At 40.6% G+C, this 72,089-nt stretch overlaps 1 protein-coding gene across 1 annotated transcript; it reads left to right on the top strand.

The window, feature by feature from the left end:
- The first annotated feature begins 15,297 nt into the window (after positions 1-15,297).
- On the top strand, positions 15,298-70,438 carry TBX20 (T-box transcription factor 20). The gene is made up of 8 exons (XM_044246356.1): positions 15,298-15,905; positions 19,303-19,555; positions 20,637-20,801; positions 24,668-24,776; positions 29,774-29,932; positions 38,036-38,112; positions 68,244-68,356; positions 70,045-70,438. Exons 1-8 carry the CDS (start codon positions 15,779-15,781, stop codon positions 70,383-70,385), a joined length of 1,344 nt encoding a protein of 447 aa, XP_044102291.1. The 5' UTR covers positions 15,298-15,778; the 3' UTR covers positions 70,386-70,438.
- Positions 70,439-72,089: the final 1,651 nt, after the last annotated feature.

The raw sequence follows: 72,089 nt of genomic DNA, 5'->3' as shown, positions 1-72,089 counted from the left end.
CTGGATGTCTCAGTCATTTAAGCATCTGCCTTTGGCTCAGATCATGATCCCAGGGTCCTGGGATTAAGCCCTGTATCAGGTGCCCAGCTTGGTGGGAGGCCTGCTTCTCCCTCTCCCTTACCCACTCCCCCTGCTTGTGTTTCCTCTCTAGCTGTCTCTCTCTCTTTGGCAAATAAATAAATAAAATATTTTTTTAAAAAAAAAAGTTCCATGTCCTTCTCTTTCGGATATTTTAAATTTTTATTTGAAGAAGTTGAAACTAGCAGGGAAAGAAGAAAAATGGAACGTTACAGTCAATAAACCTATCTCAACCTTCCAAAATATCTTTTTTTAGGATTTATAATTTTCAAAGGGGACTTTTATAGCCTTTATTCCATTTGTGCTCACAAACGTGCCATGAACTTTACCACAATTAACTAAAAGAAAGAAAAGCACCATGAAGAATGTGGGGCTGACATTTCTCTCTTCATTTCTTAGATGAAAAAGTCTGAGCCTCACTGGCCTGCTGAGGTTACTCAGGAGTTGGGAGAATTTGGTTTTCTGACTGCTTGTCTGGCAGACTCTTTATTACACTTTGCTGCTTTATCTTTGAAATGTAAACAGATTCCAAATTCATTTGGTTTTTGTTCTAAAACAACACCTTGTGAAGGACCCAAGGTGGTTATTTTTACTGATGTAAAATCACTAATGTAAAATTAGACTCGTAACCGGGCCTCATGGATTCTCTTTCCAAAGCAATAGTTAAAGTGGTTATCTCCCTTTTAAGAGGGCCAGTCTGTATACTTAGCAAATCCACATAATTTATTCTAAGAGGTCTGAGGGGATTTTCATTTTCAGGTTTCTTTTACTCTGTAGCCTTTTAAGCTAGAAGTCTAATCATTCTGCATTACAGTGAACATCAAGTCAAGAATGGAAGGCTTCCCGTACCCACAGGCCCCAACCTTGACAAGTTACTTGTATGGATTTGGGGGTTATTGTTATTATACTTATTTGGCTTATTAAATAAGAATTTAACTATTTAAAAGCATTCAAGATAACCATTCTGAAAATCATCATTATTAACTTTCATCTACTTGATATTCTCTTTCCCTAGGAAATTCTGCTAATTTAAATAAAAATAAAACCCCCCATCAGGATCCAATGTGAAGCAACCAAAATGTAAATTAATAATAGGTTAATAGGTCCTCAAGATGCCCTGGGCTTCTCTGCACCCTTTAAATGCAGGGTTTGCTTCTACCCACCTCCTCAGTTCCCATTGTCCCATCTCCCCCCAGGAAGAAGCAGACAGTACTGACAGGCCACATGCACAGATTGAATTATAAAGCTGGCTTTGAGTCATTAGCAAGTATAAAACAGAAGAAAACAAGTAGTGCTTTTCCATTCATGTGACCCACAGTGTCACAAATGCTGTTTGAACAGTGTGTTTGACGCATCGCATATCACAACACAGGTTCCCCACTCAGTTTGGGGCCAGAGTGTTCTAATTCCACAACTGCTCAGTCTCCATCCTTCAGGGCCCCCAGGCTGGCTGTTCCTTGCTGTCTAGGACCAGAGTTTGAGTCACATTCTATAAACCCCAAATCCCAGGACTAGTAAAGTTCTCCATTCCTCTTTTCTTTTTTCACTCTACTATAATAGTGGCATGGTTTGGGAAATTTAATTCTTCACAAGTTAGTAAAGTTGGAAATAGAACTAAAAATTCATGATGGATGGACACTGAGGGAAGGAAAGAATGGAGGGAAGAAGGGAAGAGGTTTAAGGAAAGGGCTTAATAGGATTTTATAGAAAATTTGCGTTACTACTACAAGAAGAATAGAGAAAAATCCAATCCTCGCTCTTTAATCCTATCTGAACATTAAGAGATCTGGCAGGTCATAAATACATAACTGAAATGAGAAAATGGAAGATGTGTGCTAACACTCTATATGCCTAAATCACTTCCTTCGTGTGAAATCAAGATGCGCTAAGCAGCGTTTGCTGTCTGGAAATTAACCAACAAATAATCCTTATGCCAAAGTAATTAGATAATTAATGATGTTTTTAAAATATAGTATTAATCCTTTGTTGAACAAAACCCACCAAAATCCCACCTGAGCTCTGAGATCAATTGGCTAATACCAGGCTGTCAATGAATTTATCCCTGAATCTCTGTTACAGCATCTCCATCAATGGATCTCAAAAAGAACCACAGATTTACGTATCTGCTTATTTAATATGCAGATTCCCATCGCCCTGCAAAGAAGCTTCAAATTCAACAAGTAGGGGTGGGTGAGAGAGGAGCTCCTCTTGGGTTTCTGAGAAGGGATATTCATAGAAGAATGACAGAAAAATCCTCCCAATGGAGTCTACCTGAGAACTTGTTGAAATGTAGAATCTCTGGACTGACCCGGACTTACAGGATCAGAATCTGCATTTTCAGAGTCCATAATATCTCGTGGTTCACCTCCCCTGCCAATTTCCCTCAACTCCTCTGAAAAACAATCTGAGGGTTTTGAAAAGGCGAAAAGGCGGGGGGGGGGGGGGGGGGGGGGAGGTTGGGGGAGCCAGGTGGTGGGTATTAAGGAGGGCACGTATTGCATGGAGCACTGGGTGTGGTGCAAAAACAATGAATTCCGTTACGCTGAAAAGAAATTAAAAAAAAAAAATAAAGGAATCTGCATTTTCCTAAGATCCCCGGGTGCTTTGTATGCAAATTAAAGCTTGAGAAGTACCACTCCAGAGTAAGGGTCAGCATATTTTTTTTTCTGTAAAGGACCAACTAGTAAATATTTTAGGCTTTGTAGGCCATGTGGTCTCTGTCACAACTACTCAGGTCTGCCACTGTGCTGCAGAAGCAGCCAATAAAATAGGGGGCTGTAGATGACGGCCCAGGAGCCAAATCTAGCTAGTTACCTGTTTTTGCAGAGCCTGCTAGCCAAGAATGGTCTTTACATTTTTAAGTGGTTGGAGGAAAAAAAAATCAAAGGAAGAATAATATTTTTTGACATATAAAAATTACACAAAATTCGAAATGCATGGTCTATAAATAAAATTTTAATCAGAACACAGCCACTTTCGTATGTTTATATATTGCCTATGCTGCTATTATGTTACAATGACAGAGGTGAATAATTGTGACAGAGACCATATGGCCAGCAAGCCTAAATGTTTACTATCTGGCCCTTTATAGAAAAAACGTTTGCCACCTCCAGCAGTAAAACTTTATTTGTGGACACTGAAATTTGAATTCATATAGTTTTCAGGTGTCAAAAAATACTGTCCTTCTTTTGATTTTTCTTCCCACCCATTTGAAAATGCGAAAGCCATCCTCAGTTCATGAGATGTGCAAAAACAGGCAACATCTGAAACCACCTGTATTCTGCAAAGCTTCATGTGGGAAACACAATCCAGGTTTTCTGCAAAGAACAAAACCTTCTCCAGTGAAGTTTCAGAAACTCCAAAATGCAATGGGAATTCCATGTCTCCTTAATGAAGTCACCCCTTTGCTGGTCTCAGTTACATGGTTTGAGAGGACTTTCACTCTCCCCAAATTCCAGGGGTGGACCCCTGACTTGGTGGAGTCAATCTTTTGATCATGATTTTGAGTTCAAGGCACGTGATCCTAAGCCAGTTCTAAAGAGTGTAAAGACATTGCCTGGACTCATTTCTCTGTAGGTGCTACTGAAGGAGAGAGCCCCTAATGGGTGTAAATAAGTCAAAATGTAGCCATGAGACCTGCTGATAGCCATCTTGTGACCCCAGGAGAAAGCCTGCCTAAAAATAGCACTAACAGCAAGAAAGCCCCAGATGAGAAGAAATTTCCTTTGAGCCTTGGATGGCACCAGTAATTATACCTAAACTATTTAAGTTTTTTTTAACTATTTTTTACCCTTAAAAAATTCCTCTTATTGTTTAAGCCAGATTGATAAGGATTTCCCATTGTTGCAAACATAGACTCTCAATTGATGCACACATTATTTGAACGCCCTCACCTTAAAATTTTGTTTCAAATGCTTGCATTCTATCTGGTCATATGTAACTCAGCCCCCAACCCCTCAAAAATGAGCAAATCAATCCTGTAGGTCAGTCAACCTTAAAATCCAAAGATGACTGTTATGTAACCCAGATAACAAGGCACTCCTCTGGAAGTCAAATCCTTGATGCCAAGGGTAAGACTCCCAAGTTTTCTTCCCTGCTCATCACCAAATGAAGTCATGCTGTAGAATTCAGTTTCAGCTCTTAGACAAGTTGTGTAGTCTTCATGATCATCCCTCAGAAGCCCAAGACGCGTGGGCCACGACTCAGAGAGTGTAGTTGCAGGTATCAGGAAGCCAATGATAGATGATGAGAAGGCTTTCTACCCCTAAGGAGAGCTCCTGTCAAACAAGTCAGCATTCATTCAAAGTCAGCAACCTGGGTTCAAAGATATGGCCAATGGTATGACTTTGGGCATGTCACTTCCTGACTCAAGCTTCGGTTTTCAATTTCCTCAACCACAAATAGGGAAAGAGGGGGATTTTAGTGAGCTTGCTTGTCTTTTCAAACATTCTGAAACATCTTGGTTCCTGCTGTAGTAATCCAAACTAAAGACCTCACCTCCAACTCTGCCCTGTCGGTAATGTGTTTGCCTGCGGCGGGGATGGGACTTGGCTGGTGGCTTTTCTTTTCCCAAGTTGCACAGAGTCAGTCATTCCAGTATTCCAATATCACCCTTTTTTTTTTTTTTCCCAATATCACCCTTGAAAGAAACAACAGACATATCAGAACCAGAAGCCACCTTTCTGATTAAGAGTGTGATGGGAAATTATTATATAAGTTATAGGTTTCAATGTGGGACTTTTGTGATTATTCACAGATAACTTCTCAGAAGAGGTGAAAGGTTTTGTTCCTCCTTTGCTCTGGTCAAATCTAAAGGTGGATGTGGCCAATAGGAAGACTGGAGTGCCATGAAGGGGACTAGTTGTTCAGAAGCTTCTTGGGGTGCTTGGTTCAGAAGGATTTTCATCACCTCCGCCTCACCCTGATGGGCATCAGGGGCCCTGAGACCATCACTCTGGGTGGAGCCAAGATACACAAAAGTATTAAGTGCTTTGGATTCAGGTAGACTTTGAACCACATATTAGAAAGGATGTATTTTTTTCAGAATGTTTAAAATCAACAATAGTTCTAATAAGCTCTTATTTTGAAATACTTGTAAATAATTTGGCTTGTTGGATCATCACAAAAGCCCTGTGAAATAGTATTTATTATAAAATAAATTTTATGAAACTTTTACAATGAAATGATGGACCTAAAAGCATCTACCACAGGCTTTGATAACATTATTAGATCTCACCAAATGTTAGTTATATAATGTAACCGTTACATAATGTAAGAAGCATGGGATCATTTAAAAAAAAAGTAATGGTGGCTCAAAGGAGGAGGGACTGACAAGAAGTCATTCTGACCAGTAAGGCCTTCAGATCCCTACTAGGTATTGTATCTTCTACCGCTGGGTACTTCCCTAGAAGCAGAGGACATCCTGAGGTTGGTTGGTTGGTTGGTTGGTTGGTTGGTTTTCCTATAGACTCACTGAGCTTTCATCCTCTTTGAAGAGTTTTTGTATTTGTAGAATAGTAGAGACTAAAAGTGCTAGGAGACAAGGACATAGGAGCCTTGGTAAAAGGTGGACAAGAATTCCAACCTATCACTGCCCGCAAGTAGTATTATTGATAGTAAGTTACAGAACCTCTCTGTGCCTTAATTTTCCTCATCTGTAAAATGGGGAGGATCAAATGAGATAGTACAGGTAAGGTACTTAGGATATTGCCAGGCACATACAGGCACTTGAAATAAGTTAATCACTATCAGGAGCCATTTATTTACATGCCAGAGGAAGAAAGTCAATTCAAAAGCCAGATGAGTCTTTGGGGGAAGCAAGAGAGCTGGGGCCAGCACTGGCTGAAGCTAAGCACTGTCCTTAAGGACTGGGCTGTGTGCCCAAGCGCATCCCACTTAAGAACCATTTACAAACATTCACTACTTAGAAGGTCACTTTAATAATTAGTCTTGCTTTGCTAATTACATTTTACTGATTAGAAACTACCACTGACAACACTGGCGTTGCTGCAAGTGCTAATTTTTTAGCAGCCAACCAAAAATAATAGTGACTGCTTTTGCTGTTTTCTTTTTATCTCAAATGGGCAGTGTCAGTAGGGCATTGTGGTGGGAATGCAAAGAGGAAACTCTGGAGGCTGAAAGACACTGTCCAGTGATACACAGTCCCTTTCCCCCCAGGCGTTTCTAGCCTAACATTCAGCTCTGGAACCTGAGTCTGCCACCTCCCACTACCATCCCTCCCATAAATACACCTTAGGATCAGAAGACCGTTGCCTGTTTGTAGGAAGATTTAGAGGAAGGAAGGAAAGGCGGAAGGAAGTCTGTGGTTTGCAAAAAAAAGAAAATTGCTAGTAACGAATAACTTGTACTTGAAGAGCCTACTCCGTGGTCAGCATTCTACAGGCATCATCTCATTTATGTGCACAACACTGCAGCAGTGCAAGTGCTAGTACTTCTTCCATTTTACAGCTAAGGCAAATGAGGCACGGAGAGATAAAACCGAACGTCCAAAGACCTACCGGTTAGCCAGTGACAAAGGTGAAACGAACCCAGTCAGTCGTGAATAAAACCAGCAAGTCTGTAAGCAATTTTAAACTTCTTTGGAACTTTCAAACTCGGCTCTCTTTCTTCCTCCAAAAAAAAAAAAAAAAAAAAAATTTAAATTCCCCCCCTCCTTTTTAATGAAACAAACAAGCAAATGGGGGGGGGAGCTTTTTAAAAAGGCAGGCGCATTTCCAGTGTAATAATAGTAGTCACGCACTTAACACTTAAGATGTATCATCTTAGTTAATCTTGAGACAGTTAATCTTCAGGACAACCTTGAGTAAAGTATCTTTCCGGACTCATTTTACAGGTGAGAGACCGAGGTTGAGGGAAGTGCCGTGATTCGCGCCAACGTCACAGAGCCAGCACGGGTGGGTCCAGCTGGGAGCTGGGAAATAAAAACTGTCAGCCTGACAAGGGCTGGGTTGAGACTGGCCAAGCCGCTGCCAGACCCCGCGCCTCGGCCTTACTACTAAGCGCCCCAGAAGCCCTGCAGCTGCGGCGGGACAAGCAGCGATCTGGGGGCCCAGCCCCCACCCTGCCCTGCGCTAATGGGGGTAAAGCTCCGCCGGCGCCATCCTGCAAGCCGAGTCTGATAATAGCCCTGATTAAATGGCGGGGCAGCCAAGGGAAGGCCCCCGCCGCCGCCAGCGCCACCATCACCGCGCCGACTAAGCGGGGACCGGCAGCGGTGGGGGCTCTAACTTGGCCGTCTGTGTCCCAGCCCCGGGAACGGCGGCGGCCGGAGCCGAGGGCGCCGTCTCTGGCGTCAAGTCCTGGCTAGGAACCGCGGGTGTGGGAGGATGGCCCGGGCGCCGGGAGCGGAGAAGCGGGGCCTGGTCCCCTGTTCTTAGGGACCCGACAGCGTCGCCCGGGGAGGAGTCCTCAGGAGCTAGAGTCCACGTCTAGAGTCCCCAAGCGGTGGAACTAAGCAGAACGGGGCGCACAGCACCGCTGTCCCCAGTCGTCTGGTCTGCCTTGGTCTGCCTTGGTCTGCCTTGGCCTCTCCTAGGTGGGAGGTCTGGGACTGACACCGCTGCGAAGGCTGGGGTGGGCTGGAGGAAGAAAACCAGCAGCACCCGCACTCGAGAAGCCAGAGTGAGCCTCGCCAGCCTCTTCGCTGGATGCGCCTCGGCGCTGCTCCGTTGCGGAAAGTACCCGCTTCCTGCCATCGCATCACCCTATCTGGGGTCGCTGCGCCCCGTGCGCTCAGCCAGCGCCTGGCACTGGGCGAACCTCCTTCTTCGCAGATATGGAAACTAAGTCTCAGAGCAATCCAGATAGCCCAGATCACATGGCGGGCAAATGACAAACCTGGCTTCGAACCTCCAAAACTTGGCAGTCTGCCTCCAAAAGTTGGGGGTACGCAGGCGGTAAACCTGTACAGACTCCTGCCAAGCAGTGCGGGATCTCCCCGCCTGCCCCGCCTCCGTCTCTACCCCAGCCACCCGCTCCCCGCCACCTCGCCGCCAACTCTGCAGTCTGCACAACCTACAGATTGCTCGGTAATTACCCCAGAAAAAGAAAATTACAAAGGTCGCCTGGTCCCGCGATCCACGTGCGACACCGAAAGACCTTTACTTGGCCTGCCTTCCGTTTTACGCTCTTTGAGGGTGGACGGTGGGCATGCCAGTCACATCAGCCCGCGTTTTGGGGCACAAAGTTGCCGGTCGCAGGGCGGTGAACAAAGACATGCACGTGTTTCCGGGGCCTGCGGCTGCTATTTACAAACAGGCCAAGAAAATTGAGCCCTCCCCTCCGAACTGCCTCAGCTTCCAGAACAGGAAACCGACCAAGTTAGTGACAGAATTCGACATGGGGCGGAGGTGAAGATTGAGGAGCAATCGAGTCACACAGTCCGGGGTCACCTCCTGTGCCACCATGAAATTATCCGTGTGCTCTTGAACGAGTGAACTAGTCTTCCCAGACTCATTTTCTGCAACTTTAAAATGCACAGAATAATGCTACCCGACTGGTATTATCAACCTTATGTGTTTCTTGGGAAGCCTAGCACAGTGCCTGGCACGTACTAAGTACACAACAGAAGCTCTTTATAATGCACTGAAAAACTAGCTTCTAGGACTTGAAATGTATGCAAAATGCCTTCAAACTAGGTGAGTTAATGGGGAAAAAATGCAACGGAGAAACCTACTGTGGGCCTCCAGGCTTTCTAGCACAGTCTTTCACAGTACGGAGACTGAGTGTCTGAGCATCTGCAGGGAAGCTTTCCTCCTGGCTTTTCCACCATAGAACTGAGACCCAGAACCTCTACAGCCCCCATAGATAAAACTATTTCTTAGATTTTTTTAGTGCAGCGTGGAAATCAGGGCTCTTGAACACACTTCTTGATCAGATTTAATCTGTATCAACCCTAAATTGAAATGAAGGCTTTTTCCAAGTTCCAGAGTTGGCCAGTAGTAATGCTTATGAAGTCCCTTGCTTGCTCTCACACCAGTATTACACTATTTATTCTTCACAACAAACTCTGGCTATAGATGTTTCCATCAGTAACCACACTTCACAGAGGTGGAAAAGGAGTCAGCACAGCTTGCTCCAAACCAGTGTTTCTGATGCCAGACCTCAACACTTTTCTTCTGCCAGGATTTTTATTAAAGTTGTTTATTCTGCTTTTTTTATTAACGTTAAGCCATTATGCCTCTTCATTCTAAGAGTTCCGTGTTGAGGAGAATGTAATATATACTCTTCATGTTGGTGCTTTTTTATACATCTCTAGCTGGGCTTTGAAGCCTAGAGGGGCAGGGTTGGTATACAAATTGTCCAAAGCTAATCTCACCCCACCAAGCCAGTACCTGGTCCAGAAAGAATGAATGCTCACAAACAGATTGGATTAGCTATCTTTGCTCCTTGTTTCCTCCAGTCTTTATCACAATTTCTATTTCTATTGTGGTTTTTATAGGCTTATTATTGATGTCTCCCACCAGACTGTGAGTTGCATGAGGCAGGAATATTGGGGTTCTGATTACTGGTCACCGCAGCCAGAGTAAGTACCAGGTAATATTGGATGACTGAACAAATATTCTGCATTCCTTATCTTGTGTTAGATGCATACATCTTTGCTCCCTTACAGAAAACATGTTTCAAGTCTTCTGGCGCATGCTCACATGGAAATAGGAGCCCAGATCTTACTGGGTGTATTTTGCCCTTCACAGGGAATAAGAACAGTTTCAATCGATAGTTTTTGGGGTGACTTGCTGTGGGAGCTGGCAGCAGAGACCTTGGAAGACTATTTCCTGCCCATGTCTTCCCTCACGCTGGTCTCCCAAACCTCCTGACAAAGACACAGATAGTCACTGAAAAGCGAGTTCTGGGTTCCTGTAGAGGGAAGGCAGGACGTGTCCTGGGAATCACCAGAGGGTTCAAGGAGCAGTTGTTTGTTGGAAGGCTGGATCATCTGAAATGTGGCAAATGCTTGAAGTTTAATTAGGTGACATTTTCAAAACTGATGCTACTTTGTGAGAGGAAGGGCGCTGGCAAACAGAGGTCGCTCTTCTGCTAAAGTTGTCTCATTTAGTTTTGAGTTCGTCTTCAAACACCTAAGAAACTGAAACTCAGGAAGCTCACTGGGTCACCTGCCACCAGGCCAACAGGACCTTCATCCTGAAGCAGGGGCTGTCCTTTATCCTGCTTTCCTCCTCCTAGAGGGAGATCCCCTAAATCAGTCCAGGAGCCATGCTTTCCAAGTTAGGGATTTGCCTTGGAATCCCCCTTCTACCGCTTAAACCAGTGTGATTTGAAGCAGATTCTTCACCTTCTTGACGGGGCTGGGAGTAGGGTGAAAGCCCCAAATTCAAGGGTCAACAGAAACCTCAGTAATCGATAATTCATATTTAAACGCAGCAATTTAAGAAATCAAAATTCATGCAAAAATTCATTATGTGCAAAATATCTTAGCTTTATATAAAGACAGGATCTGTCAGCAGCCGGGCGGTTGGATTCGGAAGACAGCGACCGCCCAGGAAGAGCACTGGCGGAGGAAGGCGGGACCACTCACGGAGGAGGAGAAAGGAGGGTGGGGGGCGGGGGCGAATGGGTCTGGATTCCGCGCCCCACACGGTGTCAGGAGAAATCCCTCTGTGCTGGTTTTAGGATCACGCTGCGAGTTTTGCACTCCACTCCAGTGCACGGGTTCTTCTCTGGTCAGGGGGAGATCTGAGGGGAACTGAGGGCCCATCCCTGAAGTTGGGAGCTCTTGCGGGATGAGTAGGGTGGAGGCCCTGAGTGAGCGTCCTTTGAGGAGTCTCTGAGGCCCCATGACTGATCTCTGGCCCCAAGCTGGGGATGGGGTGGGGGAGCCTCTTGGTGAAAACCGGGGTTGGGGGAGGCCTGGGGTGTGCAAGAGAGGCGGGCACCCCAGCGGCAGAACTTCGCTAGCCAGGTCCGGTGGGGTAACGTCGCAGAACAATGGGCCACAAAGGACCTTTCCCTTCACCACCTGAGGACACTGGCCCTGGAGATAGACACGTCCTTCCCTAGGGACACAAGACATCTCTTTCCTGGGTCCCACCGGCGGGCGCGAGTTTGAAGTTCAGAACCAAAAGCACGCACACGCACGTGCACACCACGTGGGACCAGAGAGTTGACAAGCTCCAGCCGCACCCCTGGAGAAGAGGATCTTTGCCCTGCGCTTAAAGCCGGAACTAGGCGAGGGCGCCGAGAGCGCCAAGGCCCAGGGTCGTCCGGGGTGGGCCCGAAGGTCTGGATGCTGCAGGCCTGTTCTTGGGTCCTGGGCTGGCTGGGCGCTTGAGGGGACCATCTGAGTTCAAGAAAACGCAACCCCGCCAGGGTGTACGTCTGAGCCAAGGCCCGCACTTCTCCCAGGAAAGGCTGGGACTCACAGCCCTCCAGTCAAGCGATCGAAATCCGAGGCCTCACCGCGCGCTCCGTTTCCCCGCGCGCGGACGCGCGCTTCTCTCTCCGGGAACGTGCTGCGGCGGCCTGTGCGAGGGGCTGCGGCCGCCCTCCCCACGCTGCTTCGGGGCTTTTCTGTTCCGTAAACCGAATTTAGGAATCCCAAAGCACCAATATTGTCGCTTTTAAAGCATTTACCAGGAAGAGAGAAAGGGAAGATGGGGACGGGATCTCGGGCCAAGTTCGCGAGTAGTAGTAGCCCGGGTGCCCAGAAACAGGTCTCTCTTCTCACCTTCTCTCCCGCTGTCACCCTCGGGGGCACGGCGGCGCTCTGGGTCTGGCACCCCGTCCCGCAGCCCTGGCGCGCTCTGGCTCCTGGTGTTGCCCGCGGGTGAGCGAGACCAGCCGGCAACGGGTCCCAGCCATTGTCGGCGGAGGGTTCTGCGTTAGCATTCGTTAAGCGAAGAATTATTGGCCAAAAGCGGGAAACCAATTACTTCCTGGGCTCGTCTGGGACCACTAACTTTCAAGTTACGGAGACTACAAACGAGAATTTGAAAGTGTGTAATGTATAGGGAGACATCTTCCAGTCCTCCAAACTCTGTATAACCAAACTCAGACGTATAACCAAAAGGTTTAATTCTTCAGCTCCAAAATTTAAAGGGATTTAAGGAAGGGCTCCTTATCACCATGTGACTCCACTCCTCGGAGCACCTTCCAAAACTGTCCCTACAGTTAACTCGACAAGCGTGTGCGAGAGATACAGGTCTACAATCGCGAAGCTGCAGTTGGAAATTTAAGTATAATAGAATTCTGTGCTTATGTTTTACATACAGTGGTGTTAAGGTTTTGTATGGCTTAGGGGCTTGTATTGCACATGTTATCTCAAGAATCCACAGAGCCTTCTTTCAGGTAGGAATAAATTATTGGCCCTATTTTAATGTAGATAGTGAAACTGAGGCTTTGAGATGTTTAGATAACCTATACAAAGTCTTAGGGCTAAAGCGCTCTAAAGTCAAGATTCAAAGCCATCTCCAAGTCGGATTGCGAGTTCCGGTATCCCAAAGCAGCCCGTCCGCTTGTCGTCTGCCAGAGCAAGGCCTGGAGGGAAGTGTTAATGTGATTGCTTTGTTCCAACCCCTGTGGTGGCTTTACCTGTTAATCCGTGCTAACACTGGGGTTTTGAAGGGACCTCAGAACCTCAGCGCTCTACGCTTCGGGACCGCTTCGAATCACCCTTTGACAGCACCTCTCTACCAAGCTGGTTCCCCGTTTTTATAGCACCATATTGATTCGCAAAGGCAATAAATCTAAGGAACGAGGTGACCCCCCCCATAATTACGTTGTAGTGTACATTTTACTGCCACGGTTTCAACACCAGCAAGATGCATAGCTTGTTAGAGATCCCCAAACGGCTCACCTCTCGAGCCCGGATTTGTTTAAAGTGGCCTTTTCAATTCCTCTGGTTTGCCTCCTGCTTCCGTGCTTATTTAGCTTTTTGTGCTTCCTATTTTACCTTTTAATAGGATGAATAGTAGGAGTTCTGCCCACAAGAGACTCAGAATTGGGCTATGGCCCGTCGCAAATGGAAAAGGAAGTGGAAGCTGATTGGGAGCTTTCCCCTCGCTGGGCCAATTTTCCCCAAAATATCCAAGTCATGAAATTATTCAAATTCCATTCTAAACCATTAGGATAATTACAAAAAGAAACGATGTTTCCTCTGCATAGAAGTGTAATGGCAAGTTTTAAAAATTGAGGTATAATTCCGTAGTTCTTGAAAACTAAAACCAGCAAAAAGATTTTTGCCATCCCTTTTGAAGTGTATATCAAGCTCTGGACCAACCATGACATCACCCTCACTCCGATAAAAAGTTAAAAAACAAACAAAAAACCCTTTTGTCAGAAATCTCCCTTTCCGAGACTGGGAGACTGGAAAAGAACCAGTATGCACCTTACATTCAAGAGGGAAATGTCACTGTTGAACTGAGATGGGGTTTGCGCTGGAGGAGCGACTTGATTTTCAACAACAACAGCGGAGGGTCTCAGTTGTTCCAAAACAGCAAAAAGACCAAAGGCTCAAGAATGGAAGCTGCTCCTTAGGCACACCCGGTTGGCTTAGTCTCTGCTCTTCCTAACGTTTAATCTGAGAGCCTCGGCTCTCAGCTGGCGTTAGCTCTGCTATTGATCTCCCGCGAACAGCGCAGGCACAGCTGCAGGACCATCGTGTGACCAAGACAGTGGCTTGGAGTGCCAGTCTGGCGCTGGGGTTTACGCCTCTAGCTGGCTGGGGGAATTGGAGAGGAGATGTGCCCCTGCCAAGCCCTCCCTGGTGTTTCCTTCTCAAAAGCAAATGGAGATAGGCTACTGGACATTGTAAACCCCTTCCAGTAATATAACCTATGATTTTACGAATTTCCCCCAAATATTTGCACGTACACACTTTGTACCTGGAGACCGATAGCGGAATACCTTTAGTCACCAGCGTGCAGCACCTTGTTAGAAACTATCGATACGCATTGGCAAGAGTGGCTTAAATCACGACTTTCCCAGATGTCATCATTTCACTTTCATAAATGTTCTCAGCTTCTGATTTTTTAGCTTTTCCCCGGAAGTTTATTCCAGGAGGCTGGGCCCTCAGGGGTGCTGGGAAGGGAGAAAAGGGCTGGTGGGAAATGGAAGCTGTTTTCTCTTTCTTTTAAATTTTAAGACCCACCAAGAGGCTCCTAATCGCCAGACCGACTGGCTGGAAAGGAGCGCAAATATTTACATGTACAACTTGAGTGTGTGTGTCAGCCTGAGTTTACACGGCTCCGAGTGAAGCGGATTACCCTGCGAATTCAGAGAATTTGAGTTATTCAAGCTGAACAGGGCCAACAGGACGACCCCCATAAGGCCGTGGGAAGTCCTGGTCGCAGCTCAGTTTGCGAAGGCACAAGAGCCCTTGTCTACCAAGCTAAGGCGCTGTAAGTCTCGCACTCTCCCACCTCGCGTCGCGTGGTACCGCAGGGTGCTGCGCCCCCGGCACCGCTTCCGCTCCGCGCCTTCCCTTCGTGGAGGCCCCACTTTCCCGAGTCCCTTTTGGGAACAGGAACCCCGCGTAAGTGACGCTCTGGTGCGCGTAGCAGAAGCCGTGGTTCCGAGAGCAGCATCCTTTGCCAAACGCTCGAAGCCCTCCCTTAGCCTGTCCTTTACTGGGCTGTGTCTCTCCAGTCCCCCTGTCAAGCAGACAGATTTATTTTGGAGCCCAGTGCGTGCGGGGGGACCAGCCCTGGGAGCTGTCCCGCGAATAGGATCTGGTCAGTAGGTGCTGGCTCTGTGGCACCGGTTCCCGCTCTACTTAGAGCGTCCCCACTTTCTTTTGGAACTTTGAGCAACGGGAAGAAAAAGAATGGAAGAAGCAGGAACTGCCCCAGGCTACCTCTGATCTAGGTTCCCGCACTGGGCCACTCCCAGAATCCCGCGTCCTAGCCGCTTCAGAAATACCCGCTCCCGACCGCGCGCTCGTCCTTTCCGCCCCGAGACTTGGAGACCAGGCTAGCGGCATCCGCGGTAGCTAGGCGGTGACACTTTTTCCCGAACGCGCGCCAGGTTTGCGGCGGGTAGCGGCGCGAGGCGGTGCGGGCACCGCGCCGGGGGCGCGCCCTCCCAGCCCGGCCCGCGGCCCCGCCCCCGGCGGCGGAATCAGGAAGCGGTGACGTGGGTCGGTGCTGACTGGCTGCGGGCCGCCGGGATAGCTGTCGCCAGCAAATTAAGGCGCGGGGCTGTGAGCGCCCGGGCGCAGTCTCCTCCGCGCCGCGCGGTGTTGGCGCACGCCTGCGCTCGCGCTCGTTGGCGTCCGGCCCCTCGCATCGGCGCTCCACGGGTCGCCACCTTCCTGCAGGTTGGGCCGCTCCGGCTGTTCCCCGCGCGCGGAGGGAGGAAGGACGCAGTGGGGGTGCGGCAAGACCCCTGGGCTTTGCGCGTCCGATGCTGGTCTCCACCTTCCGGCGGCGCAGCCGGTGGTTCCGCGGAGCGCCCCAGTGTTCGCGCACCCGGTTGAGCCCGCTGCTGGTCCTCCCCGGTCCTCTCCGGCTAGTTTGAAGTCTCTGGGGCTGGAGGGCTTTGCGGTGAGGGACAGAGGCCAGTGTGGAGCTCTTGGGAGGTTGGGGCTGACTCATCTGGAGTTCCCGGCTCCGCTGAGATTGCACTTGGAAAGTTTGCGCTGTGTGTCGGTTTTTGTCTCCCTTGGGGGAGGCTGGACGGCAGTTCGGCAGGCCCGGTCCGTGGCCAGGACCGTACGCTGGGGGCCATGGAGTTCACAGCGTCGCCCAAGCCACAGCTCTCCTCCCGGGCCAACGCCTTCTCCATCGCCGCGCTCATGTCGAGCGGCGGCTCCAAGGAGAAGGAGGGCACGGAAAACACCATCAAGCCTCTGGGTAAGTCTGGCTGCCTAAATGTCCGCTGTGGGCAGAGGCGCCGTGCGCATCCGTCTGTCCCTCTGTGCCCTGCCTGCGGGAGGCTCTCGAGGGTGGCTGCCTTTCCCTCCCTGCTCGAGGCAGCTTCTGATCCTCGGGTCAGGGGCCCGACGCTAGGGGTGGGAGAGTCTTTCCTTTTCCGCCCAAATTTTCTTTGGTGTCTTCCCGGACAGCCGGTTTCGCCTCTTGTCTCTGCGCTAGCCCCTTTCCCTACCAATGGGTCTAGAATCCCCTTGTCAAGTCGTCTGTATGAGAGTGTGTGTAACTTTGTTGGTACAAACAGGGATAAACAATAATTAATTAACCCTTTTGAAGATTCAACAGGATTTACCATGCGTGTACACCTGCGTGTGCAGTTTGATACCAAGGAGACTCTTAGCGACTTCGGGAGAAACTAGTGGAATTTTGTTTTTCCTCTTATTTCAATCGATTAAACAGAACCAGCTCCTTAAAACCACTGTCAAGTGCTGTAGAATAAGCCAGTTCTCCCCACATGAGCAATTTTCTTCACAGAAGCTCCAGACTTATCAGTGAGACATCGTTTTCAGTGGAGGTTGGCAAAAACATTAGCCAGTAACCATTTTCCAAATTCCTCAACTTTTAGCTATACTGTTTATTTAACAACCTTTACCATTTATAGAAGACACTAGGATCAGAGTAAAGGAAAAATAAGGTTTATGTTCCCCGAGCACAAGCGAACTGTGTGGGAAAGAAACTGCTGGGCTTGAATGTTTCAGAGTCCCTTTATAACTGACAGAGAAAGGAGTGTTATCACTTCTTGGGTCCCCGGGAAATAATCATTCTATATCCTGATCATCTGATAGTCCTAAGATGGTGAGAAACATCAAATAGCAAATTTAGGGTAATATTTCTTTTTTAACTCTCCCCAATGTTTTTTTTTTTTCTTTTTCTCTGTCCTTTCCAATACTTTAACATCTCACATGTGAAACAACAATCCTAGTATGAAAGATAGAGTGTTAGAGATGAAAAATAAGAGGGTCGGGCCGAGAGAAAAGAAAGAGCTAAAATCCCCGGAGCAGCTTAGAACCGAGGAAAAGGAAACCAGAAGAGCTCCAGAAAAATATAATGTAAAAAATTCTCCCCTCCAAGGTTTTTCACTCCCTTCCCTTGGTTCTTCCCACCTGCCCTCCTGTCGAAATCCAAGCCTGCGGGGAAAAAATATGGAAACAACCAAAGACACAAAACCCCCAACTGTTTACAGAAATATTAACCAACAGTTTCAAAGTTATATTCCTGAGACTGCCCAACATTATCCACTCCTATTTAGAAGGAGTTTGAATTCTTTATAAATTCTTGAATTCTTTATAAACACCCCCACTTGCAGTTTGGTAGCTAGCAGGAAAAGAGCACTTGGGGTTAAAATTCCTGTCAGAATTACGGACAGCAGACTGGGAAACTTGCCATTTCCAGCTCATTTCTGTATTGCTTTCTTTTTCTGTTTCTTTTGCTGAGAATACTCACCTTTTATCTAAATTCTAAGCTGTAAAGCCATCACCTCTCCCCCACCACAAACACATATAGTCTGTAAAATGAGCATCCCTCCCCTGGGCTTTTGAGACAGGCTCTGAAAGAACCAGAAGGCATTCTTGTCCATTGCACAGGCCAGTTCTCCGGAGCACAACAAGCCGAGGACTCCCACGAGAGAAACACCTAGAGGTTCTGTTAAGAGAGAATGCGGTGCTTTGGAACACCGGAGATGTTGAAGCAGCTGTGGGGTGGAGACTGGAAAGCGTCCCATGTTTGCCCATTTAAACACACTAAATCTATTTAGAAGAACTGCTTTAGACCACTACAACATTTCTTAAATTTTTTTTTATTGAAATACAATTGACTCATAATATTGTGTTAAAGCAATTCTGTATCATTTTCCTCCTCCACTTTCCAACCCCCACAGTCATTAGTCTGGAGCTTAGGGGCTTGGCTTTTTCAGTTGTCAGAAAATAAGAAAATTTCTGAGGCTATGTGTTGATTCCCTATGAAGACATTATGTGAATGTGTTTTTGAAGATATTCATTGCAAGTAAGACTGTGCCCTGGCATACTTTTCTTTCTTTGAATTTGGGAATATAAGACTAAGATAATTAATGTAGTTATCCTTAATTTAAAATGTTACAATGAGTTATTATTGTAAGAGAAGAAAAGGTAAAAAAAAAAAAATTCCCTGTTTCCTGCTTGTCTGCTCGAAGTCAAGGGGAAATAAAATGCTTTCTATGATATATGGCATGTATATGTGTATACCTACATTTAGAACTTGTTTCAATTCCTTGAGGGCACCCAGAACAGAGTTGTTTAGAGATCAGTTTCACATTGCAGATTCAAGTAGTTTCTTTTTTAAGGGATGCAAGATAATTGGGACAATTACAAAAGTCCCCCTGTATTCCATCAAAGTGACTGGTGTAGTCCTAGGCCCTTATCAGCTGTGGAGGAGAATGTTTGGTTCATAGGCCGTGGTATTCCAACCCGATGGCCGATGGCGTTCTTCCTACTTTAATACTCTGCTAGCCTGGGGTCGGGGTTGTTTTCCTTACTTCCAGGACCTTTTTGAGAGAAAAATACACACACTCGCTCAAGCAATTGTTTCACAGTGGTTCCCAAAATGGCCTGGGGAGCTCACTTCTGTGATATGTTTGAGTCTTTCATAAGCTCTCACGCTGGGAGAGATATTGTAAAAATGCCCACATATCAAAGCCTAGAAAATGGAGAACCAGGCAGAGAAGTAAAGTTACTTAATTTTTTTGTTTGTTTGTTTTTGTTTTAACCGAATCCCCACTTTTCTCCACTTCATCTCCCCTTTTCATTTTTTTTCTTATGGAGAGAAGGCTCAGGACAGAAGGGAAACTTTATGTCCAAGTGCTGATCTCTTCATTCCCTTGGTCTCCCTGGAGAAAAGTCTCTCCTGGTTGTCAGAGAGGCAGGACTGACACCAGATCCCACAAGCAAAGTCTAGAATGTGGGAAGGATAACAACAGAAATACTTGCTTTTCATCTTTCATGATCACCTCCTTTCCCTTTAGCCACTCCTTACATTTTTAGTTCCCAAAGTGGCTTTCATAATGGTAGTAATAACCTATAAGTTCTAGAACTCATTTGGTTCAGTAAGCAAGCACTGGGTATGTCACTCTAGGGATATATATCTCTCTATATATAACTCATCTATAAATATGTATCTCGATATATATGAGTAATATATATATATATGAGTAATCACTGCCTTCCTGGAGTTTCTGAACTTAACTTTTCCCAAGTTAAGTTCAGAACCTATTTTGGTTGTGTTGTTCTCCTTCCTGTATCTTTGCTTGATAGCGTTAGCTGTCATCCTCCGTTCTCTTTTCCTGCAGAACAATTTGTTGAGAAGTCATCGTGTGCCCAACCCCTGGGCGAACTGACCAGCCTGGATGCTCACGGGGAGTTTGGTGCTGGGGGCAGCAGCAGCCCTTCCTCTTCCTCTCTGTGTACTGAGCCACTGATCCCTACCACCCCCATCATCCCCAGTGAGGAAATGGCCAAAATTGCCTGCAGCCTGGAGACCAAGGAGCTCTGGGACAAATTCCATGAGCTGGGAACAGAGATGATCATCACCAAGTCGGGCAGGTAGCAGGGTTGGGGGTGTAGTTGGGGCTCAGTGTGTGAGGAGTGGGGTGGTGAGAATGGGGCCCTTGGGTGGCCTAGGGTGTTCCCAGGAACTGGGTGAAACCCCACTAATCCAGAGCAACTAGAGGAAGCTTTGCTTAATGAGGGCTTCTTTCCCCTGACTTGCTTTTGGAAAGAACTGCTGAGACAGATGTCCAAGCATTTGCTTTCTCGGGATCTGGCCGTGGAAAACCCCACCTCAGCCTTGATGAGAGGGGCGTGGGGATCTTGGGACTCTGCAGTCTGAGAGGGCTTGGGGCTTGGGGGATGGCATCTGGAGTGAAGAGGGAACTCATGCTGGGAGTGCAGGGCGGGCTGCTGGGTGCTTCGAGGGAGGCAGTAGCTTCCCTTTTATTGGCCTCAATTTGCAAAAGCCGCCAGTTCCCATTAAAAACTAAAATTAAAACCTGTGCAGAAGAATGAAATTTGAAACGACCACACTCTGTGTAGGATGGAGTGCTGGCGAGGTGGGTCCCCTGGTGCTGTAGCTGGGCAGGGGGATGGTGGGGGGCGGGCAGAAGCCAGGGGGCAGAGGCGGCTTCCCAGGCCTGGGGCAAAGACTGTAAAGGTCGGTGGCCAATGGCGTTCTTCCTACTTTCCTACTTTACCTGGTCACTCCAGCTCTCTGGATTCTGGGAAATACCCCAGGGTCTCGGGAAACCAAACCCCACCCTAGATTTCTGCTGCTGGAGCAAGTTTTCTTCCTGCAACCCTTAGGGGACTGAGCAACTCAGTCAGTTCCAGATTTTGGTCTGGGAGCCTAACAGGCTTGATAGATAATAGAACATAGCATTTCCCCTAATGGCAGACCTATGGGTATTAGAAAACAAAGCAAACCTTTTCACCTAGCGATGAGGACTCCTGTAAAGGTGACACCTAAAATTATCTATGCTTGGGAGAAAGAAGGTCTCTGAATTCCCTTCTCTGTGGAAACAAAAAAGGGTTTGGGGGCTGAGGAGGGGAGTAGGACCTCCCTCTTTTAGTCAGTGGGCTCCTTGGGCAGTATGAGCTCTGGCCGATTCTCTTTGTTTCCCTATGTCAGGAGGATGTTTCCTACCATCCGAGTGTCATTTTCGGGCGTGGATCCTGAGGCCAAGTACATAGTCCTGATGGACATTGTCCCTGTGGACAACAAGAGGTACCGCTACGCCTACCACCGGTCCTCCTGGCTGGTGGCTGGCAAGGCAGACCCACCGCTACCAGCCAGGTTTGTGCCTCCAGATTTTCGGGCAGAGCAAAATGCGTTTTAACTCCGAGAGCAGGCTGTCTCTGGTTGGTTGCATTTCAAACAGATCTGGTTTCGCTGTGGTGAGCTCTGGTAGAAAACATTCCTAGCACAGATGCTCCAGGACTGACTCCACGAAATACCAAAATAGAAAGGCAGAGTTTGCAGACACAGTGTTGTCTTTAATTTTATCTTTCTCATAATTCCTTTCCATGCTTTCCTAATTTCAGTTGGAGTATTCATTAGAAATCCGGACCCATTTCTTTCGGCACCCATCATTTCTAGTTGGCTACTTAATACCAGACTGAATACACCTAATGAGGAAGTGGTTGCCCTAAAAGTCCGTTTTAGAAGAGTGCATTTGGGGTGCTTGTAGGAAATATTTTTAAGTAATATGGTTATATCTGCACACAATAAAGGTCATTTTGGGGAAATGCAGTTGTTTTTGACCAATAAAGGACTCAGACATTTTAAGTAAGAAAACCTAACTCTTCTTTTTCCCCTTCTCCATAGTAATTTCAGTAGATGCATGTAATTCAACATCAGGTTACTATTCTTTTACATGAACCATTACTAGGTATGTTAAGGATCATATATGTTTATTTTTGTGCTATTCATTGGTAATAATGTTTTTCAGAAAGAAGAACCCTGTTTAAAAAATCACATGCTGTTTTTTATTGTTGCTGCTTTACCCAAATTAGCCTTCTAGGGGAAAAAAAGGGCATGTATGAGCTTATGCAAAAAGTAGTAGCTTTAGTTATAGGAACCTAACTGCATACTTTAATACAAACAAAATATTAGCAGACTTTACGTTTAGGGTTCTAAAACCAAACCTTACTGTTTTTAAGTTGTTTTCTGATTATCTAATTTTTGTAATTGGTTGGAAATTCATATCAGAACAAAGAATTTATTTACATATACAGATTTAGGAATTTTGAAGATATGGCTGGTTCTGTGTATCTAGTTGGAGTTTTAGTCAAGGCACAGAACCAACACAGACAATTTGTACATACTAGTTCAGATGCAATATTTAAGCTTACTTAGTCTGATTTAATCATATTACTGAGCTTACGTATGCTAAATACATTGGAGAAGAGATTTTATTAAAAGAAGCCTCTTAGAGTTTTCAATTCCCACAAGAGACTAGGAAGGACATCTTCCCAACCCCTTCCAAATCAGTATATTAAATAACAAATAAGCAGACTAAGAACTTTTTAAAAAATGTTATACCCCCTTTTTTTTAATTGATCAAGATTCACCAGTTTCTAGCAGTTTATAATTTGTATTTTTTACTCTTTATTATTTAGTAGCTAATTCACATTACTCTCAGGCTTCCTTCCAAACTCTCTAAAATCTTTTTAAATGAGAAAGAGAGAGAGAAGGGGGTATTTCAGCAGATTCCTAACTATTTTTACAAGCAAATCCTTCCCCCTCCTCCCCCAAAGTTTCTCTTTTAAGAAGTTAATCACTCTTACTTAGCATATGTTTTCTTCCTATCAGAAGGTTTGGGGAACTGGTGCAGGCCAGCATGACTTTGGAAATATGACATGCCTTGTTTATGTTACTAATCTGCTCTGGTTGGAGAAGGAAAGCACGTACCAATACACTATCTTAACTGAAGCATGTTTAAGCTATTGCTGGAATTTTAAGTCCTGGGGGACTTGAGAGAGGAGGGGCTTCCTGTATGTTTTTTCATTCATCTTACTAAAGTTTATTTATATTGATATTAGAAAAAAATGTTTAGTGTGTTATAGGTTATGCTAGATAATTTAAACAAATGCTTATTATTATTATTTAAAAATAATGCTGTATTTCATAGCTCCATAAGGGAAAGGTTTGGAATAGGGGAGTTGATCATTTTTGTATTGATGGTAGAAATTCCTGTGGTTCTTGTTGCTTATTTCAGACAGAAGTTTACCAGTCAGTTGTTCCTAATCAAAACAAATAATATTTGACGATATCATTTTGATCTCAACAACGGGCAAAACATTATCTAAAATAATGTTGTGTTTTCATATATGACATTTCGTTGTCTTTAAAGTAACTGATCTTAAAATGAGTTAGACTTTATTAACGTGATTACACATGTGTACTTGATAAAGAGGGAACATTTCATGTGCTCCTAGGAGTTTAAATATTTTTGAAACTTTTTTGATGGAGTAAGTAGGATGTGCTGGTCGGTAAAACCATTGCATGTGTAAAGTTCTAGTCTTGGAGGGATGTACTTGAAAAGATATTATGAGTGTGTCATCAAGGAATACTTAAATTGGAAGACACTTTTGACCACTCCTCCAAAACAAACAGGCAGACAAACCCACTCCTAAAGCCTTTAAAGTTCTTCCGTGAGTTTGGTAGGAAATTCTAGTGCCTTTTTGGTGCTCTGCTTCTGGTGGGCTTTTGCGTGTCAGCATGGACACCTAATTCTTAGTCCTCTGTGTGACAAAGCATGGCACAGCCTTCTTGTTTTTTCCATAAGTACTGCAGGGAAAAGTTCTGTGACTTTTCCCCCTGACTTTCCCTCAAACCATAATATTTATGTTTAATTAAAATTATAAGGATCCTATAAAAATTGAGATATAAATAACCTGTTAAATGGATAAAAGGATTTGTCCTATCCCTTCTCTTTCACAAATTCTGTAATCTCCCCTGACTTCAGAAAAGCTTATGTTGAGTGGATACCAGGATTAGAATTTACAAAGAGTTGCACTTTGTGTTATCCTTGCTGGTAGAACAGATGGCCTGCATGTCACTGTGAATGAGGAAAAGATGGCCTTGCATTTTGTAGCTGATCAAGAAATGATAAATACATTGATAAATACATTCTTTTCCCATCAAAGTGTCCCCCCCATAAGCTGTTTATGAATAAATGTACTGAATAATTTGAGGTTTACCCAGCTTATTTTCAGTGTCGTTTAGTGGGCACTTAACTAGATGAAAGTAGTAATATTTAAGGTAGTAAAGAGCAATGGACTGTGATCTGTGGACTATTAAAAGTTTGTATTTAAATTACTTGTCGTGTTTTGATAAATTTCAAACTGAGTCATCTTCAAGTATAAATGAATGGATTCTCTAGAATTGTTTCCTCTTCAGTTCTTTATGCCTTCATTGCTTTTTAGCAGTACTTTAAAAAATTTTTTTTAAATTTTTTTATAAACGTATAATGTATTATGAGCCCCAGGGCTACAGGTCTGTGAATCATCAGGCTTACACACTTCACAGCACTCACCATATCACATACCCTCCCCAATGTCCATAACCCCACCACCCTCTCCCTCCCCACTGCCACCCTCAGTTTGTTTTGTGACATTCAGAGTCTCTCAGGGTTTGTCTCCCTCCTGATCCCACCTTGTTTCATTTATTCTTTTCCTGCCCCCCATCCCCCCATGTTGCATCTCTACTTCCTCATATTAGGGAGATCATATGATAGTAGTTTTTCTCCAATTGACTTATTTCTTGAGGAGTACTTATGTTACGCACCCATTATACAATTAGTATAAACTAGTCTCTTGTTTGAAAATACCTACAACGGTAATAAAATTTCATATTTTACTGAAGCAGACCAATAGTTGATTAGATAGATGGAAAAATATGCACTTTTTAAAAAATGGCTTGCTGAGCTGACAATAGGTACTACCTCTTTTACATGGTCAGTACATGAAGAAACATATTTAGATGTTTTAAAGTTATTTTGACACTGTTTGATTATTAAATTTGAGATTATCTGGGGCAAGTAAAATTCACCATTTATATGAGCTTTTTGTATTCCTTTAGAATCAAACTGTTTTATAACCTACAAAGAGCAGATTTTTGAAAGATGACTCAATAACATTCTCTTAAAATTTTCTTAGGCTTTATGTACACCCAGATTCTCCTTTTACTGGTGAGCAGCTACTCAAGCAGATGGTGTCTTTTGAAAAGGTGAAACTCACCAACAATGAACTGGACCAGCATGGCCATGTAAGTGCCACGCCTTGGAGTATGTGGATTCCTTGGGATGGAATGGAGACGTTGCTCAGAACTTCTCTGTCTCTGTCTCTTCTTCTTCCCCTCCCTCTCCCCATCCCATCTTCCATCTCTCAGTCATTCTGTGAGAACATTCCTGTGCTGTTCAGGGAGTCCTGACTACTCTTCTTAAGAGGCCACTTACAGGGATGCTGTATACCGTTCCAGTGCAAGAGGGTCTGGGACGTTCAGCTCTGTGATTTTCCCAAGACTGCAGCTGCTTCACTACCTGCACCAGCTACACAAAGGGAATGTGCATTCTGGCGGCTATGATAGTTCTTGGGTTATACATCTGATTTCTGTCAGTGGTATGTTAGATAACACGGCATAAAGGAAATGGGGCTGACACCTCCTCTGGGGATTTCCCAGAGTGTGTTTTGTAGAGCCTGTTCCTGTGAGACACAGTAGAACAAAAGGGTTTCAAGTCCAGATAAATTTGGGGATGTGCTCTTGACTCACTATCTACGCTTATTGTAGAGTTTTATGAATATTAAAGCATAGGGAAGTCTTAAAATTAAAAACAAAACAATTTTATTTTGTGTCAAAAAGAGTTCATCAAAATAAGGGAAAAGAGAAATTGGAATTCTGAGCCCATTTCATTAATTAATAGCACAAATAGCCATTGACACAGGCCTTTACGTGTTTACTGCTTTGTAAGGAACGATGATGTTATCCTGTGTTATAAAAGAAAGATTTACATAAAAATTGTTTGATTTTTATGCTAAGAAAACTGTGGACTTACACACTTAATATTTTTTTTAATGGCTCATTTTTTTTAAAAGATTTTATTTATTTATTTGACAGAGATCACAAGTAGGCAGAGCAGCAGGCAGAGAGAGAGAGAGAGAGAGAGAGAGAGAGGAGGAAGTAGGCTCCCTGCTGAGCAGAGAGCCCAATGCGGGGCTCGATCCCAGGACCCGGGGATCATGACCTGAGCCAAAGGCAGAGGCTTTAACCCACTGAGACACCCAAGCGCCCCTACACACTTCTCTTTGATAAAAAGAGGACTCTTTCTTTATTTTTTTGCCTTGATTTGCACACATTGGCATTTCACTGGTTGCTTCCTTTGGCTTAGATACTTCGCATATCATTATTCTCTCTCTACCCCTTTATTACGACTCTTATTACTTAAAGTTTTTGTTTAGATTGGATCTGTGCAATTTAGGAGTTTCAGAACGTTTCTCAGAAAGGATGGTTATAAGTAGATATAAATTAGTTCTAGCCAGTGGTTTCAAATGGTTTGATTGAAATTAGAACCAAATAAATCCGTTTAGGCATTGCTACCACCAGTTGGCCCACAAGAGGCCTCGTTTATTGTGACCAAATCAGAGTAACTAGGTTAACTCATGACTGCTGGTGGCACTGATGCAATGTTGCAAATAGGTTAATAGGTTTTTGTTATTTTATATATTGGAAAAGATAATTGACTTTCATGTTCAAGAATGTTGGGATAATTGTCTTTTTCTGCTTTTTTAAAGAGATGTTTTCGTTGATGGATTTTTTTTTTCAGGTTAAAAATGATGAAGTATCAGGGAGACATTTTCTACAAACCAGATCATTCTTAATGTCATTCATTCCTGGGATCGAGTCCCGCATCGGGCTCTCTGCTCAGCAGAGGGCCTGCTTCCCTCTCTCTCTCTCTCTCTGCCTGCCTCTCTGTCTACTTGTGGTCTCTCTCTGTCAACTAAAAAAAAAAAAAAAAAAAAAAAAAAATTTCTTGACTCCACTGAAATCTTTGCAGGGAGAAATGAGATTTTTTTTTTTTTTTAAAGATTTTATTTATTTGACAGAGAGAGATCACAGCAGGCAGAGAGGCAGGCAGAGAGAGGGGAAGGGAAGCAGGCTCCCTGCTGAGCAGAGAGCCCGATGCGGGACTCGATCCCAGGACCCTGAGATCATGACCTGAGCCGAAGGCAGCGGCTTAACCCACTGAGCCACCCAGGCGCCCCAGAAATGAGATTTTTTTACAGTTGTGATATTTTCCATATGTGAAGCTTTTATTTATTTATTTTTAATTTTTTAATTTTTAATTTTTTAATTTTATTAAAAATTTTAATTTTAGTTTTTTAATTTTTTAAAACATTGGGAAAGTCCTAGAATAGTTTTGTGTTGTTGTTGTTGTTGTTTTTAAGATTTTATTTATTTCTTTGAGAGAGAGAGTGAGCAAAGAGCATAAGCAGAGGAGATGCAGAGGGAGAGGGAGAAGCAGGCTCCCGCTGGCAGGGAGCCAGACATGAGGCTCGAACCCAGGACCCTGAGATCATGACCTGAGCCGAAGACAGATGCTTAATGGACTGAACCACCCAGGTGCCCTTGTGTGAAACTTTTAGAAGCACTATTTGGGTCTTTCCAGAAAGATTTGAGAATTCATTTTGAGATCAGCTGTCCAGAATTAATATGTTTTCCTTTTAGTATCAACTTCCTGGGTGGAAATAGCACCAAGCTGTATTTTAGGACCCCTGAGTTCTCATCTGATTATGCCAAGAATAGACCTTGACAGATTATTTAGTCTTAGATGGTTGTTAATATCCGTATTAGCTTTAAAATTTTATTATTTAATATAACCTTTTGTCAGCATAAATAATGTGTTCTGAAAACTACAAGAAAAGATTTTTAGATCCTGTGTCATTCAACCAAGTTCTTTAAATTAGTTCTGAAGAACCCCTTCTTATAGATGCATTTTTCATTTTATAACAGGAAAATTTTTTACTTCAGGGAATTTATTTCTTCAGTGAAGCAAAGTTGACATTTCTATTAGTGTTCCTTAGCCCCATGAGATCTTGAGCAGAGAGTCAAGGAGCCTTGGGGGCTGAGATTCAGCCTGAGGTTTGAGTCTCTCTGGCACTCTTTCCCAAAGGAAATTGACCTTGGGAGGGTGTAAATACGGGAGAGGGGATATTATTTAAAGCTTAGGGCTTTTTCCATTGAGACTGTGTGTGTGTGTGAAAATTCTTTCTAATTTATTAATACAACATATAATGAATACCCAGGTTTTTTCTTGTATCAGTGTTAGAAGTTTACTTTTATCACTTTGAGTTTATTCCTGTTTTATGAGTGAGCATAAATATCTTGAACTCCCTGTAATAAATACGTTATATAACGAGATGACCTTTTTTATTTTTTATTTTTTTAGTCTATTTCAACTCATTTGAAGTTCTCATTTGTTTTAGTTATTCCTAGTCAGGTTTGGGACCATAAAAGGATGGCATGTGCAAAATTCAATGCCAGTTAATGCTTTGTAACTTTAAGTTGGCTTACATCTCAGCACAGGGAGAGACTGATTTTATATTAATCATCCCACAGTGACTAGTATTTAACTTTGTTAAAGTCAGCTAGCAAAAACGCTCATCTACCACACCCATGTTAGCCAAGAAAACATGGGAGCCATTAGTTTTAACAACACTGCATGCCATTGACCCTGCTCCTGCTACAGTGTGTATCACATGCCTCCCCTGAGAGCCAGGCTCTCTGCTAGGCCCTTGGGGGTGAAGGGCCTACAGTGTGAGCGCTATTATCTCAGGAAGATGGAACCCAGTTTTGCAGATGTAGGTAGCTGTCTGTGTGGCAGGGAAGATATGGGAAAAACTTTTGTATCTGAAAGTGAATTTTATAATTCAGATTTCATAATGGCAAATCATTATATTTTGTTTAAAAGATACAGGAAAAATACTGCCTTGTTAACAAAAGTAGGATCATGATTTCTAAGTATTGGGCAACTTTCACAGTCATCACTGTCATTCATGTTTGGTTTATAACTGGGAACCAGGAATCAGACTGTCAGAAATAAGAATAAGGGCCGCCTGGGTGGCTCAGTGGGTTAAGCCTCTGCCTTTGGCTCAGGTCATGATCTCAGGGTTCTGGGATTGAGCCCCACATGGGGCTCTCTGCTTGGCAGGGAGCCTGCTTCCCTTCCTCTCTCTCTGCCTACTTGTGATCTCTCTCTGTCAAATAAATAAATTATTAAAAGAAATAAGAATAAGAATAATGTTCATGTTTACTGAGGACTTCCTATTTGCTATGTAATTTATAAGGGCTACATCATCTAATCCTACAACTCTGTGAGGCATGTTTTTGCATTGGAGAAAACAAGGTTGAAGAGGTGAGATCAGCTGGTTCAAGGTGAAGGAACTAGAGAGCAACAGATTTAGCACTCTAACAGAGGTCTAATACCACACAGCCTTTCTTAATTCTTCGTGTCCCCCATCAATCATAAATAGCATCTGTTCTCCTAGAATGTACAAGTTCTTATTTTAGAAAATTTAGACCATACAGCTTTTAGTCTAACCAGACTAACAAAAAATATTTTAAAGACTTGATTAAAAAAATCAACATTTTTCAGATGACTTTTCCCATCATTTAAAAAAAAAAAAGTGTTTTGTTTTTTAATTTGACAGGGACAGAAAGAGAGCAAGGGCTGTGCCCCTGATGCACAAGCAGGGGGAGGGGCAGAAGGCGAGGGAGAAGTGAACTCTCTGGCTGAGCAGGGAACCTGAAGATGTGGTGCTCATCCCATGCGCCCTTTCCCCCATCATTTTATTTTATTTTATTTTTTAAAGATTTTATTTATTTATTTGACAGAGAGAGATCACAAGTAGGTAGAGAGGCAGGCAGAGAGAGAGGAAAGCAGGCTCCCGCTAAGCAGGACCCTGGGATCATAACCTGAGTGGAAGGCAGAGGCTTAACCCATTGAGCCACTCAGCCCCCCCCAATCATTTTAGAAAGGACCCTTGAAACAACCTGTATTGTATACAGTTGTTTTGATAAAATGTGATTTCACCACTGTGACTCCACAGCAATGATGAAAAGGGTTTGCCTTGTGAATGAAAAGGGTATATCCTAATCTTAAAACTTGAATTTGAAACTGAGATCTTATGCTTCATGCTTCTTTCTTTGCCTCATTGCACTTTGGCTTTTGACCTTAAAATTCAGTACTTCCCATCTCTTCATCATAGATAATTTTGAACTCAATGCACAAGTACCAGCCACGGGTGCACATCATTAAGAAGAAAGACCACACAGCCTCGCTGCTGAATCTAAAGTCTGAAGAATTCAGAACATTCATCTTCCCAGAGACCGTTTTCACAGCAGTTACTGCATACCAGAATCAGCTGGTGAGTTCAGCATTCAGCATTCATTTCCTGCGTAAGGGAAAGATTTAGGAGCTTCTTTCATTTTCTTGGAGAGAAGGGCTCTCCCGGTACTCAAAATTGAAGTTCACTTTGGTGAGTGCTATTGGATATTAGCCCCAGAACCTCTAAGCCCACTGAGTGACCATGACTCAAGGTTACTAAGGTCTGTATTATAGCATCTTTTCTAGAATCTTTATATTCTCGGTCAGTTGTTCGTTGCCCATTCTCCCACCCAGACCTGCTCCATCTGACTTCTCAAATTTTCTTCTTGGGAAAATCACCTGTTTCCTTTTTTTTCGTTGTGGTAGAGGCCCATGATGTATATAACCATATACTCATTGCTTCACAAAATGTAGAGGTTCAGTTTTTCTGCTAAATTAACACACGTATTCCAGGCAACTACCCAGACTACTGATACTTCAGAAATTTTGTGGAGCTTATTCAGCTGTAATTTAAGGTAATTCTAATGCAAGGATTTTAAGTGTCTCTTTAGATAAACTGTAGCATGTAAACAGTGTATATTTAATTAACTTCAAGATATCTAATTTATAATATTGAGCTTTATAGTTTGTACTCTTTGATATATATCACATTTCAAGTTTATGCATTTCTTCATCCATAAGGTTTCGTCCAACTGAATAAATAACTGTCAAAGTCTTACTGAGGGCTGGGTGCTGGTAGAGAGATCCCCATATATTTTCTTCTTTCCCAGTCAGCATAACCATGAAGGTGGGGGTTAAAGGAATATTCTGTAGTGAAGAAGCTGAAGCTAAGGGAGGATAGTAACTTTTCATGGCCAGGAAGGACCAGAAATAGAATTCCTCTGCTATACTTCAGTAAAAGGACCTCATTCACTTTACTTGACAAACTTGGTTGGTTGTGGCCTCTCTAGGCCTTTGCAGCTTGCTTTTATTTGGTTAGTTTTAAGGTAGCCAGGGCTGTGGCTCTCCTCTTGTTTCGAAATTGTTATGTTTTAGGTTCTGAGCCAGTAATCACAGGTGATGCCTGAATGATGGCTCAGAGGCCAGGGTGGGATAGGTCAGCCAGAGGAGATATGATGTTGTGTTTCTCAACAAAAGTAAGAAGGTGAAGCTGAGAGCTCAGGTAACCCTACACAAATGAGGAAATGGGAGCCCAGGGGAAGGAAATGAGCAAAAGGCAGGAGTGGATGTGTATCTATCTGTAAAGCATAAGCACCTATAATTTCTGTCTGACTTGGAGTAGATTTTAGTTCACCACTGTGGCTGCCATTTTCCTTACCTGTTAAATGGAGCTAAGAACTGCCTAGAACATCTGGGGAATTCCTGTGAGGATCAAATGTGGTGCTGTGTGTAAACATGCCTTTGGAAACTGTCAGGAACCCTAAAAATAAGGCATATGGCAACTATCAGACTGTCTCTAGTATGTTCAAAGAGGTTCTGTCACTTTTTCTGGTTTTAAACTATTAGTGGCACATTTTTTTAATGAGGTAGCTGAAGGTACAAATGTTATCATACTAGTCATCTTAAAGTTAAAGCAAAGTATTAAAACTTTTCAGTTATCTCTAAGGCAACAACGCAAGAGTAGAAACTTTCAGAGAATGCCCAAGCTAAAAAGCTGGCTGTAGATTGAAGCCTACCAGGATGTAAAACCCTAATACTGTTTCACTGGGAATCTGAAACATTAACACCCAACTATCCCAGTTTTTATCTGAGGACACATGTAACACATATATAGATTCAGAGAACATTCCTGAAACATTCATTTTACACGAATTTGAATTTATAGCTTTTATACTCTAAGACTTTTATAGCTTTTATACTATAAGACAGTAGATTTTTACTTCTGCAAGAAGTCTGTTGATGTTTGAGACTAAAACAGAAACTTGTCATGTAAAAATTTCATTGCTTTTATCAGAATTCTCTGTAAAGAAAACCAAAGCAAGAATAGATAAATTGTTTTTTTAAGTGAAAATTACCAACTCAAGAAAATTGAAGAAAAGTTTCTAATAATAACACCTTAGATTTAGTTTAATAGGTGAAGGAGCAATCCTGAATAAATGTTGGCAGGACCTCTCAGCTCATGGTACACTGGAATCAGAGGTTTTATCTACATAATTATAATCATAACTAATATTTGGGTACTTACTAGGTGCTAGGGACCATTTAAAGCACGATGTCTTATTTAATCCTCAAAGGATATTATAAAATAGGAACAAATAGTCTTTATATGTTGCATTTATAGCTGGGAAAATTGAGGTCACCTTGCTGGACCATGCCTGCTCTATTTCTCTGTACTTTTCTCCTTCCCTGAATCATTTGAAACTAAATAGCATACATCATGATACTTTACCTGTCAATACTTCTACAGGTATATACTGACAATAAGAATATTGTTTTTGTAAGCACTATGTCTTTTTCACAGCTAAGAAAATTAATAAGAATTATTCCTTAATATCTTCTAAAATTCAGTTCATACTAAAATTTCCAGGAGGACCAACAAATGTTTTTTGTGACCTTTCATTTACCCTCTTTGAACTAGGATCCAACTAACATTCATGGCCTAGGTTTATGACTTTTAATTTAGAAAAAAATCTCCCTACATTTTTTTCTCAATATCTCATAATTCTGACACGAGTTTCCTAAAGGCGGCCCCGGGAGCCCCATTTTGTAGATGAAAAAGCAGGTTCAGGGTGGTTACCACATTTACCCAAGGTAACAAATCTGGTAAGTGACAGAAACCATCTTCTGGGTCTTAAAGCCTTCTTTGGTGGCCTCATGCTAACTAGACTGCAGGTCAAAGGAAGTGACCACTGTCAGTTTCAAGATTTGAAAAGTGATTTGAAAATGTTGCTAAATTGAAAGAGACTCAGATACTAATAAACACATATCCTAACTTCAGTTGCTCTTCTTGCAAATGTTTATTTCTAATTGAGATTATAAATGGGCTCAAAATCTAGTTCCTAGCTCTCATTCACTGGATCATTAAATATAAAGATTAATACGGTGAGTATATCATTTCATTGCTAAATAACCTACAGTAGAAGTGATTAGATTCAGAACTAATTTTTCTCAATAGATCCTGCTGTGTCTGGGTTTCTTTCTTAACATCCACCTTTAACCCATAATTTCCATGCCATATATATATTTGACATTCACTTAATAAGCAAAGATTTCATTGGTATGCTAATAAACCAGTTTTGCAGATGGTTTGAAAAGTCATAAGACCAATCAAAATTCATGTTCAATAAACATATCAAACAATCAGTTTGGGGATTAGTATTTTCATTAGTCTTCAGCAGTTTTCTAAACGTACCCTTGATTCTTTCTCAAATCTCCCCACATCTACCACTTTTCCACGGCTATATCCATGCTTGTGTACTATTTTCCCATAGCAAAAATATAATAAAATAAATAAATAGGAAATAAGCATGTACTTAGTGTTAAGTATCAGAACTTTTACATGCATAAAGAACAGAAAGAAAAGAGAGGAAGATTGAAAAGTTCACCTTTAGGATCACCTTCATATCTCTTAAACTTTGGACAGGACTGTTATTTTTATATCTATTAAAAGTAAAATCAGTTTCCAACAGAATTTGTGAAAAAGCTTCTCATGTATTGTGGCTGGTAGTTTTATTTATAAGAAATGAAAATGGGGCATATTTTGCTGTTTTTTCTGTTTTTGTTTTTGTTTTTTTTTTCCCCGAGGAAATGATTACATTTCTTTACATTATTAGATAAAACCTAAATACATTACACTTTCAACAAACTATTTTATAATTTCAGATTTAAAGGTCATACCTTGTTTTTGAGCAGGCCGACCATTGCTGTGCAGTTGAAGTGTAGGTCAGGTTTCATTTTTAAATGCCTTTGGACAGATCTTTTCCTGATAATTGGAGAAATGGTCTCTGAGGGCCAATTCCACCTTGTGGCTGGATTCAGAGCCCAGTGATCCCACATGGCATGGAATAATCACCCCTGGGAAATGTCCCCTTCTGCTCTCGCAGCTGGCAGTGTCAAAAATTTGTTCTCTAGTTTGGCATACGTTTATTATCTATAGATAAAGGAGATGTTGGGAGTGAATTTTCTGGCAAAGAAATACATTATGTCCTATATTATTGAGATAACAGGTGAAAAAATAGCGGCATGTTTTGGCCTGAATTAGTCAGTGATTTGCCTGTCCGCAGCACACACAGAACTGCAGGATTTCATAAGCACGCAAAGCTTCCCTGTAACACCTTTTCCTCACCAAATGAAAAACAATGCTGCTTTTAAATTTGGCTTTTGAGTTACAAGCTGTACCTGTAGTTTTATATGGGTTTCTTTTTTTGAAACACATCATATTTGATTAGTTGGCCTTTTAGGGATCCTTACGCAGCATCACCTTTAGCAGCGTCACACATAATGGCAGGGATTCTGTATCGGGGACCAGATGGAATGATGGTCGGCTCAGATCACTGTATGTAACTTGGGTCCCTTCTCATCAGTTCGCAGATGTATAGCCTTTTCAGTTATCCCAAATGGCATAAGGGATATAAAACTGTATCTTCAGTAATAAATTTCTATGTTACTGCTGTTTTTATTGACATATCCGTGGAATAAAATCTATACTTGACCTCTTAAAAATTCATAATTACCTAGAATGTTGAAATCCTATTTAAAAATTATTTTACTTAAAAATTAGAAACAAAATGAAGTGCTATTTCTGTAAACTCAAGAAGAGTTTTGCTAGTCCATAACTGGTAAAAAGGTGAAATCCTGTTTCTGATTGCTTGTCCTCGGAGCAAACTTCAACTAACATTTCGGGGGTGCTTAATGTTGACACTCCAGTAAACTCAAGAGACTAGTGATAGCACAGTGAGCACAGTGAGTACAATAAGAAGTTTAACTCACAGTCTTTGTACCGCTGATCAGTACTCCATAAAACCTGTTCGAAATGGTAGTGTTACGTGAGGGCCCCCTTACAATTTTATTAACTAGACATCCATTCATTCTTTTCCTTTAACTTCCAAAAGCGATACTTTAACCTGGAATTAGATAAAATGGTCTATAGAGAAAGGCTTAAGTTCCATTTCTTTTTTCTTTTCTTTTCTTTTTTTTAAGATTATTTATTTATTTATTTGACAGAGATCACAAGAAGGCAGAGAGAGAAAGAGAGAGAGAGCAGTCTCTCCGCTGAGCAGAGAACCCAATGCGGGGCTCAATCTCAGGATCCTGAGATCATGACCTGAGCCAAAGGAAGAGGCTTAACCCACTGAGCCACCCAAGCGCCCCTTAAGCTCCATTTCTAATTAACACACTTAAGTCACATCATTGCTGTAACTAATTGGTAAATCTAGGTGTATGAGAGTACCTCATTCTGTTCTCGAAACTTTCCTATAGTTTGAACTTACAACAAAATGTGGAAAAAAAAGAAAAAAGTTACCAGTGATCTGCCTGGGCATTATGAAAGGGAGACTAGTAAGATATTGGAAATAGAACATTCTAATGATGAAAGAAAATTCCAAGGAAATCTGAAAACTGTTGAATGTAATTGACTCCTTCAGGGTTATGGCAGTAATATTAGATACGGTGATGTCCTGCTTGAAAGACACACTCCTGCTGAGAACATTTATTCTCTATGACAGTCATCCCATTCCAAGCCAACAGCCTTTCCCTTTTGGAAATAATGGAGAAAAGCAAATACAATTTTCAGAATCCTTCAGAGGGACCAAGCAGATCAAAAGCCCTTTAATCATCACAACAGTTGGTCGTACTTATATTCTTTTAGTTTGGAAAGACTCAAAGTGAGATACGGTTTGCATCTTAGAGGAATGACTGTCCAGGGACTTTTTTCATCAGATATCTGCCACTGTCTCCATGAAATTTTATCTATTCCCTTTTAAATTTTATTAATTAGGTTATAGGGATTGAGCTTGAAAGAAGGCTTGACTTCATTGTTCTTCCTCACAGTTGCAGTTGGAAATTTTCACCTGGGTTTGGCAGACCCTTAAGTCACTAACCCCGCAGCGGATGTGGGGTCAGGACCCTCTCTGGCGGCCCGTGAAGCGGCCTCAGTACCGATTAGCTGTGTATCCCTCCGCTTGTGCCTGGCACGTTGAAGAGCCATTAGGGCAGGGCGCGCATGCTCTTTATCTCCGCCCGTCCAACACGTAGCAAGCACAGTGCACGAGAAGTCATCCGTCCGCATTAAATATTTGTTGATGAATTACTCTGAAAGCATTTTCATGAACTAGAAAGCGTTTGAGAAATAGAAGGCATTTTTAACTTGTAATTATTCTGTAGAAATAGACGCAGCGCCGGTCTGAGGATTTAAAAATCTTGTTGGTGTTTTATAGTTTTAGAGCATACGAATTGCTTGTGCTTTCTGAAGTTGCTTCCAGTTTATTTGAAACAAATAAAATTTTCTCCTGCATCCTGAAAGTGGACCTAAATCATAGTATGAAGGATGACTGAAACAGACTCCAGCCCTGAGAAAGTCCATGGCTATGACAGTGGTGGCAACCAATCTGCATGGCCACACCTTAGAGTTAGAACCTCAGAGGTTTCTATGTCTTTCTTTATGTGCAAATTTAAAATAGCTGTAGTTATTCACGAAGAAGTTTTCCTCCTTCCTTCCTTGTTTACCATGTCCATTAACTAAGCTGAAAAGGAAATCAGTAATTTTTTTTTTTTTTTTGCTGCACTAGACTGAACAGGCAAACAATGAGCATTTGTGAGATATTGGCAAGCCCTCTTAAAAATTAATACTATCAAATGATTAATCTTATAGGTCGTCAGTGTTCATGACAGAAAAAAGGGGGTCTCTGGATAGGAGAGTGTGGGAAGTTCTATTTTAAGTGAGGTAAATAGCTTCTTTGCAGCATATGCATTGGTTAACCCATGTTCAGAAAATTCGAAAAGGGAAATAATGCCTTTCTTTCGTAATGAAAAAGGCAGTTCTTTAGGTGTTAATGATTTAAAATGCATAGCTCATACACTTTGATCAGAGAAGAAGTTGCGTTTTCGTAAGAGTATTTTAAGCTATCTATTTTGATTGTGTTTAGTGTTTATGAGGAGGACATGCCTCAACGTATAACCTTTTCTCCAGGTTAAGATTATTTTGTGTATGTCTCTCTAAAGGTTAGCATGGGTTCTTGTTCTGATGCCAGTGAGCTAGGACTGTCTTTAAGAGTGTCTGAAGTTCCAGTTCAGGTAGGGACTAGCTGTGTCTTGGTCCTTGTGGGTTCTTTTTGGCTCTAATCAGGAATTTTATAAGTCAAGTATCTTGTAATCAGTGCTTTTTTTTTTTTTTTTGCTTCATAACCTAATGTCTGTTTCTTTGGAGGCATCGTGCATATGATTTAGTGGATCTTTTTACATTAATATTAATGCTGTGGGAATTATGACTAGCTCCTCTTAGATACTTAATACTTAAGACTATGATTCTTATTAGGGAATGTTTTCTTTTATACAAGCACAGAGTCTATAAATAGCATTGTATGGGAGGAAAACAAAAGACTGGTTGATTCTAATTTAGTCAGATGGAAAGGGGAGCAGGGCTAAATTTATACTCTGAAAGGTTTATATCATGTATTTATGTCACATATTTCAATAGAGTATTGAATATGAAACTATTATTGGCCATTTGATCTTTTTCTTCATTATGTTATCTGTATGTGCCATAGTATTCACAAATGATGCTGTCAAGTCAGCAGGAGGCAACATTTTTGTTTGTGTTCCCCATTACCCACCAATGCTGGCCTTCTAGGGCTCTCCCATTCCCCAGGCAAGCCCTAGCCTTTCACGGTTCTCTTAAATTCTTCACTGGGCCATTCAGGAAAGGCCCCCTCCCTAACTGTCTCTATCCATTGACCTTCAAGCTATTTTCTAGGACCAGCCAGTCCTCAAATCCCTCATCTCTGAGGCCTTCCCTGACCAGTTGTCCCACCTGGCTGTGAGTCATCCCTCCCGTGAATTTCTCCATCAATTTCCACCCTTCTCAACATCCTAAGAAGCATTAAGTATTCTTGGGGTGGCCTGGGAAATGAACAAACTCTTTATTTCTGATTTCACTTCTTTGACCTCGGAAATGATATTGTTCTATTACCCATTCATTCCTTTGCAGATAACCAAGCTGAAAATAGATAGCAACCCTTTTGCCAAAGGCTTCCGGGACTCCTCCAGGCTCACTGACATTGAGAGGTAATGAGAATTTTCTACTTTTCTGTCCAGATAAGATAAAGAGAAGAGTGGGTTTGTAAGAACACAGTCTTTTCAACGCCAAAGTGCCATAACCTTACTGTAGATAGTCTCTGATCCCACACCCCACCTTCCCTTAAACCTAGAAGCTCTGTAGACATGTGGCTGCTTAAACTGGGACAGCTGCCACACCTGCATCTGTGTTTGCGAGGAGGTGGTTTCTTTGGTCAGGACATTGACTCAACTGTAAAAAATAGGATTTCTTCCTTATGAAAGACTCAGTCCTTTTGATGATGCTAAGCTTCCTCTCTCAGGTGGCAATCTGCAGAGACATGGAATCTTGATAGCCTTTGCTTTCTGAAGTGGACATATTTGCTAGCATGAGGAATATGGGTTGTTTGGAACTTTGAAGCAAGGAGATGTCATTTAATTCAAGGCCCATATTTTAAACGTGGCATAGACTGCTTATATTTAATAGGAGAGACATCAGGTCTCAGAACCTTTAAGAAGACAAACGAGAATCATGTGCCTGTAACTTACTCCACTTTTAACTTAGTTAAAACGGTTTATGCAGTGTGAGATCCTCTATGTGGTGAGTCATGTCTATGTTGAGATCCGCAGCTTGCCCATAGGAATGTCAGAAAAATAATGCATTTTTTTTTTAGGGAGAAGATTTTTCAACCTAAATGATTATTTGTATCCCTTACCCGTACTATGGAACTTTCTGTACTTCTTTTTTGTGTGAGAATATTTAAGTTCTACTCTCTTAGCAGACTTCAATTATACAATACAGTGTTATCAACTCTAGTCACCATGTTATACATTATATCTTTAGACCTTATTCATCTTCTCTATGTCTTTTGTGTGGCCCAGAGTCTACATTTGGCAGGTGGTATACCCTAGCCACCAGGCTTTTGGTGTATTTTACCTCCAAATCTTTGTGTGATTTCCTCCCCACCAGCTGCTACGCATGTCTGTCACACTCTTTGTTACCTGACACATGGTCACGTCTCCTGATTTTGTCACTTCTCTCCAACTTGTCCTAGAAATGCAAATGAAGGGGTCATTGCACATTTTAGCCATAGCTGTCTGATCCTTCCCTCTGCCCTCCCAAGTAGCAGGTATCACGGGGTGGTTTGGATTTGGAGGAAAAGATATAGAGGCTCAGTAGGGAGGCAGAGCAGCCAGCAGGAGAGGCTGGGAGTGGAGCAGGTGCTGTGGGATTTAAGTAGAAGGAGAAATTAAGTCATTGGAGAACTTGACAAATGGTTGAGGGTGCTGAGATCAGGGAAGGAAACTGGAGCTTGTGGTTGAAAGTCGATTGCAGACTGCACTGAGACACCAAATGGATAGCTCCTCCCCAGTGAGGTGCGACATAGGCAAGCAGATCGGCCTTGCGACCCAAGTTACAGAGAATGTGGCATTAGCAGTGTGGGTGACAAATAAGTCCATTGATAAAGGCTGCTGTCATTCAGGCATGACCTTTTTCATCTCTTATTTCTGGAGAGCCAGAAGCAATGAACCTCTCCGTTTCAGTCAGGTAGCAGGTGAGAATGAAGACAGTGGCTCAGTGTGACAGTAGTGGTGTGTTTTTACCTTCTGTCTCAGATCTACTGAGGGGGTGAGCATGATCTACTGGGAGACAAACTCATGGGTTAGAGTCCCAGCTCTACCTTCTGCTGGCTGAGTGATCCTGGAGAAGTCTGCTAGCCTCTGTCCCCTCACCTAGAAGATGGGAAAAATAACCCCGCTCATTCAAAAGTTTATTATGAGAATCAAGTAAGGTGGCATTTATGAAACACTTTATAAATCTAAAAATGTGAAATAATTAAAATTTTTTGCCCCATTTAAGTGTATGTCTAATAGTCTTAATAAACTACTCCTGGAGTAAAAATAGCCCCTTATTTGCACGTGTACTCATGAGAAATGAGTCCCCAGACTGCCCTTTAGAACAGCAGATTTGATAATGCAGGCAGGCACATTTTCCACTGGTGGAATAAACATCCTGCTGTGGGGAGCACTCACATGTCTATGAAGCTGAGTAGCTTTCAATGGTCTGAGGGCGAAAAGGGCATCTTCTGTGACCAGCTGAAAGTTTGCAGGATGACCTAACTAGTGTGAAATTGGCCAAGGTTTTGGATTTCATTTCCAGGTATTTAAGTCTGAATTTTCCCTAAACAGCCTTTGGGGATGGGTCAAATCAGATCAATTGATCTTTAGAGACCTAAAGAAATTAAATTAGTCTGGAGTCAGTTACTGCACTAAACCATCTAGTAATTGAATTGCTCCTTGTAACTGATTGAAAACAGCCCTATCTGTAACAATATAGGGGACTTTTCCTATAAGAGATCTGAGACAAAAACACATCTTTTTATGACATGATGACAGAAATTGCACTTTTCTAACCTAATTGAATATGATGTTATAAATATGTGACCTTAATGATTTCAAGTTTCCTGTTCCAGATTTACAACTTGTGTGTGAGACACCCAAAGAAAAATGTTGTTGGGACTGGATCTGTTTGCCTTATACCTCCAAACTCATTGTATTATTTCCTCTTCAATTGCACAAGCATTTGGGATACTGTATAAGGCATTACAGTTTCCCTGCTCTCATTTTACTAGGTGCTGTGCAGACACTTGAATGTCTTGAACACTCCATGTGTAGCCTTACTCTCCAGTGACAGAATCTCCTTCATTCATTAGATGCTTTGCACATATACCTATAATGGACAGCTTAGAAGCAAACCAAAAGCCCAAAGGGATTTCTTAATATATAATTTATATTTATTTTGTTCAGGAAAAGAATTATCTGCTGGTATGTCAGAGAATAATAAACAGACTGTCACTTAGTGTTTTCTTTTTTGGGGGGGGGCTTTGTACAGTAAGGGAAAACATGGTGTTCCTTTTGAGGAAAAATAACTAGGAGCATTTTTCAGAGATTTCTTCAAAATTTTCTTTTGTTAGTCTTTTTTTTCTTTTCTCCAAAGAGACTTCATGCTCATTGTAGAAAAATGCTAACAAATAAGAAGAAGAGCTTAAATAAGTAACAAATCCCATTCACTCAGAGATAACTACCGGCAAAGATATTCTTCCAGGTACTTTCCTATGGCATGTATGAATATTTACTTCCTTTAAAGTTTACATACATACTATTTTTATTTTTTATTTTTAAGATTTTATTTATTTATTTGACGGGGAGAGAGATCACAAGTAGGCAGAGAGGCAGGCGGAGAGAGAGAGGAGGAAGCAGGAGGCTCCCTGCTGAGCAGAGAGCCTGATGTGGAGTTCGATCCCAGGACCCTGAGATCATGACCTGAGCCAAAGGCAGAAGCTTTAACCAACTGAGCCACCCAGACACTCCAGGGATATACTTTTTAAAATCATAATCTTTTTATTTGTTAAAACTTTGAGAAAGACCTAAATATTCACTAATAGAAAAACGATTCAATAAACGTATACGGCCATGCAATGGAATTTTAAAAAATCATGGAAACATATGCAACATAAAGTTTACCCTTTTAATCATTTTTTTAAAAAGATTTTATTTATTTATTTGACAGAGATCACAAGTAAGCAGAGAGGCAGGCGGGGTGGGGGGAGGAAGCAGGCTCTCTGCTGAACAGAGAGCCCAAATGGGGGCTACACCCCAGGACGCTGAGATCATGACCTGAGCTGAAGGCAGAGGCTTAACCCACTGAGCCACCCAGACACCCCCATTTTAATCATTTTTAAGTAAACAATTCAGTGGCATTTAGTATATTCAAATGTTGTGCAACCATCCCCATATTACAATTTACATTTACATTTACAGTGTTTCCATCATCCTAAATAGAAAATCTGTGTTCATTATTTTAAATAGTGACTCTCCATTCCTCCTCCCCCAGCTCCTGGTAATATCTGTTCTACTTTCTTTCTTTATGATTTTGCCTAGTTTAGATTCTTTATATAATGGGAAAGATAATACACGCTTCTAAGGCTTTTCATACAAAATGCCAGGTTTCCTTCAAGAATGATTGTCCAAGGCATTGTCGAGTGCCCATTTCTTGTATCCTTGTCAAACATAATTTTTCATCTTTGCCAATTTGATAGGAAATTTGTACTTTCTTTTGTAAATTGGCCTGTTTATGTCATTAGCTTTTTTTTTCCTTTTGGATTGTTTATCTTTTATTGATCTATGTAAGCTACTTACATGAGTATTTTTATTGCTTATATATTGGAACCATTTTATCAGTTTGAAATTAGCTATCTATGTATGTTTTTGATAAATAGAATATTTCATCACAAAAATATTATTAAAAAATATACAGGGACATATCTGTTTTTTATAAGTGGTTCCCATACCATGTATTAACTAACATATTCCTTTTCTACTTATTTATAATTCCCTCTATCATATACTAAATTTTTGCCTGTAGTAGTTTTTGTAGTCTCTTTATTGATCTTCCAATATTGTTTTTATTTTTGTAAATTGATAAAATACATAAATATTTGATGATACTTAGATACCTGATATGGCAAACTCCAAACCTTTTTACTTGTTATTTTCAAATTTTCTTTATATTCTTCAATATTTACACTTCCAGTCTTTGGAACCATTTTGTCAGGTCTTCCCAAAAAAGTCTTTGGAATTTTGACTGGGCTTATGTTCAATTTATACAGTGATTTGGGAGAGAAAATTGGTATCTTTACAGTTTTGGAACATCCTTCTGAGAATATGTCATATATTTGTCCTTTTACTGAAATGTCTTCTTAAGTTCTTTAGAAGTTTTGATATTTTCTTTCTTTCTTTTTTTTTTTTTTAAAGATTTTATTTATTTGACAGACAGAGATCACAAGTAGGCAGAGAGGCAGGCAGAGAGAAGAGGAAGCAGGCTCCCCATAGAGCAGAGAGCCCGATGGGTGCAGGGCTCCATCCCAAGATGCTGGCTGGGATCATGACCTGAGCTGAAGGCAGAGGCTTTAACCCACTGAGCCACCCAGGCACCCCCTTTCTTTTTCTTTTTAAAGATTTTTATTTATTTATTTGACAGACAAATCACAGGTAGGCAGAGAGGTGGGGAGGGTGGAGACTGGGTGGGGGCGGGGGGCCTGTAGTGGGGTGGGGGTGAAGAAGGCTTCCTGCTGAGCAGAGAGCCAGAGGCAGGGGCTCGATGGTGGGGCTGGATCCCCAGGATCCTGAGATCATGACCTGAGCCAAAGGCAGAGGCTTAACTCACTGAGCCACCCAGGTGCCCCAGAAGTTTTGATATTTTCAAGTTTGTAAGTCCTGCCTGTATTTTCTTAGGATTATAGCTAGGTCTATTAGAGCTACACTGTCCAATTTAATCAATAGCTACTGCCCACAGATTGCTAGTGAGGGCTTGAAATGTGGCTTTTCTACACTGAGATGTGCTTTAAGTACAAAAACCAAACCCCATTATTTTGAAGGCTCCTTGAACAAAGAAGGAAAATATCTCATGAACAGTTTTAAAATATTGTTAGGTGTTAAAATAATATTTTGGATATATATTGGGTTAAATAAAATATATTAAAATTAATTTCACTTATTTTTAAAAAATGCAATATCTAGACTATTTAAAATTGCATATATGGCTCACACTACCTTTGTATTGAATAGTACCGTAGTAGAGTTTTTTGGGAGGAAAGAGCTTGCTTTTGGAAGTAGAATTTTTAATCAGAAATCTACCTAGTTTAGTCTGTAAAAAGCTATTGATTCCTATGTCTTTGGCATACTGCCATTTTACTGAACTTCAAAAAAGTAGTTTTAATAATTTTTCCTTTTAGTCTCTTGAATTTTCCACTTAGATTGCTATATAATTTGTAAAAAATGATAATTTTATGTATTTCTTTCTAATAGGTATGCTTTTAAAAATGTTTTTTCCTTTTATTGAACTGACTTAAATTTTCCAGGACCCTTCTGAAAAGTAATGATGATTGTTGGCATTTTTCTCTTGTTCTTGACTTGTTTAACAATGCCTCTAATGTTTGGTCATTATATATGATTTTCACTGGCTTTGGGTTTCAGGAGAATATTCTTTATCATATTGAGGCAATACCCTTCTATGCCTAAAGAATTTTTCGTTATTCTGAATATTAGTTGAAATTATATTTAATGCTCTTTTAACATTTGAGACAGTTTTATTTTTCTACTTTAAAATAATAATAGTATCAATTATACTCATAGTGTCTATGTTGAATTTTCCATTTATTCCTAGAATAAATCCTGTCTTGATTTTATCTGGCTTTCATATAATACATGGTGGATTTAATTTACTTGTATTGTACTTTTTTTTTTTTTTAAATCAATCTTTGAAACAGATTTGACTTTTTTCTTCTTTCCTTTCTGTCAGTTTTTGGTATCAGGTTTCTGCTAGTTTGTTCAAATGAGTTGAAATATGTTCCTTCTCTTTGTTGTCTGGATCAGTTTAAATAGCAAGGAAGTGATTTTACAGTCTTGCCTATAAATTCATCTGGGTGCAGTACTTTTTTTTTTTCTATAAGGATTTTATCCATTTATTTTAAGAGAGAGAGAGCGAGCGAGCATGAATGGGAGGTGAGGAAGGAGCGGATGTGGGGCTTGATCCCAGGACCCTGGCATCATGATCTGAGCAGAAGGCAGATGCTTAACCGACTGAGCCACCTGGGTGCCCTTGGGTGCAGTACTCTTATGGGGAAGACTTATTAAGATACTTAAGTTCCATAGTTTATCAGTAAATATATCCCATTTAGTGCTCTTTGTCTTGGATTCTACTTTGCTTAGTATTATATTACTATGCTTTTAAAATTTTTGCTTTATTTGCCTTTTAGTTTTTAAAAATCTCTTGTTACTACAGCGGGATACCCGCCTCTCTCTTGCATTATCCAATATCCTGACATTTCTTCCATGATGGAACAAACCTTCTCTGGATTCCACTTGTCTCTTCTCTTACCGACTCTTCAGTTTTCTGCTCCGTCTCATAGTAAAGCTGCGTAAAGAGTTGTGTGTATTCTCTTCCCTTTGTCTTTCCTACCCTGCCTTTCAGACTTTCACCCCCTTCTCCACTATCCTACCCTTGTCCAGGTCACTGGTGACCTCTGCATGGCTATATCCAGTGGTCACTCTCAGTCCTCATCTGCTTTGGCCTGTCTGTCGGGTTCAACAGTGCTGTTTATTCTCTCCTACTGTCCTCCTGGCTTCTAAGACCTCTCACTCTTCTGGTTTTTATTCTCCTCTACTGGCCATTCTTTCCTCCTCCCACCCTGCTTGGTTCTTCCTCTTGTCCCCTATCTTTAGACAGTGATGTGTTCTGGGTCTGGGTCCTGAGACCTGTTTTTCTCAGTCTGCACCTACCTCCTGGTTAATCTGACCTAGTTTTGTGCCATTATATGCTGATCATTATCCAATTTACATCTCTGCTTCTGGCCTCTCAGAGTCAAAGATCTGACTTGCTATTTCATTTACTCTTCCCTCTCCTGCTAGGACACCTCGAATTTCACATGTCTGCAACAGGAGTGCCCAGTCATACTCTTCCGCGCCTGTTCTTTCCTTACTCTTCCCATCTGTGCTGCAGACAGCTGCATCCTTCCCATTGCTCTGGCCAGAAGGCTGGCGGGCATCCTTGGCTCCTCTTTTTCTTTCATTCCCCACATCCAGATAGTCAGTTAATCCTTCAAACTGTTCAGAGGAATCCAATTACTACTTATCATCTCCACCGCTATCATCTTTATCTGTGATACCATCATCTCTTCCCTAGATTGTTACATTAATCTCCTCATTGGTCTTTCTACCTCTATTCTTACTGCCCTTATATCCATTTCTAGTACAACAGTCAGGAGGACCTTGTTGAAGAAAGCAAACTGGACCGCATCATTCTTGCTCAGAGCTCTCTAATGACTCACCTTCTCAGTGATGGTAAAATCCCAGTTCAGACATGGCTTGAAAAGCTCTGTGGAATCTGACCCCAGCCTTCTCAGGTCTGTCTCTGAACTCTTGTACCTTTCTTTCTCTTGCTCACTTTTCTTAGCATACCCAGGACCAGGTTCGCCATAGGGGCTCTATACTTACTTTAATCCTCTGCAAGGAATATGCTGCCCTCAAATCTGAATAGGTCTGAGGCTTTGTCTTTTTTTTTTTTTTAAAGATTATTTATTTATTTATTTGACAGAGAGAGAGAGAGAGAGATCACAAGTAGGCAGAGAGGCAGGCAAAGAGAGAGAGGAGGAAGCAGTCTCCCTGTCGAGTAGAGAGTCCGATGTGGGACTCGATCCCAGGACCCTGAGGTCATGACCTGTGCCAAAGCCAGAGGCTCAATCCACTGAACCACCCAGGTGCCCCCCTTTTTTTTTTTTAAAGATTTTATTTGAGAGAGTGAGAGAGCATACAAGTTGAGGAGGGGTAAAGGGAAAGGGAGAAACGGACTCCCCGCTGAATAGGGAAGCAGATGTGAGCCTCCATCCCAGGACCCTGGGGGACTATGACCTGAGCCAAAGGCAGCTGCTTAACCAGCTGAGCCATCCAGGGGCCCTGAGACTTTGTCTTTTGTTTCCTACTATATCCCTAGATCCTAGAATAGTGGCTGGTACATAGTACACACTCAACATACTTGTTGAGTAAATAATGACGTATATCTACAGAGTATCTATAGTTTTAAAGATTTTTATTTATTTATTTGGAAGAGAATGAGAGACAGACGATATGAGAAAGGGGAGAGGGAGAAGCAGGCTCCACATTGAGCAGGGAGTCCCATGTGGGCTCAATCCCAGGACACTGGGATCATGACCTAAGCCAAAGGCAGTTGCTTAACCACCGGAGCCACCCAGGAACCCCAGAGAATCTATAGATTTAAAGATACTCTGTAACTACAGAATATCTCTGGTTTTAAAAATTTTCTCTGATGGTCTTTGTGTTTTAATAGAGAAATGTAATCCATCTCCTAATATTGTAATAACTGATATGTCTGGTATTTCTACTCTACGTTTAATTCAGCTATTTACTTTACATTTTTATTTTTTCTTCTTGCCTTTTGTTATATTTATCAAGTTTTTGTCAGGCAATGGACTATATTCTTTACACACTTGATTTTTGTCACTTGTCAAAATAATCCTATATAATCCAAAATAATCCTATAATCCAATAATAAAGAACCATTTTGTTCCTATGTGGCTGATGACATAGCAAAGTTTAGAGGGACTGGTTTATTTATTCACATGATTTGTGTGTGAGCTGAGCCTCACACCCACTTTAGTTTCTCTGAAACCAAAGTCCTTTCTCTAATATTAATTGTATTTTTTAAATAATTATGCTTTCAAATTCTAAAAAGTTGGTAATTTCTGTTACTGTCAGAAACTATACACTTTCTTTTCTTATAAAATAGGAGATACTTAGTGTTTGATTCTTCTTTCTACTACCCCTCCTTCAACCCATAATTTTGGTTTAAATAATTTGGGATTTCAAATCCAGATTTAGTGTATCTTTTTCTTTCTCAGAATTTTTTTGTAAGGCTCATAGTACCTCAACTACAATCATTTAAATTGAATTCTAGTCATTTCATTGTTAATTGCTCATTTCTACAATCTCTCCAATGTTTAGAATTGTGTTCTGACTTTACTCTCAGTTGTTGATAAGTGTTAAGTAATTGGCCAGGGAAGGATATATGGCTCCTTTTTCTTTATGAATTTTTGCTTCTCCGAGAGGATCTGCTGCCATCGTGGTCATAGTTTTTTCCCTCAGAACTCTTTCAGCTGTCCTTTGCCATCCGGCTTTTAAATACTGCAGAATAAAAGCCACTGTCTTCCCTTTGTTGGAAGCTTACCTTTTTTCTATCTGGAAAAAATGCTTTTAGAATATTTTCTTTGAAATTGAGAAATTGTGTATTTGTCCAGTTGTAGATTTGTAAAAATTAGTATTTACTCTATAATTAAATGCTTTAAATGCAAAACTCGGTTTGGTTTTTCAGCTTGGGCAAATTGTCTTCTCATTCTTCTTTATCTCCTCCTGGTTTTGCTTCTAAGTGGTCCGCTCTAGTCAGATCTTCTAAAACTCCTATTATGATGTATGTTAGATCTCCCGAATCTATTCCATGTTTCTATTCTCTGTTTAATAATTTTCATCTCCTTAACTTTTTACTCTGGTGTTGGGAAAATTTCCTATATGAGACTTCTAACTTGTTGATTTTGTTTTCTGTGGCATTCAGTGTTTTGGGTATTGAGTTCTTTTAGGATGTGGTGATTATTACTTTGTCATTTCTGAGTATATTTTCCCATCCATATGGTTTCCTTTTCATGCCCATTAGTGCCTGCTTTGTTAAGAGAGGGTATTAAATCTTGCTGCAAATTTGAAAATATAAATTAAAGAATTAAAATATCTCTCCTTGTCTTGAAACAAGTCAGTTTCAAAAGAGCACGTGTTCTGCTTTTTGAAATTCGTTTTCATCTCTTGAATTGCTGAATGTTTTGTTAATGTCCAATTACTTTGCCCTAGATCTTATATAGAACAGGATGTCTGTTTGCTTAGTGTTTGAAGTTGAAATTAATTTTGAATAAAAGCATGTGGATCTTTGTTAAATCTTTCAGGTGCAGACCCAAGAATGGGATGATAATTTAAATTTATTATAATTTGCCACTGTGGAAGTGTAATTACTCTGTTTGACGTAGGGAGTTATGGCAGGTGGGTGAACATAGCCTTGGAAAGGGAGTTTTCGGGTGCCTGGGTGGCTCAGTGGGTTAAGCCACTGCCTTCGGCTCAGGTTATGATCTCAGGGTCCTGGGATCGAGTCCCGCATTGGGCTCTCTGCTCAGCAGGGAGCCTGCTTCCTCCTCTCTCTCTCTGCTTGCCTCTCTGCCTACTTGTGATCTCTCTCTGTCAAATAAATTAAAAAAAAAAAAAAAGGAAAGGGAGTTTTCACCGTGCAGGGACCATCCTCCTCTCTCAGTCTGCCTCAGCAGCTAGAAATCATCTACACCACACTTACCACCCACCGGGCAGAGCAGCCTCACAGCCCTGCTCCAGAGCTAGCCATAGTCACAGACACCATCTCCAGTATCCCATAATGACCCTGTGCTAGCTGAGAGCACTGTGGTGGGATTCCTTACTCCTAGCCTCCAGCAGCATGAGAATCTGCTCCCAGTCAGCTGCTCAAAGACCTGCCTTTATTATTAATCTCTGCTGCTCCAAGGTGGGGTGTAGGTAAAGCTCTGGCAGAGGCCATTTCATTCTTTCCCCAGCTAGCTTTCTCCCTTATACAGTGATGACCGGGCACAGAGCTTGATGCTTCCCTCACCCTCTCCTGTTTATGGCTAAAATATCTAAGTGTGTAGTTGGCATTGTACCCGATTTCCTGAGTTTCTTTTGTTTTCTCAGTCATGTCGCTGGCACAGAGAATTAAATACATAGGCTTATCTCACCTTCTTCATTCAGGATTTGTACTGAAAGTCTCAATAAAATAAGTTTAAAATCCCTTGGCATTGAATAAAACTTTAAAACACATGAAATTTGGACACAAGCCCAGTAGGAATCAGGTCTTTTTGCTCAGAGCTCAAAACCACTCTATTAATTTAGATGAGGAAGGAAACTTCAGGAAAGTTGCAAATCTAATATTCTGGGAATGGATAGAAGTTTTACCTGCATCAAACCATGGAACAACAAATGTTTTGGCTACTTTGCTGAAGAGGTTCACAGTTTATGGGTAATTTCTAGATCTTCCATAATGACTTACAGTGCTAAAAAGGAAGTAGTGTTTGGTTCTGACAGTGCTCTTAGCTTCCTTGTGGAGCTTCTGAGGCAGTAAGGTATTCATGAAGAGCAGTGCAGGGTCAGTGGGCTCACCTTTAATCAGTTAAGTAGTTTAGAGCAGGGGTTGGCAAACTACTGGCCGCCTGTTTTGTAGAGTCCATATGGTAAGAATGGTCTTTGCATTTTTAAATGGTTGAAAAAAAAAGAATGCTTTGTGACATGCAAAAAATTAAATTTTATTGTGTATAAATAAAATTTTATTGGACCACAGTCACGTTTTTTTCAGTTCACATATTGCATATGGCTGCTTTTCTGCTACAGAGACAGAGTGGAGTGGATCTCACAGAGACCATAAAACATGTGAGGCTTTAAACATTTACTGTCTGGCCTTTTTAGAAAAAGTTTGCTGATTCCTGGCTTCGAGCTTTAAGGGGCCGTGGAAATACTAACAGCAAGGAAAACTCCTACCCAGCAATTTTATGTCCATGGGATGATTTTTTCCTCTTTCTGGGTTAAAATGAAGAAACTCAGAATTTCATTTTGAGCCTGTTGACAGAGCTGGCGAGATGTGATCTCTGCCAGCACCTTGTCTTTCCGATATACAGTGGTAGTTAGGCATGCTCACAGGGTCATTTTAGTGCCTATAGTTCAAGCCAAAGAAAGGTGACCAAGTAGGGCAACAAAGTGACAACCCAGGCATGCATATAACCCAGGCATGCATACAACCCAGACTGTAGATTGCAATTATCTATGTTATTTTTATCCATTTTATAATCTTGAACCTGAACTGTGATGAATAGTTGGAAAATAGGCTGTAACTTTTTTTTTTTCTCTGAACACTAAAAACTTTCAGGGTCTTCAGAAAACAGTATGAAAGGCTTTTGGGAAAGCAGATGTGAGAAAGACTCCTAAAACATCATCCGGTTTATTGTGAGGGAATTAGAAAATGCTTTTTCTAATATTTTCAGTTTTGCATTTTAAAATGGCAAAGTAACATCCTTGAAATGTATAAGAATCGGGGACTCAAACTTCAAATAAGTAAAATGTGAGCCACCACCTCTCTACCTAAGCTTTCAGTTTGAAGAGGGTGGGCACATGCCCGTGAACTTTAAAGATAAAATCTAACATAAGTTCAAACTAACACTTTTCATTTAAATTCAGGGCGATTGGGCTTTTACGCAACCTCTTCGGCCTTCTGTCTGTATCTCTTCTCTCGTGCTGTGAATCCAGCTTTCTCTAATACAGGGAATGATGGACCGTTTTATCATTACTCATTTGCTTTATCTTGGAGTGTGCAGATACACAACAGTCTCAGGATATGTGAGTCACATACCTGCAACAATGTGGCAACTAAAAATAGCTGAAAATCTTTTTGTGGTGGTTCTTTTCATCCTTAGTGTAGATTCTGCGAGGGTGTTTTTGGTTCGTTTAGTTTCTTTTTCTTCTTTCACTACTAGAGTGTTCTAAAGTCATTTGGGAGCATTTCCCTATGCAGTTTTTCTTATTAGCCAGTGACATACATTTAGGTTCATTTGTTATACTGTATTCTCTGGGTTTTTTTGAATTAAAAATGTAATTTTCTTACATGATTATTTAAAAAATGATTTACATGGCTTTAAGACAGATCTACAGAACATGCCTTATTTAAAGATCTCAAGATTCTCTCCCAATCCACTCCACCCTATTTCTTTCTTCTCCTATAAGTAACCATTTAAAAAAATAAAAACAAAAAATGGACTATTGATCCTTCCAGCGTGTTTTTTAATATAAGCAGGTATACATTTATATATTTTTTCCTCTTTTTCTTAAATGTTAACATGCTCTACACATTTTCTACCTTTTTTTTCCCACATGGCAATTAATATTATATTAATATAAATTATTAATATCATTAATAAATTAATTAAAATTAAATTACTAATAAATTAATTAAATTATTAATATTATGGGTTGTACATACATACTACATAAGTATAAAACATATATAAAGTATATATGTAATATACATATTAATATGTTTGAATTTAGTTCAGTTGTTTTGTTATATTTAAATAGATAAACAAGTCTTATGTAAATTATCTCTTGCTATGTGGTCTGCTTTATTAGGAACCTTTTTTTGTACTATTGTTTTTTGGTATCTAGTGAGGTTTGTACTCTTACTCTGTTTTCCTTTACACTAATGCCTTCTAAAAACTCCTAGTCCCCTGTTTCTAATTTTCTGTAGGTCCCCTCCTATGAACAGAATTGAAATTAACTAGTAACTTTTCTCTTTCCCCCACTTTCCTTTTTTTTTTTTTTTTTAAAGATTTTATTTATTTATTTGATAGACAGAGATGACAAGTAAGCAGAGAGGAAGGCAGAGAGATAGGAGGAAGCAGGCTCTCCACAGAGCAGAGAGCCCGATGCGGGGCTCAATCCCAGGACCCTGGGATCATGACCTGAGCCGAAGGCAGAGGCTTTAACCCACTGAGCCACCCAGGTGCCCCCACTTTCCCTGTTTTGAAGCATTTGAAGTCATTACCCTTTAATCTCAGTTAATAAATACAGATACTGACAACCTTATTCTACTTACCATCTTCCCTCCCCATCCTCCTCCCATTCTTGAGAATTGTACTTGATTTACCTTGTCAGAGTATAGGTTCATCACACAGGTACTCTTTCTTTCTTTATTTTAAAGGTTTTATTTGCCTATTTGAGAGAGAAAAAGAGAGCAGGGGAAGGGGGAGACACAGACTCCCCACTGAGCAGGGAGCCAGCCTGATGCAGGGCTTGATCCCAGGACCGGAAGATCATGACCTGAGTCAAAGGCAGATACTTAACAAACTGAGCCACCCCGGCGCCCCCACATGTACTTTCTTATCACCATGATTTAATCTTAGTTCTTCAAGTAAATATAGACATAATGACCACAGATGCATCTTATGTCATTGTCTCCCCATTTTGGTTTTCTGAAGCTCCTTTTCTGCTAGATGCCTCAAGAAGAGCTCGTGGGGCCAGTACTCCTTGCCTTTTGCATGAACATGAACACTTTTTATTTGCAAAAGTCAGATAATCCTTGCCTCACATTTTCTTTCCTACCATGTCTCAACTATGGTGTTATTGTCTCCTGATGTAAAGTGGGGCTGTCGCCCTCTGATGGCAATCTAATATTCTTTCCCATTTAAGTGATATAGTCTCTTCGCTGGAATGGCCAAAAGATTTCCTTGTTTTTCCTTCTTATTGTCCTTGATCAAAAGACAGAGGAGGATCCCTAGTTCCCGGAAGAGGATTACCTGGACTTGCTGTGTCCCTGTTTCCTTCACTCATAGGTGTCGTTAAGGGATGGAAAGAAGGTGCCATCAGTCCTCTGAAATGTTACTCATTGACTTGTACCTTGTGCTTCCATAGTGAGTAGTCACTCACTATAAGACTCTCCCTTTGCTGTATTCTAATAAGCTTCCCAATGGAATCATTTTTGAATTGTCAAAAGCTCTGCTGAGGGCACTTGAGTGGCTCAGTGGGTTAAGCCTCTGCCTTCGGCTCAGGTCATGATCTCAGGGTCCTGGGATCGAGTCCCGCATTGGGTTCTCTGCTCGGCAGGGAGCCTGCTTCCTCCTCTCTCTCTCTCTGCCTGCCTCTCTGCCTACTTGTGATCTCTTTAACTGTCAAAAAAAAAAAAAAAAAAAAAGCTTTGCTGAAACCTTGAGAGGCAGAGAGGTGGTAATTCATGGGTGAAGTGAAATGGGAGGATTATGTGGATTTCCCTTTTCTACAACATGGGTCCCCTCCAGACACTCACACTTGCACCATTTTGATGGACTGCTTGGTAGAGTGGAATGGATAGCATGCTCAATATTCTCTCCAGCTGTCTGGTAGTACAGTTATTTCTTTAAAACTCTCCTCTTTTTTTAAATTATTTTGTTCAATTAGCCAACATCTAGTACATCATTAGATTTTGAGGTAGTGTTCAATGATTCATTAGTTGCATATAACACCCAGTGCTCCTCACGACACATGCCCTCCTTACTGCCCATCACCCACTTACTCCATCCCCCTACCCCCTCCCTTCTGTAACCCTCATTTTGTTTCCTGGAGTCCATAGTCTCTCATGGTTTGTCTCCCTCTCTGATTTTCTCCCATTCAGTTTTCCCCTCCCTTCCCCTGTGGTCCTCTGTGCTATTCCTGTGTTCCACATATGAGTAAACAATATGATAATTGCCTTTCTCTGATTGACTGATTTCACTTAGCATAATCCCCCCCCCAGCTCCATCCATGTCAATGCAAATGGTAGATATCCTCCTGATGGCTGAGTAATATTCCATAGTATATATGAACCATATCTGCTTTATCCATTCATCTGCTGAAGGACGTCTCGTTGGACGTAACAGTTACCTCTTTTCGAGTGAGACTTTTTTGTGCTCTTAGCTCATCTTTCCTTTCCGTCTGCACTTACCTCTTCTCAGGATATCTGCTGATATTGGACTTTCTTCTAAGCATTTTGGCTAGCTTTTGAAAAAAGAGAATTCTGATATTCAGGAATCCCAAAGTCATGCATTTTGTGAAGTGGTTAGTCCAGCCTCATAGTTGTTGCCCAGATAGCCAACAACATAAATTCTCATATCACTTTTATGTCCTGTCTTTGGAGAAAAACCAGCAGAATAGATTTAGGCAAATGAGAGAAGTAACGTATATTAGGAGGAGGGGACCATATTAGCTGAAAAAATATGTAGACTGAGCTTCAACTGAGTGAATAGAGAAATAGTTATGCTCATAAAACTTGCTAATTCCTTTAGTCTTTCATAAATACAATGATACGTGAGCATTATGGAGATTCTTACAAAGTAGATTAGGCAGTGTCTGTAATGATGTAAAACTGAAATATAATTTCAGTGAAGTCTGCTAAAACCCTGCCCTTTGGATCTGCCCCTGCTCCCAGTGATCCACAGTTTTCCCCTGGGACCCACTTGCTGTAACAGGAACCACAGAGCAGGCCAGAGCTTTCTGCAATAGGGGAGGACAGAAGACTTCTGTGTCACCTCTGCTTGGAGGGACATCCTCCAGGAATGTGATGTTGCTCGGAATGAAGAGACAGAAACCAAAGAGTTAAAAACTGAATTTTATCTCTGAGATGATTGAGCAGTATTTGATACTCCAATCTTGTATAAATGAAAATGACTCTATTTTTAATTATTGGCATATAGTTTTCTCTCTTTCTTAAGTACAGATTACAACATAAGAAAAATATTTTAAATTATATTGTTCATACTTAAGTGTGCCTTAATAATTTGCGGTTAAACTTCCAAAAAAACACTGAAGCCAAGCTTTCTAGGAAATACGTATTTTGAGGCGAGAAAGACTTGGGGAGCCATCCAACAATTTATATATCATTATACCAGTGAAGCATCGAGGGCTCAGAGACTGCAAGGGATTTGCTCAGGGTACACTTAGTAGATGAGGGGTTTAGAGTCCAGGGTTCTTTACAACTAACACTGGACTTTTTCAAAATAGCTACTTTTAATTTTTTTCCTTTTTATATATTTAAGGATTCATAAATCATTAGCACCATATGAATCTTAGAGATCATCTAATCCAGCCCACCAGCTGCCTACCACACCCTCTTTTTATAGAAGAAATCAAAACCCAGATCCAAATAAGGAATCCAGTCACACAGCTTCTTAGGAAAGAAACATTTTTTAAAATCATTTCCAAAGGAGATATAGTCTAAGAGTCTATATACATAAAAGAAAAGCAGTTTTGTTTAGTAACTGGATTAAAGTCTGCTACTAAATAAAATCTATTAGTTGAATAAAGTAAAATAATCTGTTGACAACAATCTCAAGGAAGGGATGGCTTTCAACAGAATTAATTTTTTTTCAATTTACAGCCACTGCAATATTCTTTTTTTTTTTTTAAAGATTTTATTTATTTATTTGACAGAGAGAGATCACAGTAGGCAGAGAGGCAGGCAGAGAGAGGGGAAGGGAAGCAGGCCCCCCCCCCCCCGAGCAGAGAGCCCGATGCGGGACTCAATCCCAGGACCCTGAGATCATGACCTGAGCCAAAGGCAGCGGCTTAACCCACTGAGCCACCCAGGCGCCCTGCAATATTCTTTTAACTAGCAAGCTGTGTTTCTGCACTGAAAATGTTAATTCATTTATCCAGAGCTTATAAGAGGAAGCATTTATTTTACAAAGTAGTGTTAAACAAACCAGTAAGGCAGGTAATTAGAGTAGCAAGAGTTATTCACAATTGGCTTATACTTGTAAGTTGTCCTCTTTTTTTTTTTTTTTCTTGCTTGTGTCTTTCTATCTGTGTATGAAGGACATTTGTTCCCTACCTCACAATTCACTAAAGTTTATTTATTTATTTATTTATTTTTAAAGATTTTATTTATTTATTTGACAGAGAGAGATCACAAGCAAGCAGAGAGGCAGGCAGAGAGAGAGGAGGAAGCAGGCTCCCTGCTGAGCAGAGAGCCCTATGTGGGCCTCGATCTCAGGGCCTCGATCTCAGGACCTTGAGATCATGACCTGAGCCGAAGGCAGCGTCTTAACCCACTGAGCCACCCAGGCGCCCTACTAAAGTTTATTTAGAGGCTGAGTGATCTGTACTTTGCTTTCTTTGAGCTTTCTTCTAGTTGCCACAGCTGTAAGACTTAGAAACTAAACATAATAGCTTCTCCCCTATACCCCCAATTGGTCCAGTTTACTTATTTAAGTTGCTAGTGATAATAGAAAACCAGAAATATATATTACTACTGGAAAGAAAAACCAGTAGGATTAAGTGAAGTAAATAATAAAGTGAGGTCTAAAAGCTTTTTAAAAAATTAGAGTTACTTTGCTTTTCTAAGATGAATTATATTATATATTTCAGTTCTCAAAATTAATGATTTATAATGCATCTCAAATTGTATTATCTAAAGTTTTCATTTATTAAGTACTTTGTGGAAGCTACACATATTGATATATTGTCTTCCAGTAATTTATAATATTATCTGCATATATCTTTGGGGAAATATTGTGACAAGGAGTTATTTACAGAGGCCCAGGAAGACGATGTAAACTTGAACAAATTGATGAGCAAGAACAACTTTAAATATTTTGTTTCTTGTCAATTAGGATTGATTTTAATGGATTTTACATTTTCTCCCTAAACAGTTTTTTTCCCAGGCCTGTCTTTAGGAGAGGAAAGTTAGAATGCAAATTGAAATTCTATTTAATTTTCTCACTGACCTGTATAGTATAGGATGGTTTAAATGAAACATGGCAAGTTATAGTATCTGTAAGTCCTAATGTTAACTAAAATGGTTATGATTCTGTAACCAGCTTTAGGAACACCTGATCTTGCTACTCAATGATAACAGCAAGAATTTGATTTTATCTATAAACATTTATTAAAGCTTATTATACCCCAGGTATTATATCCCAGCTCTCTATGTGTGTTAATTCATTGAATCTTAATAATAACCTTAAGAGCTAGAGCATATTAATATTCTCATTTTACAGATGAAGAAACTGAGGCATGGAGAAGTAAAGCAATTTGCCCACAGGCACACAGCCCACAAGTGGCAGAGCTAGGATTCAAGCTAAGGAAGTGCCAGTGAACATACTTGTAACTTTGACACTAGGGGCAGTGGTTCTCCAAGAGTGGTCTCTGTCAGCAGCAGCAGCATCCCCTGGAAACACACAGAAAATCATGTTCTCAGGCCATACCTCAGAACCTATGGAATCAGAAACTCAAGGGTGGGGCTCAACAGTCTGTGTTTTGACAAGTCCGCGTTAATTCTGATGGACACTGTCTTAGTTTGGGCTGATCTAACAAGAATGCCACAGGCTGAGTGGCTTAAACACTAGATCTTTATTTCTCATGGTTCTGGAAGCTGGCCGATTCAGTGTTTGATAAGGGCCATCTTCTCAGTGTGTCTTCACATGGCTGAAAAGCAGAAAAGAGAAAACCAAAGGAAGATTTCCTGTCTCCTTTTACAAGGGCACTAATCCCATTTATTAGGGCTCCACCCTGAAGACCTAATTGTCTACCAAAGGCCCTGCCTCCTACTTCCATCACACTGCCAATTAAGATGTCAACATGGGAATTTTGTGGGAGACACAGACATTTAGTCCACAGCACACACTGACGTTTGAGAATTACTGCCTAGATTAAGTATTGTTCTCTCCTTATTTGAAGGGTAACAGCACAGTAGTAGAGACAATCATGCCAACACATGACTGTGATCAATCTAGTAAGTACAGTAGAAGAAGAATATATTAGGTATCATGATGGTGCAAAGGAAGAAGTGAGGAGAAAAGGAAGGTTTTGCTCTTTGAACGCTGAGAAATTTGTACTCCTGTTTCAGAGACAAGGATGGGCGATCAGTTCCAATACTGATAGAGGGTGTTGGTTTTGCTTATCTAAAGTTTGAACAAACAGGGACTTCAAACGTTTTGGCAGGATCAACATAAGCATTGTAGCTACCCTTTATCTTGCCTACCTTCTGACTATGATAGCATCTCACACATATATTATTCTTGGAATTGATGGTTACATGGTAGTCAAAAGAGATCTTTTAAAGATATGTAAGGTAATAATGTACTTTTTCTGCCTAGAAAAATAATACAGTGTTAGATATTTAGAACCACCAATAATGGTACTTTAGTAATGGTACCCTATTTTATTTATCTATTAAATCCAAAGGAAGCCTACTAAAGCTACGGTCTCTTGCTTTGGGATTTTAGAGATTTGAGCATTACAAGACACTGTCATAGCTTGTGATATCTAAGTCACTTAACCCATTAGGTGAGTCATCCCTTATTTTTCAGGATATAGTATTAGTCCTTGCAATAGGTTTTCTAGGCTAACAAATTCTTTGCACTTTTCATCCTGCTAGAAACAGGGATTAGATACAAAGTAAACAAAGCGGGCTGTTTACTCTTTGCGAAATCTTCAAAGAGATGGGCCCTGATATTGCACCACTGTTTTTAATCACTTAAAAGGCAATAATTCAATTATGTCATCCTTTATATAAGAACTGCCATTGCTTTCAGTTCACTTCCAGGCCTGACACAAGTAAATCACTTCGATAAAATCCTTTTATTCCTCCCTCTTAGAGATGAGAATAAGTAATGATACCAGTGATCTACCAAGGACAAAATGAATATAATGTATTTCTTATAGAAAAGCAAGATACTTCAGAAGGCAGTGATTCATTATGATATTTGGGAAGTGATTTATCTGGGTTTGCATGTGAAAGATGTTTAAGTGATTTTATATAATGGCACTTTTAGAGAAGCAAATACTACATTTTGGTTTTGAATTTAAATGCTTGGATTGAGCAGTTTTTGTGCATAGGATGGGAAGAGGAATATACCTCGGAAATAGATCACCCAAAATGGGCTCATTGATGGCCATTTCTTTGTAACTATACAGCGAGAAAATGTTTCCTAGGGTATTTGAAGCAAGTTCCTCTCTCATGTGAAGATAACCACATAAGTTCATTTTAAATAATTAAATATTAAATGTAAATATTAACAGTATGACACACACTGGTGTAACTAAAAGGACTAAAAGGACATCAGCTTGGTATGTTACAGTTTCATTTTAGTAAGGGTTGCCAAGCTCACTTGCCTTTTTTCTTACCTGAGTTACCCACAAAGATAGTCACTCTCTAATATTGTAGAGAATTAAGTCCTTGAGGAAGTGACATCTGCTGTTAAGGCTGTGGGGGGTCTGACATTAACCAGAGTGTGGGCATATAAAGGTTAAAATATAGAGCAGTTGGCAAATTGATTAATTAGCATCCATGTCATGGCAGATTATCCTTTCCATTAATTTTTGCATTTAATGTATTTACTATGCCTCTTAGTAAATGATGAACTATTTTCATCTCAATATGTCTAAGTCAAAGGATTCAACAAGTCTGTTCAAGAGATTTTTCAAAATAGGTTTCACTTTTAAATAGGTGATACGGATTTGCTTAAGTTTAACATTTTATCTCCATGATAGAATTTTATAGTAGAACTGCAGATAACACTGTAGTCAAGTTCTCTGCTGACTTTAGTATTCTGTCACCAAGAAAAAAATCTCCTGTTTGGATCTCATTATTCTGAATTAGGTTTATTCACATGGGTAGAATAAATTGGAGACAAATATAATCTAAGAGAATAAAATATTTTTACCTGCTTTAGATACTTTTTTTTTATTTTTTTATTTTTATTTTTTTTTTTTAAATTTGACAGAGAGAGATCACAAGTAGACAGAGAGAGAGGTAGAGGGAAGCAGGCTCCCTGCTGAGCAAAGAGCCCGATGCGGGACTCGATCCCAGGAACCTGAGATCATGACCTGAGCCGAAGGCAGCGGCTTAACCTACTGAGCCACCCAGGCGCCCCCCTGCTTTAGATACTTTTATGGGTTACTAAGTACTCCTATGTGCCAGACTCTGTTTTGGCCAGTTCAAATGCCTTATCATAGTTAATCCTCACAGTTACAGTTCTTATCCAGTAGTCCCTGTTTTATTTTTATTCTTCCATAGCACTATTATCATCACCTAATGTGCTTCATATTTTTCTTAATGTCTCCCTCTCTCTTTTCCTTCTAGACTACTGTCCTGTTAGGGATTTTTATGTTTTGTTTATTGCTATATCCAAATTCTTAAAATAGTCCCTTGTTCATTATAAGTATTTAGTAAATATTTTTGGATGAATTAATGGCCATGTGAGGCTGGTATTATGTTCCTCAATTTAGAGATGAAGAGAGATTAAGGAAGTAACAGAACTAGCATGTGAAAATGATTCTGGGTGATCTACCTACTCATCTAAACATTTACCCATTTGATAAATGACTTTAAAGCCCATGATATTTCCAGTATACCACTCTACCTTCAATGCTATACTATATAAAATATATACTTCAATACTATATAAAAATCAGCATGATAATGATAAGTTTTATCAATTCATTATAAGAAATTTACCAAGTATTGGTGTTTAGTTCAGCAGTTTGGTTTTTGTTGTTGTTGTTGTTAATGGGTAGGGTATTACTTTAATGACATTTTTATGATTTCAAATTAATTTTGAATAAACAATACATATGTTCAAAGTTCAGAGGGTACAGGGGAGTATCTGGTGAAAAACATCCATCACATACCTTTCCTCTGTTCTTAAATTTGCATTCCCATTGGAGTCACTTGTTGGGGAACTTTAACAATTACCGAAGCCTGTGTCTCACCCCCAGAGATTGTGGTTTACTTATTCTGTTGGTGTGGCCTGGGTTTTCAAATTTTTAGAAGATCTCCAGGAGGGACGTTGCTTCAGGTAAAGGTAAAGTAGCAAGGACCAAGTATACTCTATTGCCTTAAATAATGAAGAATATACAAAACAGGGGTGCCTGGGTGGCTCAGTGGGTTAAAGCCTCTGCCTTCAGCTCAGGTCATGATCCCAGGGTCTTGGGATCGAGCCCCGCATCGGGCTCTCTGCTCAGCGGGGAGCCTGCTTCCCCCTCTCTCTCTGCCTGCCTCTCTGCCTACTTGTGATCTCTGCCTGTCAAATAAATAAATAAAATCTTTAAAAAAAAAAAAGAATATACAAAACAATTTTTTTTATTATATTGGACATTAGGCAAAAAAAAGACAGTAATCCCCAAGGGTTGGGAATCAAATGAGGTGAACCCTATAATGGCACTAGCATTTGATTCTCATTTGGGAATCAAATGAGGTAAGCCCTATGATGGCACTAGCATATGGTTTGAGAGTATATCTAGGCTGTTGCACAAGGACAGAGAATACAGGCTGAGCTTGGCAAATTTCCTGAGTTTAACAGTTAGAGCTAAGAGTCCGCTGAGACCAAAACAGAATCCACAGGACAGACTTTAGGATAAGAGAACTCCAGAGATCTTTAGGGGATCCCTCTTGACTGTTCAGCAGAGATCTGATTAGCACATGCATCCAAGGAAACTACCACAGGCTGGGGGAGGGGGAGGACACCCCTGAAAAGATTAGAGGAACAGAGTCTAGTATTTCTACAGGAGTGGGAATAGTGCCTGTTCTGACATCTAACAGATGGACTGGAAAACCTTCTGATTTGCAGGGCATTTGATAGAATTCTCAGAAGGTTTTTGCTTCAATGGTGAGGAAAAACTAAAACAGTGTTCCAGTCTTCCCTCAGATATCTTGAAAGTAAGACCCAAAATGATCAGATTATTTCCAAGTAACTTAATTATATCCCAGAACAAAGCTCAAGAATATTTATAGGAATACAAAAACATCCAGCACCCAAGAAGATAAAATTCACAGTTTTGCATCTAATAAAAAATTAACAGAAGTATAAAGAGGTAGGAAATATGACCAATATTGTGATAAACTTATCAACTAAAAATGAAATTGGCACAAATATTACAATTATAGGACAAGGACATTAAAATAATTATATCCATGTTGAAAAAATTAGAGAGATGGAAGACGTCCAAAATACTCAAATCAGAATTCTACTGAAGACACACAATAGAAACTATCCAAAGTGAAACACAGAGAACAAAGAGAAATTTTTAAAGGTGAGCATATTGGTAAATTATGAGAAAACTTTAAGCAGTCTAATACATGTGTAATTAGAAATCCTTAAAGATAGATGGGAAGTTGGGGGTTGGTGGGAGAAGAATTATATTTAAGTAGTAATATCCAAATTTTTTTTTCTAATAATGACAACTTGAAACACATAGTCCAAAGAGGCTCAAGAAGCTTGAAGAAATAACACCGGGGCCATCATACTAACATTGCTCAAATATATGATGAAGTGAAAGTACTGAAAGCAACCAGGGAAGTAAAGATATCACATAAAAGGAACAAAAATAAGGATAGCAGCAGATTTCTTTACAAAAACAAAGTAAATAGAAAAAAAAAAGTGGGCAAGGAGATGAGTTCCATTTTTGAAGTACAGAAAGAAAACATGTTTGTCAACCTAGAGTCCTATACTCAGCAAAAATATCTTCAAAAAAATGAAAGTAAAATGAAGACATTTTTTCAGATATATGAAAGCTAAAAGAATTCACCATCAGCAAAATATACTACAAATATGTTAAAGGGAGTCCTTCAGGTAGAAAGAAGATTAGATGTCAATCTGGATCTACACAAAGGAATGAAGAGCAATGGGAATGGTAACTACAAGGATAAGTAGATCAGATTTCATATTATTTACATCTTTCAAAAATAATTATTTAATCAAAACAGCAACAATGTAATGCTGGATTCATGTAAAAGTAAAATGTTTGACAATAGCACAAAGGATGGAAGGGAGAAATGGAAACATGTTATTATAAGTCTTGAGTATACTTGAAGTGGTATCATATCATTTGCCTAGTAAATTGTAGTAAGTTAAAAATACTTACTATCATACTAAATCAACTATTAAAATAACAAAAGTTAATGGCTAATAAATGAACAAAGGAGATGAAATGAAAGAATAAAGCAACCTAAAAGAAGACAAAAAAAGAAAAGGGTAAATAGCAGATGAGAAGGTAAGAAGCAAATAGAATGATGACAGATTTCAACCTAGCCATATTAATAATCACATTAAATATATATGCACTAAATACCCCAATTAAAGGGGAGAGATTATCCGTTTGGATTAAAAAGCACAATACCAATATATGCTGCCTTTTAAGAAATGCACTTTTTATATAAAGGCAACAAGTTCAAAGAAAGCAATAGAAAAAATATTCCATGTTTACACTAGTCAAAAGAAAGACTGGAATAACTCTATTGATATCATAGATTTCAGAGCAAAGCACTTACCATGGATATGGTAGATCATTTCATACTGAAGCAGGCATACTGCATTACACTGCACATTGCTTTGTTGTGATTTGTAGAGGCTGCATTTTTTACAAATTGAAGATTCAAGACTTCTGTGGAGGAGATAACTGCAGATGGGGCAGAAATTGCAAGAGAACTGTTAGAATTGGAGCCTGAAGATGTGATTGAATTGCCATGAGCTCATGATAAAACTTTAATGGGTGAGGAGGTGCTTCTTAGGGATGATCAAAGAAAGTGGTTTCTTGAGATGGAATCTACTCCTGGTGAAGAGGCTGTGAAGATTGGTGAAATGACAACAAAGGATTTAGAGTATTACATAAACTTGGTTGATAAAGCAGCAGTAAAGGTTTGAGAGTACTGATTCCAATTTTGAAATAAGTTCTTCTGTGGGCAAAATGCTATCAAATAGTATCACATGCCCCAGAGGAATCATTTGTGAAAGGAGGAGTAAATTTATATGGCAAACTTCATTGTCTTATTTGAAGAAATTGTCCAGTCATCCCAGCCTTCAGCACTGCTACCCTGATCAGCAATGAGGCAAGAACCTCTACCAGCAAAAAGATTACTACTTCCTGAAGGCTCAGATGGGGTTAGCATTTTTTAACAAAGAAGTATTTTTAAATTAAGGTATATACATTGTTTTCATTAGACATAATGCTATAGTGCACTTAATAGACTCCAGTGTAGTGTAAACATAACTTTTATATTTACCAGGAAGCCAAAAAATTCATTTGACTTGCTCTATTGCTATATTTATGTTATTGCTGTGGCCTGGAACTGAATCCACAGTCTCTCTGAGGTATGCCTGTAAAGGGTTCAATTCATCAGGAGACCATACAGTCCTACATATTTATGCACCTAACAGACCTTCAGAGTACATGAAGCAAAACTGACAGAACTGTAAGGAGAAATAGAAAAATAAACAATTATAGTTGGAGACCTCACTATTCCTCTCTCAAAAATGTATAGAACAAGTAGAACATGAGTAAGAATATAGAAGATTTAAGCAACTCTGTTAACCAAATTCACCCAACTGACACTTACAAAATTCTCTGTCCTACATCAGCAGAATATACTTTCTTTTCAAGGGTACACAGAACATTTACTAAGATAGACAATACCCTGTGCCAAAAAACAGGTCCCAGTAAATTTAAAGGCATTCGAGTCATACAAAGTATGTTCTCTGGCCACAATGGAATTATATTAGAAAGCAGTAGTAACAGGAAGATAACTGGAAAATTCCCAAACATTTGGAAACTAAATAACATATGTCTAAATAACCCAAGGGTCATGGGAGATATCAACAAGGAAATTAGAAAATATCTTGAATGAAAATGAAAATATAGCCCATAAAAACTTGGAGGATGCTGCTAAAACAAAGAGGAAATTTATAGGCTGCTTTCCCACTTTATTTTTATTTTTTTAAAGATTTATTTATTTGAGAGAGAACTAGAGCAAGCAGGGGGAGGGGCAGAGGGAGAAAGAATCTTAAGCAGACTCTGCACTGAGTGTGGAGCCCAATGCAAACTTGATCTCACAACACCAAGATCATAACCTTATCTGAAACCAAGAGTCAGACGCTTATCTGACTGAGTTACCCCTACATTCCCGCTGTAGAAGTGAACAGAAATCTCAAATCTATCACTGCAGCTTCATGTCAAGAAACTAGAAAAGAAGAACAAACAAACAAGAACCCAAAATAAGTGGAAGAAAGGAAATAATAAACATCAGTATGGAAATAAGTGGAATAGAAAATAGGAAAACAATAGAGAAAATCAGTGGGACCAAAACCAAAGTAGATATATTAAGATTGGCAGTCCTCTACCCAAACTGATTAGGAAACAAGGGGAGAAGATACAAGCTACCACAGCCAGGAAAAAGAGGAATAACTTCACTACAGATTCTGCAGATACTGAATGGAAGGATAATAAAGCAATATTATGAATACTTAGCTTATAATTTCAACAATTTAGATGAAATGGACAAATTCCTTGAAGACACAAACTACTAAAATTCATTCAAGAAGAAACAGACTGATAGCTTTTTTTTTTTTTTAACATGTATTATTAGCCCCAGGGGTACAGGTCTGTGAATCATGAGGTTTACACACTTCACAGCACTCACCATAGCACATTACCCTCCCCAATGTCCATAACCCCACTACCCTCTCTATACCCCCCTTCCCCCAGCAATCCTCAGTTTGTTTTGTGAGATTAAGAGTCTCTTCTTATGGTTTCAGACTGATAGTTTTGAAATTTGTAATTAAAAACCTTTTTGGTAACTAAAAACCTTTTTAGAAAATAGGATGTGAAAGCATATGTCCACTTAAAAAAAGTTTATGTGAGTATGGGTAACATCTTCCTGTGTAAGAGAAATTAGAAACAAGGCAAATGTTGCTCAACAGGTGAATAGGTAAACTATAGTACATACTATAGTTTGGACCACAGCGCTGCTAATAGTTGAATAAGATTCAACTATTGATAATATGCTCCAACATGATGGATCTCAAAATAGTTATGCTGAGTGGAAATAAGCCAGATTAATAAGGAAAACATGAAAAAAAGAAAACATAAGATAAGATTTCATTTTCATACAGTTTTAGAAAATGCAAACTTATCTGTAGGAACAGACATCTTATTAGTGGTTTCCTCAGTCAGACTTGTTGGGGTGGGGACCAGGAAGCATGAAGAAGCTTTTGTCAGTGTTAGGTGTGTTTGTTATCTTACTTATGGTGGTGGTGTCACTGGTCACATACGCCCAAAACTGGTCAAATTGGACACTTTAAATATATACCATTTGTTGTTTATTAATTACACCTCAATTTAGTTTTTCTTTGTTAAGAGCCCCAGGGGACTCAAGTGGAACTGGGACAAATTTGAGATTCAAGACAAGGTTGGGAAGCATTGCTCCAGTCCCTCAAATCCCTGGTTCCGCCATATGGAGATGACCTATTCTAGGCAGTTTCTTGTTCTGAAACTGGAACATTCCAGAAATAGTATGCATATACAAACATATATATTCCTTGTTTTAAATTCACAAATGGTAACATATTTTATACCTATATATCTTCTGTGTTTTTTTCACTTACTATATATTAGGGTTCTTTCCATATCAATAAATATGGAATGATTTTACTTGTTAAGCTAGCTGTATGCTAATTTATTGGATATGGATCCCAATCATTTTGACTGCATATTGGTACCGTATGCTGATTTTAAAACTCCCTGGGAATGGAGATGTAATTTGAATAGTGCTACAATTAACTTTTCTTTTAAGCTTGCCCTTATGTTCTCACTTGCAAGCTATATAATATGACAAAATGCTTTCATTTCTGAGTATACAAGTTTTCTAGAAGGCCAGATTCACTGTTAGTATTTTTTCACCAGTAAAGTTTATATATCTATGTGAAATGTTGACAGATGTTACATTTTGAAAAGTTATTGTGACATTTTACTTGCTTTCCTTGTCCCCTCAATGTGAAATTCGACACATAATTTTTTCAATTGTTTAATTCTTTTTTCCGTCCTTTGGTATGTTGATCTTTAGGCCACAGCTATTTTAGAGATGTATACTATGTAAGCCTGTAACCTGCTATCAACTTGCATTTTTGGCAAATAATTCTTTGGCTAAACTCTTGCTGGCTCCCCCCCCCCAAAAAAAAGAAACAACAGCTGGTCAAATGAGCCAATACCAATATAATTCTCATTTTTAAAGTTAACTGCATTCTTTGTTAGACCATGTTTCAATAGGAAGACCACTTTCAAAGTCAATGGACCAATTTATTTGGGGGGTTTCAATTTCCTAATGGCCATTTTATGTGTCCTCTAGAGATTTTCTGTTATTTTCAGTCTTTTTTTTTTTTCCTTAAAGATTTTATTTATTTATTTATTTATTTGACATATCACAAGTAGGCAGAGAGGCAGGCAGAGAGAGAGAGAGGAGGAAGCAGGTTTCATGCTGAGCAGAGAGCCCGATGTGGGGCTTGATCCCAGGACCCTGAGATCATGACCTGAGCCGAAGGCAGAGGCTTTAACCCACTGAGCCACCCAGGCACCCCTGTTATTTTCAGTCTTAAAGCAACAGGAATCTCAAAGTGTACATTATCACAACTACCCATATTGTCACGTACTTTGTGTGCTTACTGGGTTTATTAGTGAACGTTGTCTTTTTATGACTAATGACATTCTGAACTTCCGGCCAGCATTTCATCAGATGCTGAGTAAGTGCAGTTCGTATCAGTCAAGTCTTTGTTTTATATTCATTAGCCAATGAAGTTAGTAGAAGAGTCATTACAGCTCCTCAGGATTTTAATTCCCTCATTTTTCAAATCATTAAACTCTACATTCAGATGTTCCTAAATTCTACATTCCAGCTCTTTGTTTACCTCTTTGGTCCTCCATGTTGTAGGATTTCCAGGGATTGTCCCTATCCTCTCCAGTTACGTTTGCTTATATTTGCATGTCTGAGGTCATGTTTCTGAGGAGTCTATAGTGGCATAAATGTACATGTTTTGAATGTCCCCTTTCCCCGAAGTGGGCATCTTTTGGCTGAGAAGATGGTTTTACTGACTAGTAAATTATCTTTCAGACCCATCTCCATCTCCAAGGACTTTGTAGTTTATTCAGGATGTCTTTCTCTAACTTAGGGAAAGCGTGGAGAGCCTGATCCAGAAGCATTCCTATGCCCGCTCACCCATCCGTACCTATGGAGGAGAAGAGGATGTGCTGGGGGATGAGGTTCAGACAACACAGAATCGAGGTAAGACAGCTACCAGGCAGTGTAACTGCTGGGAGCAAGAGCACCCAGGATGAGAAAGAGAAGTAGGTGATGAAACTTGTAGTTCTTAGGGAGCATTCTTCCCCAAAAGTATTTCAGGAGTCTCTTGGGGAAGGACTGCTCCTGAGGTTGATTTTCATACAACTCATTATTTTGCTTCAGAGTCTTCAGTAATTTTCTACCTGATGGTTTCCTGTGATTTTCTAGTGAAAGGACATCAAGCCTCTGAGTCAGGGCTCAGGAGTTACTTGTCTGTGATCTACCACCAAAGAGCTGTTGGACTCTGGGAGCAGTCCTTTAGTCTTTCTGAACCCCAATTTTATAATCTGAAATCAGGGACTTTATCTGTTTCTCTTACAAGATATTCCAGAACTATCTTAATAGGATCGATGACTACAATGAAAAACACTTTTAGTTATTTTATTTTGCTTTAGTTTTTAAAAGTTCTTATTAATTTGAGAGCTCACACGTGCTTGAGCAGGGGTGGGGAGGGACAGAGGGAGAGGGAGAAGCAAACTCCCAACTAAGCAGGGAGCCTAGTGTGGGGCTCAATCCAGGACCCTGGGATCATGACCTGAGCCAAAGACAGATGCTTAACCCACTGAGCCACCCAGGTACCCCAAAAAACACTTTTTAGAAGAAGATTTTCCTAGTGAAGGGCATTATGCACAGGCAGTGGCCCCAGTGGTGACAGTGGGGGAATACTGAGAAGTTCCTCTGTCCCGAAGGCTCACAGAGGAGCACTTTGCAGCTGGGAGTCCAGAAAGTGCCTAACCCTGAACACAGGGATGTTCATGTGGGAACAGAGCCCTCTGTCATATTTTTTATGTCCTTTATATGGAATAGTGTAATCTGTCAAAATACAGGACATCTCTTAAAATTAAATCCAAATGGACTACTAGTAATTAATTATACAGTTAGAAAATTCAGTGTCAACTTTTGTTTAAACTTGTGGATGCTGTGATATAAGAAAATCTTACTCTTGCAACTTGTCAAGTATATTTTTCAAAGATTTTATATATTTATTTGACAGAGAGAGAGAGAGAGATCACAATTAGGCAGAGAGGCAGGCAGAGGGAGAGGGGGAAGCAGGCTCCCTGCTTGAGCAGAGAGCCTGATGTGGGGCTCGATCCCAGGACCCTGAGATCATGACCTGAGCCAAAGGCAGTGGCTTAACTAACTGAGCCACCTAGGTGCCCCTCAACTTGTCAAATATTTAATAAAGAATTATGGAAGCTATAAAAAGAAAATCATTTTTGGGAGTTTTCACAATGCTTTTAGAAACCAGGGAGTTTGTTGAGGCTCGTATGTACAGCTTGCCTTCCAGGCATGTTGTCGAGGTCAGGACAGATAGCGTCATCTGGGCTCCTTTAAAGGGAATTCAGTTATCACTTCCAGGCAAGGTTCTAGTGTTTTGGCCATTCTCTGGGAGTATGTAGACCATCTAATGAATTAAGTCTTTTTCTATTTAGTAAATTTTCTCTCCATATATGGTAAAAATGATATCTTACCTGGAAAGGCAGCTGTGACTCATGGTTGACAAGCTTGTCTTTTTAAATTGCAGATCTATTATATATTTTAAAAAAATAAATCAGTCCTTACAGATAATGTAATTCCTGATTTGTGCCCTAAAATAGAGTTCCTAGTCTAATGAGTTCTTTTCCTTCCAGGGTCAGCCTTTACAACATCCGAGAACTTGTCTCTCAGCTCCTGGGTGTCCTCTTCATCCAGTTTCCCCGGGTTTCAGCACCCCCAGCCCCTCACTGCACTGGGCACCAGCACAGCATCCATAGCAACCCCCATTCCTCACCCTATCCAGGGCTCGTTGCCACCCTATGGCCGACTTGGGATGCCTCTGACACCATCAGCTATTGCCAGCTCCATGCAGGGGAGTGGCCCGACATTCCCTTCATTCCACATGCCCCGGTACCATCACTACTTTCAGCAGGGGCCCTACGCTGCTATCCAAGGACTGCGCCATTCCTCTGCTGTGATGACACCATTTGTATGACTCTTCTAAACCTAGGAGAATCCAGATCTAGAATGTGCAAATGGGTATGGAAATACGGGGCAGGGTTGGGTGGGTGGGATGTCGGGTGTTAGAGCAGGAGCTCTCCAGGAGACATGGGACCTATTAAAGAGGAGAGCTGGACTCACAATTAAACCTACTGCTGAGGGAGTGCACCACAGACCAGGAGTCATGTGTAGTTTGGGGACAGCTCTTCGGTTTGAGAGAGAATCAACGTAGACTTAGCCAGCCTAAGTCCAGCGGCCAATAGTATACTAACTTATCCAGGAAATTTAATAACACAAGGCAGATGAATCTTAAGGTGCATTATACCTAGCAGTTAAAAATGCTGTGTCAATGCAGTAATGTATAAAATCAATGTGTAGATATGGTTTTCTTTCTGCTTTCCACAGGTTAAAAGAATCTTCAAAGAGGCAATATATATAACATACTGACTGTAATGCATAGTGACTAACTTAAGTCCATTTCTCCCTGTAGAAAATGGGAGCCAATAGAGAAACATTTGTAGTGTTGTAGCTTAAGCAGGTTTAGTTTCCCTTTGTATTAGTTTGCTGGAGAAGGGGCTGAGACCATGCCGAAGCATCCTATTTTGTGGATGAATAGGTAGTAATGACTTTACAAAGCTCTTTTTGTAATACTGAAGGGCCAGTACCTGACAAGCTCTTTTTCCCAGTCTTGTCTTCTTTCTTCCTAATTCTCTTTCTTGCAATTACTTGTCGTTTGTGTAGGAAAAACCTATACACAATTTTGAAGCAAGAGGCTCTATGTGTTACATCGTAAATCTGAGGTTTTATTTTTCTGGGCTGCATTCTAAGTGCACTACTGACTTACTCACTGAGGAACATTTCTAAAGCCTCTAGGAGATGCCACTTGAGACTTGCTCTCAGTCTGCAATAACAAGACGGCTGCCCTGTTCTGAAGGGAATTTCTCTGCCATAGGTACCAATGGTCTCTTCATTTTTAGTTTAGCTTTGGGAGACCTTTTGGGTGGTAAAATGTCCTGGGCCAAATTCTCATTTTTGGTAAATCTGCTTTGTTATTAGATTAGCTGTTACCACTGATTGACAAGGATTTGTGAATGACCATTCTGAATGCCCGTATAGCCACCATTTAACCTATGCTTACGAGGACTTATGTGTACCTATATCTGGTTTGTCCTTCTTTCTTACTGTTCATTCAGTGACTCCTTTACCATTTTTCTAGTCCATTATATGGAATCATAGGTCAACTCAGTGACCCCCTGACTAAAACTGGCAGTGCTTGTAAATCAATGTAAAGCATTTACCCTCTATTTTGCATTCTTAATGTCTTCTTAAGCCTTCCTTTAGTGTTTAGTAATTGAGGATATTTTAGCGATATATAATCTCTGTATTGGGTGGCAACATGTATCTAAGCATTTACAGTCAGGGAAGTGTATTTGGAATTTTTTAACAGTCCATTTCCTTAACAACAGAAATTTAGTGAAGTTTATAGTCCTTCAACTTTAGATATAATACATTCTAGCTATGAGATACAACCTGTCTTCTTTATAGTATTCCCCCAAACTCTATCTTAACCGAATTTAAATTTTGTATCTACTTTGTTCTGACTGTAAAAGTACTGAACCTGTTAAAAGAAATGGAAAATATCACTGCTGAGAGTAGAGGCAGGAGGAAACGCAATATACTTATCACATCAGACAGCATG

This window comes from Neovison vison, chromosome 4 (assembly GCF_020171115.1).
Source record: "Neovison vison isolate M4711 chromosome 4, ASM_NN_V1, whole genome shotgun sequence".
NCBI lineage: Eukaryota > Metazoa > Chordata > Mammalia > Carnivora > Mustelidae > Neogale > Neogale vison.
The sequence above is the reverse complement of the archived record's forward strand: the minus strand, read 5'-3'. Positions and strand labels throughout refer to the sequence as shown.

Bases quoted from the DNA above. Each gene is read 5' to 3' on its own strand.
- TBX20 (XM_044246356.1), top strand. From the start codon at position 15,779: ATGGAGTTCACAGCGTCGCCCAAGCCACAGCTCTCCTCCCGGGCCAAC. The intron at 15,906-19,302 runs GTAAGTCTGGCT...CTTTTCCTGCAG, and splicing joins AAACACCATCAAGCCTCTGG to AACAATTTGTTGAGAAGTCA. The intron at 29,933-38,035 runs GTGAGTTCAGCA...ATTCCTTTGCAG, and splicing joins CTGCATACCAGAATCAGCTG to ATAACCAAGCTGAAAATAGA.